The sequence below is a fragment of the Ricinus communis genome, chromosome 1, assembly GCF_019578655.1.
Source record: "Ricinus communis isolate WT05 ecotype wild-type chromosome 1, ASM1957865v1, whole genome shotgun sequence".
NCBI lineage: Eukaryota > Viridiplantae > Streptophyta > Magnoliopsida > Malpighiales > Euphorbiaceae > Ricinus > Ricinus communis.
The window spans coordinates 27,022,672-27,094,760 of record NC_063256.1 but is presented as its reverse complement, the minus strand read 5'-3'; the positions used below and the strand labels follow the sequence as shown (position 1 = coordinate 27,094,760).

General features: G+C 33.2%; 1 protein-coding gene, 1 long non-coding RNA gene and 1 pseudogene across 2 annotated transcripts; 2 read left to right on the top strand and 1 right to left on the bottom strand.

Moving 5' to 3' along the window:
- Nucleotides 1-28,069: 28,069 nt before the first annotated feature.
- On the top strand, nucleotides 28,070-30,354 carry LOC125369916. The gene is made up of 3 exons (XM_048373322.1): nucleotides 28,070-28,127; nucleotides 28,662-29,530; nucleotides 29,989-30,354. The coding sequence occupies exons 1-3, from the start codon at nucleotides 28,070-28,072 to the stop codon at nucleotides 30,352-30,354; spliced, it is 1,293 nt and encodes a 430-aa protein (XP_048229279.1).
- A 14,307-nt stretch (nucleotides 30,355-44,661) lies between these two features.
- Nucleotides 44,662-44,779, bottom strand: LOC112534166 (annotated as a pseudogene).
- A 3,158-nt stretch (nucleotides 44,780-47,937) lies between these two features.
- LOC125368648 lies at nucleotides 47,938-52,840 on the top strand. The gene is made up of 3 exons (XR_007214356.1): nucleotides 47,938-48,253; nucleotides 52,401-52,478; nucleotides 52,566-52,840. It is a non-coding gene; the product is annotated as an uncharacterized LOC125368648 (long non-coding RNA).
- The last annotated feature ends 19,249 nt before the right edge of the window (nucleotides 52,841-72,089 follow it).

Genomic DNA, 72,089 nt, shown 5'->3' with positions numbered 1-72,089 from the left:
TTATTTGCAGCCACTCCTCCACCACAGACCAGCCAATGCCCTGATATACCTGCTGATGCACCTCTTTTCACTCCGAAGCCATAGTCAGGGTAGTATTAGTTTCTTTTCCCTTTTTCATTTCTTATATTTTGTACACTGAGGACAATGTGTCCTTCAAGTGTGGGGTGGGTGATATTTATCCCATCTTAGTTATTTGTTTATTCTTTGTGCAATTTTTTATAAAATTTTGAAAATTTTTCACTTTGTTTCGATGCTCTTACTGTTGACTTGCTTTTGAAATCCTGTTTATGTCCATGTGATCGGGTAAAACCGATAGTGTTGAGTTTTGCGGAAGAATGTAAGATAATTAGTTTGAGTTTTGCACTAAGTTGCTTTGGTTTATTTAATTCTGTTTTGATGATTTTTGTTTGGAACCTACTGAAAAGCACACTTATGAGAAATTGAGCCTAAATTGTAAGCATACACTTTATATGCTTGTATTTATTTCTTGTTGAGAGTGCCAATTACTGTCTTTACTTTTAGAACTTGCTCGGTAATGCTTATGAGGACAACAAGGAGAGTTTAACACTTTGGTATGATAGAGGCACTTAGGTTTTTCATTCTAGCCAAATAGCCTTCATTCGTTTATTGATTCTGTAGATAACCCCCTCTTTCACCATTTTCTATCATATTCCATTACCACTTAGTTTTATTCTGCTTTGGGTTATGATTTTGCACATGAGTTGTTTTTATTGGGAGTTTTTATCTTAGGAATAGCTTTGGAATCTTGTAGCAGCTTACTTCAATCCAAAAAGAAATTCACTCTATTATGTGAATGTTCTTCCCTTATGAAAAAAAAAGAAAAAAAAGAAAGAAGAAAAATATATAAAAAGAAGAATAAGAGGGAAAGGTGATGAAAAGAAAGAAAGTAAGTGAGCTAAACATTTTGACTTGATTCCTATTTCCCACCTTGGACTATTATCCATTGTTTACCCATTGTGATTATTGTGACTTGTGTGCATGTCATGTATTTCATTGCAGAACACCATAGGTTCAACATCTTACCAAATTTACCTACCCCTACCTAATCCCCATTACAACCCTTATAAAGACCTCTTAACATGGTTGTTGACTCTCCATAAGTGGTAGGAGTAGGATTTAAGAGCAAGCATATAGTAAGTAAGGCAGTAGTTGATGCATTGAGCGATTAAACACTACCTTTTAAACACTTTGAGTGATTTAGAGTGAATCTGGTGAGGAGTTGGTTCTAAATAATTTTGTTGAGACAATATTTTGTGAATCATTAGCATCTTGGTTGTGATACTTGAATTGATTGCTTCGTTTCTTTTTGTTTGACTTACGCTTGTTAAGGATATGTGCAGGAGCTCTCTAGCTTGTCTGTCAGCTTAAGTGTTGTTCCTTAGTGGTTTATTTTCCTTATTTTACTTTTGATTGCTTGAGGACAAGCAATGAGCTAAGTGTGGGGTTATTTGATGTGCGTAAAATACACACATCTAAATGGGGTTTTTAAGATTGATTTTATGGACATTTGGATGTGAATTGGTCCCAACACTCACCCTATGCGTCTGTTTATGTGCATTAGATCCAAAAGAAGTCAAAGGATGATAAAGGAAAGAATTTGAGCATAATTGGACGCCGAAGCTGCCGAAATAAGCTAAGTACGAGCATGAGGAGGCTGAACATGGCTGTGTTGGTTTCAACACTAGCCGTGTTCCCAACACGAGAACCAACACGGCCGTGTTGGGTGTCATCAAACACCAAAGAAAAATAAGTTCTTAGGGAGCACGGCCACAGAGAGTAACACGGCCAGGAACACCAAACCGTGTTCCTAACACGGCCAGGAACACGGCTGTGTTGGAGGCGACAGGGGGAATTAATTAAAAGAAAGAAAAGAGGAAAGAAAAAGGAGAGCGGGGGAGAACATCCCAAACCCTAACTTTTCTCTCCCTAAGGGTTTTCTGAGCTGAAACCAAGGGAAAATGAGACTTGGATTAAGGTTTCAATCGGATTCCCTTCAAGGATTGAAGATTGGGCGAGGTTCGTTGATTGGTTTTCAATTCGAGCAAGAGGAACAAGAATCGATTCAATTAGAGCAAGAGGAATTGGGGCTGTTTACTCTCATCCAAGGGTGTAGTCAGGTTTCTCTACCTTTACTCTTTATTGTAATTGAATTCTTGTGTATTTTGATAATGAATATGATTAGCTAGATTGATTAAATCTATTGGAATTTTTTTACTATGTTGGCTTAGTATTATTTTATTGGATTGTTTGGGTTAGTTTTGTATTTTTCTTGCCTTCAGTATTAATAAGATAATGCATTGTTCATGAGACGCTGTGAATTGTGTGTTTAGATTGCTTTATGTGATTGAGAAGTCCATTTGGCAATTGGAATTTTGAATAGCAAGAACTGGTTAATAATCGCTTTGAGATAAGGATAATTAACTAGCCGGATTAAGAATTAACAAAGCTTAATAGAGGCGGATTAAAGCTTAATGCTAATTTAAGAATCAATCGTTAGGAAAAGATTCCAACTTTAGGTTATTAGATTTAGGAATTCGGTTATCTCGAGAGAGAAACCAAATTCGATTAAGAATTTATCCACAGGTAGCATAATTAGACTCATCAATCCTTCATCTTTTGTTTGATTGCCAACTAGTTTAGGTTCCCTTTGGGTTTGCTTTCTTGTCTTGGTTATTTTAGTTATCAATTACTCTTGCATCTCGCTTAGAACTTAGCTTGTAGCTATTAGTTAGTTTAGAAATTATTCATCATTCATTTTAGGTTAATATAACAAAGAATAAAGGAGTAACTCTGGGCTTTCACTTTCCCGAGGAATACGACCTTGATACTAGCCATTAGTGCTAGACTGCATCGATAGGTACACTGCCTTAGATTGTAGCTAACACAATGTAACACACATCATCTATAATAAAATGTGAAATGCTATCAATGACTAGTTAAAGATTTGTGTAAGGCATGCCAGACCGGATTAATATTATATTTTTATATGCACTTTATTAAATATCGTTTAGTAAGGCTTACTATGGGACTTTATGGCCTTAAGCCTACCCATTCCCTAGTCCCGGTCACGAGCCCACAGATCGGGTCGTGACATTTACACTTGTATTTTGACGGCTCAAATACAAACCTTACAAGAATTTTACCTAAGTTAACTCTGAAACTCAATCCCAACTGTTTAGGCTAACACTCAAACCTTTACAAGGTTAATTAAACATAAAATTTAATAAGAAATGTAACAATGAATATGGCACAATAAGATGTTATGGATCCACCATAGATGTCCTTTGGAAGGGAATTTATACCTCTTAAAGCCAAAGAGACGTTACACTTAGAGTCATACGCCATAGATTGCTTCTAGCTCTAGATAGTGTATTAAATGCACTGTTAGAGCACAGTACCGGTTGCTAAACCTTAATCACGGCTACAACTGGCTTTTCGTGGTTGATACTCCTTTATTGCAATCACGATTCTTAAAGTAGCAATGGCTGTAATGGATATTTGTGATTCTCGTGTTAGAAGTCCCATTTGTGATCTTACTAATGGATATGAGTGTCACGGTCGTGAGGGTATTGGCGCGGTCACGATCTACTAGAGGTAAGGCTTCTAAAGTAGCGGGCTTGGACATGGTTGCAACATTGGGCGTGATACCTATTGTCTCTATTTTGCACTTTTTTACAAGTGCTACTTCCTGCTTATAATCGTGATCTCCTCTTCAGCTTCAACATTCTTTGGAATATGAAAGTCGTAATCGCGATAAGCTGATAGTGGTCACGATTTAGGAGGCAGAGTTGAATTTTAGTCTTTCTACAATATGCATGATTCTTTCATAGAAGACATTTAAACACCAAGATTAGAAACACTAATTTAATTGTCAAGGTCAAAACTAAGGATGCTTTTAGTCATGAAAGGACTTAGGCTAACAATCTCTCTTTTTTTAATTTTGACAATTAAGATTGATCTTGAGAGAGAAAATAATACGGCAAAATAAGATAAGAAACCCCCCCCCCCTCTTAATTTATGAATTGATTTTCTTACTTCTTTTGTCAATGCATTTAATTTTTGAATTTTTTGAAGTTACTCTCCTTTGTCTTTTGAAGATACTCCCTCTTTATCATTTATTGAAAGACTTTTCTAAGTTAAGTTTATTTCATTTAACTTATTTCTCTCCTTTAACTTGATCTCTCATTGCCTTTCTCTCCCCCTTAATTATATCTCTCATTGCCTCATCTAATCTCTCACACTTTGTCAAAAACAAAAAAAAAATAAGTGAAAAGTAAAATAAGAAATGAGGAACAAGATAAGAGATAAACAACAATGATAAGAAGAGATATCATCTTGATTAAAGGAAAGTGTGCCATGAAATGTGAACGAGAAAATAAGCAAAAAAATAAAAGAAAAAAAATAAAAAAACAAGAATGATAATTTTAAGAAAGTAAGGACACTCTAAGTCTCATCTCCATCTTCATCAACATCATATGATGTTATTGCTATGGTCTTTTCTTAGATTTTCCTCATATCCAAATAAAGATGAAGAAGAAGCCTATAGGTGTTATCCATCCTTTTCTCATGCTTCTCTATAAACTTGAGCACCTTTTTTTCAAAATCCTCACTATAATTCCTAGGGGGCTTGAGGTTGCACTCTTGCCTCTACTCCATCGTCATGTGGAGGTGACACTATCCTTGATTTTTTGAAAGCTCTTCTAGGACCCTCATACCCTCCAAGAATATATCATGGGTATTATCTTAAGTGAGAGTGATGGTTCTAGAGTGAAGTAGGTAGTCAAGGTTAAGAAGATTGGAATTATATGCTAATTTAGTTAGAGGAATTGGCTTCAGGTTTGAAGGAATGGTATTGCAATATTTTGCAATAAGGATGATATGAGATGGGAGGAGAATAAGTCCTTTAGACTTGTTACCAAGAGAGATGAAGTGGTCTATGAGAAAACGGGAGGTTTGAATTTTCTTGTAATTAATCATCCCATAGAGAAAGAAAAAATATTTTTGGCTGACTTTCTCATTACCATCACCTATAGAATTGATTGTGAAAGTAATGATCCGGTGAAGAAACCAAAAATGAAGGGATTTAATGTTTCTGGTTTGAGAGCATTTAGGATCAAACCTTGTTTCGGTAGATATGGAGTTTAAAATTAAGTGAAAGAACTTTCCATGTCCATAATGTGGAAGTACCCATCCATTACCTCTTCTTCAATTCCTAATTGCATAAGGGAATGCCTAGATGGAACCCTGTAGGTTACCACTTCCTTTGAGGCAATTATTTGATACCTCTTTCTCTCTTCCTCACTAACACCTTTCATCCTCTTAACAATTTAAGTTATCTCATCTTGAGTACCTTCTTCAGCTATTCCTTTCCCCTCATCTCCCCTTGTGACCTTAGACTTTGGTGCCATTTGTTTTGGTTGAAAAGAAAAGATAAAAAGCTTGAAAGCGTAGAGAGAGAATAGAACAAGAAAGATGAAATTTTAATGAGTATAATGCTTAAAAGATAATCAAAAGCGATTAAAAATAACTTTCTAGGGTTTGTATAGCCAATGAAACAAAAAGACCGGCTAGTGTATCATTAAAATTCAAATTTCAAAAATCTGTTCCGAAAATACAACTTTAATGACAGTAGTGACCGCGATATTATGATCGAGACTGCAACATAATGACCGCATCCGAGATTTTTGTAAAATATGTCTAATGGTTGTAAAACTTTTAAAATCGCACTCGTAAGTTAGTGCTTCACGTCTGCGAAAGACTTGGATACTGAGTAACAATCGAAAATCCAATTTTTGCATTCGCGAGAGATACAACTTGCTTGCGGATTTTCCTAAGATTTATTTTTCAAGTTCCATTCTATAGCAATGTAGGGATCACGCTCACGACTTATGAGTCAAAATTGAAAAAATGAGATTTATGTTTAAAGCTTTTCATGAGACTTATGGCACTACTGTTATAATCACACATTGATATTGGAATGATATAATAATACTCATGAGCCATTTATATCAATAATGAGTAATTCATACTTGGTCATCCACAATCACAACACACTTTATTCATAACAATTTTAAGCAAATAATTACACAAGTATGTTTAATAAGTTACTCAAGAGCATACTAAAGCGAATCATATTCATAGCAAAGTCAATGCACAACAACGTTCATAATTAGTCAACCAAGTATTAACATCAATTTATATAAACATGCTTATGAATCAAGAGACTCTCCGTCTATCATACCAAGTTTCCTTTTAATAAAATTCAATCTTTCCTCACTTAAGGGCTTGGTGACGATATCGACAAGTTGATTATTAGTGTCAATAAATTCTAACACTACATCTCCACTTTACGCATGGTCTCTCATGAAATAATGCCTAATGTCTATATGCATACTCCTAGAGCGTTGAATGGGGTTCTTACATAAGTTTATTGCACTAGTGTTGTCACACAAAATTAGAATATGACCAAGCACTTGGCTATAATCCTTGACTTGTTGTTTATCCAAAGAATTTGAGTGTAACAACAATCTACCACCATATATTCCACTTCGGTGGTGGATAAGGCAATTGAGACTTGGTTTTTGCTAAACCAAGATACTAGACATTCACCTAGGAAATGGAAAATTCTGGAAGTGGTCTTTCTATCTAAGAGGTTGCTCGCATAATCGCCATAGGATAAGCTAATTATGTTAACAGATGTATCCTTAGGATACCAAAGACCTACATGCAATGTGCTATACAAATATTTCAATATTCTTATAACGACATGCAAATGTGATTCTCTAGGGCTAGATTGAAAATGTACACACAAACAAACACTATACATAATATCGGGTCTAGAGGCTGTAAGATAAAGCAGAGATCCAATCATACCTCTATACTTCTTCTAATCTATTAGCTTACTGAAGTGCGTAAAATATACACATCTAGATGGGGTTTTTAAGGCTGATTTTATGTACATTTGGATGTGAATTGGTTTCAACACTCACCCTATGCGTCTGTTTGTGTGCATTATGTCTAAAAGAAGCCAAAGAGTGATAAATGGAAGAATTGGAGCAGAATTGGATGTCAAAGTTGCTGAAACGAATCAAGTTTGCGCATGAGGAAGCTAAACACGGCTATGTTCATTTTAACACTGGCCGTGTTCCCAACACGGGCACCAAAATGGACGTGTTGGGTGCATTTGACAACAGGAAAAAGATGCGTTAAGGAGCATGACCACAGAGAGTAACACGGGCAACAGCACCAGGCCGTGTTCCCAATACGGGCATCAATACCAGGCCGTGTTCCCAACACGGGCATCAACATGGCCATGTTCGCGGCAGTTGGACGAATTAATTAAAAGAAAAAAAAGGGAAACGCGATCCAAGTAGGGTTAGGACATACCAAACTTATTTCTCTCTCTCGCTAAGGGTTTTATGAGCTAGAACCAAGGAAAAAGGAGACTTGGACCAAGGTTTCAATTGGATTCCCTTCAAAGATTGAAGATTGGACGAGGTTCGTTGATTGGTGTCAATTCGAGCAAGAGGAACAAGAATCGATTCAAGATTAGGCAAGAGGAATTGGAGCTGTTTACTCTCATCCAAGGGTGTATTCGGGTTTCTCTACCTTTACTCATTATTGTAATTGAATTCTTGTGGGTTTTGATAATGAACATGATTAGCTAAACTTGTTGACCCATTGGAGTTCTTTATCTAGGGATTTTTGTACTTAACTTTTGAATTGAATGTATTGATTTTTAATATTGGTTTGTAATGGAAGTGCTTATTGATTTGTTCTTCATATCTTGTTGAATGATTATTGGAATTTGAATGTTCTTGAGAAAGACGTTTAGGTTTGGATTGTCCTTTGCAACCTAGAATTGAATTCGCCTAAAGATAGGATGTTCAATCTACCAGATTGAGAATTAATAACTCTCAATAGTGTTAAATGGGACATAATGCTAATTTGGATAATTAGAGTTAGGAAGAGATTTCAACCTAATTAATCTAAGTTAAGATGTTAATGTCCTTGAGAAAGGCGTTAATTGCGTAGAGATTTTCCCACAGAAATTGAATTCAATCAATCAATTCTATCTTTAGTTTCCAGTCCCTAGAGACATGAATTCCCAAGGGGTTATTCCTTAACTTGATTTAATCCTTCCCTAGTAGCCGTAGTTAGACAACAATTAGAGTAGCTATTAGTTAATTTAAGAATTATTCATCATTCATTTTAGGCTAATATAACAGAGAATAAAGGAGTAACTCTGGGCTTTCACTTTCCCGAGGAATATGACCTTGATACTCGCCATTAGTGCTAGACTGCATCGATAGGTACACTGCCTTAGATTGTAGCTAACACAAATAGCCCATCAAGTTTTTGGCGCCGTTGCCGGGGACTGTTTGAAAACTAGAGTGAAATTTGCTATTTTTTAATTTAGCCATTTTTTTATTATTATTTTATGGTTTTTATTATTATTTATTTTATTTATACATATTTATTTAGTTTAAGTTTATGATTCAGGTAGTGAATGATAAGGAGGTTCAATGCTAAAATCTTTGTATGACACGTTGGAAAATGGGATCAGGAACCAAGAGATCGGGATACCCGTGCATCTTTAGAAGTTCGAGTGGAATCGTTTTGCAGGGCTACCGATCAACTCTTCACTCCTATACTTTCATCTTAAGTTTTTTGTGAATTTTATTGTGGTTTACATTTGAGCAATGATTGTCCATTGTGTAGTGATTTTACTCATTGTTCTTATAACTGTGAACAGGTGAATTATACGGGAAGTTGGCCAAATGACTCATATGGAAGCACCTACAATCAAGAGTGAAGCACTCATTCACCCTTTAGATGGAGCTTAGATGGCCAAGAACCACCAGGATCTCAACAACCACATCAGCAGCCTAATCTTGCACCTTCAACTCAAGATGAAGAGTTAGTGTCAGAGGAGCTGATGATGAGGTTCTTTACAAGTCTTGAGGATAGATTCCAACAAATAGAGAGGGTACTTGAAGGTCAACAAGCCTCAATTGAGAACATAGAGCATCAAGTAGGCTTGATCTTCAAGTTACTAGCTGAAGAGAAATTGAGAACTCCATCAAACGCTACTGAATACGAGGAACATTTGAGCACCGTCACTTTGCGTTCAGGTGAGAATTGTTTTGGTTTATATATTATGTTTGATGATGATGCTTATGTGCAGGACGACTCCTTGAACATGGAGATAGAACTAGAAAAGGAAGAGGCAAACATGATTCCTCTAAAAGACTACCAACAGGAACGTACAGTTGATGATGCTGAGTTGCAGTTAGAGGAATTTTTTATGGATTTTCCACAAGTCCCTTCGATGATGGAAGATGAGCTCGAGTTATCCAATGAAGAAGTCTTGGAGGAGCTAGAGTTTCTTCTAGCAAGTGAACCAAGCCAAGGACTGGAGAAAACCATCGACATTCCTGAAGAAATTGCCTAACCGTCGATCCTTCCAATTGGTGAAACTCCAGCTTTCAAATTGGAAGAGCCCCTAGAGCATCATGACTACGTGTAAATATATGAGGAGCGAGTTTTTCCCATCATACTAGCAGCTTGCTTGACCGTCGGGAAGAGGAATTTGACGATTAGTCCTCTAAGCGGATACTTGAAGCCATTTGCTTGGAAGAAGGATGGATGGTCATTAATCCCCACCGTTTGCTTTTCACCATGAGTCCAGCTAAGAAGACTCATCATATCAAAAAGAAGCGCTTTTGGGAGGCACCCCAAATTCTATTTTTTATTTTTTATATTTTACCCTTTCATTTTGAAACATTTTATTGGTTTTAGATTTTCATATTTTATTTAATCATTATTGTCAGTTCGATTATTTCTTTATTTTATTGTTTTCAGATTCTACTGAGGAGGCACTGAATTTCCACTACATCAGCCTCGATGGATGATCAGGGCAGTTCTCTAGATCTTTTTATTTTTCTGCAATTATTTACCTTATTTTTCATACATTTCATGCACTTGGATTGTATTGCCTTTGTTCCCTTAGTTGAGCATTCCATGCAGGGTATTGATGAGCATAGTTTTACACATATTTACTTGCATATTATTGCGTATGTTCTTAGCAATTATTGTGCTTTTATTCCCAGATCACTCGTGTTTTATGTTCTTTTGCATTTCAGGAACATTTATAGGACCATCATCGGTGTTTAAGCAATTATAGATCAATACGTGCGGAAACGGACGAGAATTCATCAAGATCGGACAAGAGCCCGCGTTGCACACATTGAGCACGGCCTGAGTCAAGGCCGTGCTGACCATCACGGCCTAGACTCTGGCCGTGACCAACCATTAAAACTTGGTCTTCAAAACAAAATTTGGGCACGGTTTCCGTAGCCACTGCGGCCTTCAGCACGGCCCGTGGTGGATAACACCGGGAGCAACACGGCCCGTAGTAGCCAACATGGGGAAAAACACGGCCGTGGTGAAACCCTACTTGGTGAGATCCACAGCCGGACTCCCGGCCAAAGACGGCCTTGACCACGCCCGTGCTGAGTAAATATATAAGAAAAATTCATTTTTCTTAGAGTGGAGGAGAGGGAAAAAGAGTGACATTGAGCCCTAGTGGCTAGTTCAGTTTCTGCACAATACTGAGTGCGAGAGAGAGTTGCAGTGAGTAAGAATCCCGAAATCGTAAGATTCCGAGTGCAAAACAGTAGTGGAGCAATTCAAGAGGCAGTTTGGGAGATTAATCAAAGTGTAGATCCAGATTTGGAGCTGTTCATCCAATTCGAGAGAAAAGGGTGTACATGTTTTATTTTCATTATTCTTTCATCGTAATTGATTTCCTAGATTGCTTTAAACATGAACATGTTTAGCTAGACTGATTTAATCCATTGGGATTTCTTTACTATGTTGGCTTGATATTATATTGTTGGATTTTTTGAGTTGGTTTTGTATTCTTCTTGTTTTCAGTATTAATAAAATAATGCATTATTCATGAGACGTTGTGAATTGTGATGTTTAGATTGCTTTATGAGATTGAGAAATCCGTTTGGCAATTGGAACTTTGAATAACAAGAACTGGTTAATAATCGCTTAGAGATAAGGATAATTAACTAGCCGGATTAAGAATTAACAAAGCTTAATAGAGGCGGATTAAAGCTTAATGCTAATTTAAGAATCAATCGTTAGGAAGAGATTTCAACTTTAGGTTATTAGGTTTAGGAATTCGGTTATCTCGAGAGAGAAACCGAATTCGGTTAAGAATTCATCCACGGGTAGCATAATTAGACTCACTGATCCTTTATCTTTTGTTCGGATGCCAACTAGTTTAGATTCCCTTTGGGTTTGTCTTCTTGTCTTGATTATTTCACTTATCAATTACTCCTGCATCTCCCTTAGAACTTAGCTCGTAGTTAATAGTTAGTTTAGAATTTATTCATCATCCATTTTAGGTTAATATAACAAAGAACAAAGAAGTAACTCTGGGCTTTCGCTTTCCCGAGGAATATGACCTTGATACTCGCCATTAGTGCTAGACTGCATCGATAGGTACACTGCCTTAGATTGTAGCTAACACGAGTAGCACACATCAAGTTTTTTGGCGCCGTTGCCGGGGAATGTTTGAAAACTAGAGTGAAATTTGCTATTTGTTAATTTAGCCATTTTTTTTTCTTTCTTATTATTTTATGATTTTTATTTTTATTTGTTTAATTATTTTATTTTTGTACATATTTATTTAGTTTAAGTTTATGATTCATATAGTGAATGATAAGGAGGTTCAATGCTAAATTTAAACTCTTTGTATGATACATTGGAAAATGGGATCAGGAACCAAAAGAGTGCTAAAAATGTGGGATGCCCGTGCATCTTTAGATGCTCGAGTGGAATCATTTTGTAGGGCTACCGATCAACTCTCTTCTCCTATCCTTTCATCTCAAGTCTTTTGTGAATTTTGTTGTGGTTTACATGTGTGTAATGATTGTCCATTGTATAGTGATGTTGCTCATTGTTCTTATAACTATGAACAAGTGAATTATACGGGAAGTTGGCCAAATGACTCGTATGGAAGCACCTACAATCAAGAGTGGAGCACTCATTCACCCTTTGGATGGAGCTTAGATGGCCAAGAACCACTAGGAATTCAGCAACTACATCAGCAGCCTAATGTTGCATGTAACGCCTGCATTTTCTCATCATCCATGTTATGTGCATTTACATTTAATCATTAGGCATATGATGGTATATCAATGATATTTTTATTTTATGAGAACATATATATATTAATTATAAGTAGAGAATAAGAAGCATGATATTAGATTATTAATTTAGATAAGTTGATTAAGTACTTGGGTTATGTGTATTAAGCCTTAAGACTTAATTGAACCAATAGTTGAAGGTTGGGTAAATAGATTGGACTTAAAAGATACAATTAAAAGTTAGTACCTATATATGGTTAGTAAGAATTGATTTAGGGAGATAAAAATAGTTTAGTAGGTGGTGGCATTAAGAGAGGAATATTGGAAATTGGAACCATGAGTAAGCTCATTTTACCTCTTCATTTCTCTAAAATTCGTACATGGCCAAAAACACAAAATTTGGAATAAGAGAGAGGAGTGGAATACCTAGAAAAATTTAAGATTAAGATAGGATTTTGCCAACTATTGAAGGAGCCAAGCTAAAGCTAAAGGATTTAAGCATATTAGCAACCCAAAAGCTGAAATTGGTAAGTTGTTACTTGAGTGTTATTAATTTGTCATTAGGGTTCTTGATTACAAATTGGAAAAACTTCATTTGATGCTCTCATTGATTAATTAAAGGTCTGATTATCATGAATTAGTAGAGTATTGAATGATTGCATAAAGATTAAGCTTGATTTAAGTTTAAGTATGTTAAGATAGAAAACTGTCAAAATTCCAGCAACCTTGATGTTCTGTATTTTAGGCATAACATGGGTTATATAAGTCCAAATTAAGCTTAATTGGTGTCTATGGAAAGTTTAGAGAGTCCTCTATAACTTTGTAGTTTTGTGATTTTGCTATTTGTTCCGTTTTGGTTGCTTAAATTGAGCAAACAGATTGCTGCTCGGGTACAACTAGCTGTATGACCCTTGCTCAGTAATTTGAAAATAATTAAATCTATAGAAGTCGGAATTGAGTAATTCTTCTTGGAGATGAAACTAGACGCATAAATGGATATGTCTATTTAATATGAGAGTTTTGTATTAAGCCAATTTTGCCCAGGAATAAATATACCTTGGTACTAAATTCTGTCTAGAAAACAGAAATGTTGGAGATTAGTTTTATGCAATTTATTGATGTTAATTTGAGTTAAATTGGTATTTAACTAGATGGGAAATGTTTATAGGATATTAAAACAGTAATTGAGAGTCTTAGAGGAAGAGTTAGACCTATGAATTAGAGAGGGGATGATCTTGTAATGCATTAGAACTCGCATTTACATGAATATTTGTAATATGCATGAAATGTGAATTGATGAATGTGTTGACAGGTACTCAAAGGCCTGGAAAGGAAGTTGTGGAGAAAGGAGGTTCTTATATGCTAAAGGAATAAGTATATTTTGAGTAAGTAAATAGTTTATATTTGCTATATTCATATATTTAATCAAATGTTCCGCAAATGGTTGCGTTTGCTTAATATTGTTTATGTTTGAATGACTGAGATGGAAATGATTGGTGTTGAGTGGAACAATTGTTATTGCTGAAATATGATATAAGTGAAATGATTGAATTGTGATGTTAAGTGCATATGTGCATGTGAATGGTGGATTCCCTATGAAAAAAAAAGATATATACATAAAGCCTTGGGAGGCTAAAGCCTAGAGAGGCTATAAAAGTGTATAATGTGAGATGAGGCGGAGCAGCTTACGTGTGTGATATGTGAGGATGAGGCGGAGCAGCACATTAAAGGGGATCCACAAGCCGTGAGAACTAACCATAAGTGTTGAATTGTATTTCTTCTATGATGGTTGTAATGAATTGAGTAGAATGGTATGACTTTATACCTAAACTATGAATATCATGGAAAGTTATGTGATTGGGTGGAAATTGTATTAAGTGTATGTGATATAGATTATGTTGATTATTTATTTACCGAAATGGAGGCTCACCCCTCTCCAAAATTTTTCTTTTCAGGTTTGTAAATAGTAGTGCATCCGTTGGTTGTATGCGAAGTCTAGCTTTTAGCAGCTCAAGTTGGGCCAGTTTTGTGAAGTCTCCTCCCGATGCATTTTTGTATGCGCTATGTGATATATATGGAAGTATGCCTTATAAGGCATAAGAAGATGTTTGTAATACTTGTTAAATGATGTTTAAGTATAATCATATGTTTATATGTTAATAACCTTGTGTCCGGATTCTTAACAACCTACATATTGACCTATCTACCTGTAGTATATATTCTACGACGCTTGTATGCTTCCCCGGCTAATGTTTATTGGTTAACATATGATGGGGGTGTTACATTTTAGTGGTATCGAGCAGGGATTAGATTCATTGGGAGTAGATTCATGTTGCACATCATTAAGCATATGATATATGTTCTTTGAACTTGACTGAATATTTGCATTTCATATATATAGATGGAGAGACAAGGAGAACACGCGAATCGGCCCGGATAAGTCATTAGAGTCCTGTGCATGGTCATGAAAATGCATCTGAACATGATCAACATGATGAGCATGAGCTACATTCTGAAAATGCTGCACAATCGAATGTACAAAATGTTATGGAACAGTTTATGGATTTTCTGATGCAACGGGCAGCTCAACAACAAGCACCGGCGCCTCAGACTCAACAACAAAAGGCTGTGATAGATAAGAATTATGAAAGAGTTAGGAAACAAGGTGCTAATGTTTTTCAAGGTACTACTGATCCTGCTGAGGCTGAGGAATGGTTACGAAATACAGAAAGGGTGTTGGATAGATTTAATTGCACATCCGAACAAAGGCTTCTATATACAGTATCTTTAATAGAAAAAGATGCACTTGATTGGTGGGAAACAGTTTTAAGAAGCAAAGATCGACCAATGACTTTGACTTGGAATGATTTCTTGAGAGAATTTGCTGAGAAGTATACTCCAGAAATTTATAGAGACAGAAAGAAGCTTGAATTTCTTCAGTTGAAACAGAATGATATGTCAGTTGCAGAGTACGAAGTTCAATTTGTGAGATTATGTAAGTATGCACCAGAAGAAATAGCCACTGAAGAACTGAAAAGGAAGAAATTTGAGATGGGTTTGAGGCTTGACATTCGTGAGAAAATGGCAGTGAAACCTCATAATTACAATGCCTCAATTGAAGTTGCTTTGAGAGCTGAAGAAACATCATTTGAAAGGAATACTATGGAAGCTAAAAAGAAGAAGATCATTGGTGCTTATAGTAATCCTCCAAGACATATTAGTATTTCTTCGTTTAGAGGCTCTAATTCACAGCGGAGTAGTTATCGTGGACGAGGGTTTGGTGGTCACCTAGTAGATCCTCCATAGTACCTTATAGTAGAGGTGGATACAATTCATCCGGACTTGAGGGAGGACAAGTTTCACCAAGAGGGTTTTCTCCCTGTTTGTCCTACGTGCAACAGGAGACATACTGGAGAATGTTGGGGACCTAGACCAGTAGTATGTTTTACTTGTAGTAGGCCAGGACATTATTCTAGAGATTGTCCTATGAGAAGAAATAATGCTGGAGAATCTTATACAGTGGGTCAGAGTAGTGTTGGTGAAAATATTCCAGTTGGTTCAGGCAGAGGCAGAGGAAGAGGTGGCAGAGGAGGTTTAACTATTTCAGCAACACCATCAGAACAAATTGGTCAACCACAAGCACAAGCTAGAGTATTTGCTACTACTAGAAATGAAGCATTTGTAGCACTGAAATTGTTATCGGTATACTTTCTATTCATGATTCCGATGCACATGTTCTTATTGATCCTGGATCCACATGTTCATTCATATCACATGATTTTGCATCGCATGTTCATGCTAATATAGAGGCATTAGGTTATGATATATATGTATCTATGCCTCGGGGTATTATCACAGTGAAATACGATAGTGAGATCATGTCCTGTAGTAGTAGATAGTGTCAAACTACATGCAAATTTGGTTGTTATTAATCTTAGAGAGTTTGATGTTATTTTGGGGATGGATTGGTTGTCAAGAAATCATGCTATTGTTGATTGTAAAACGAAGGAAGTGGCTATGGAAATACAAGGAGAAATGAAAATAGTAATGGTGGGTGAAAGGAAGACAATTCCTAATTGTTTGATTTCAAAGAAGGATCGCATGTCAGCTTAATTAAAAATGGATGTGAAGCATATCTAATTAGTTTTATAGATACTACTAAGGTCAGTCCAGGGTATTAGACATTCCAGTGGTTAGAGAATTTCCTAACATATTCTTAGATGATTTGCCTGGTTTGCCACCAAATCGAGAGGTTGATTTTGAGATTGACATCATCCCCGGTATCGCACCTATTTCCATTGCACCATACAGAATGGCTCCATTAGAATTGAAAGAATTAAAGAAGCAATTAGAAGAGTTACTTGATAAAGGTTTCATTAGGCCAAGTACTTCACCTTGGGGAGCACCGGCCTTTGTGAAGAAAAAGGATGGTAGTATGCGATTATGTATTGATTATAGGCAATTGAATAGGATTACGTTGAAGAATAAATATCCATTGCCGAGAATTGATGATTTGCTTGATCAGTTAAAAGGTGCAACTGTGTTCTCTAAAATTGATTTAAGATCAGTTATTGGCAACTCCGGGTTGAAGAGAAATCTATTGCCAAGACAAAGATTCGAACAAGGTATGGGCACTATGAATTTATTGTGATGCCATTTGGTTTAACAAATGCTCCTACTGCTTTTATGTCAACGATGAACAAGACTTTCCAGCCATATTTAGATCACTTTGTTATTGTGTTCATTAATGATATTCCGATTTACTCTAGAAGCCCGGGAAGAGCATGAACAACACTTGAGAATTGTTTCTACGATTTTGAGGAAAACAGTTGTATGCAAAATTCAACAAATGCGAGTTTTGGATGGAGGAAATTGCATTCTTAGGGCATATTATTTCTAAACATGGAGTGCAACCAGATTCATCAAAGATTAAAGCAATTATTGAATGGGAACCGCCTAGAAATTTTTCTGAAGTTCGAAGTTTTCTTGGGTTAGCTGGCTATTATAGAAGATTTGTAAAAGATTTTTCAGTTATTGCTAAGCCTCTAACAAACTTTGTTAAAGAAGAATGTGCCATTCCAAAGGGACGGAGTTATGTGATCAAAATTTTCAAGAGTTGAAGAAAAGGCTTACTACTACACCGATACTCGCATTGCCATCTGAAAATGGAGGTTATGTTGTACATACTGATGCTTCTAGGCAAGGACTTGGATGTGTCTTAATGCAGCATGGGAAGGTTATAGCTTATGCTTCAAGACAATTACGACCTCATGAGCTGAATTATCCTACACATGATCTTGAATTAGCAGCTATTGTACATGCATTGAAGATATGGCGACATTATTTATACGGGGAGACATTTCAGATATTTACTGATCATAAGAGTTTGAAATATATCCCTACGCAGAAAGAGTTGAATCTGAGACAACGAAGATGGATTGAGCTTTTGAAGGATTATGATTGCACTATTGATTATCATCCTGGAAAAGCAAATGTTGTTGCTGATGCTTTAAGTAGGAAGTCAATGGTGTATAGTGCGCTTCATGCATGATTTCCTTTCTCAAATTACCTACATCAGGTACACATACACGATTTCTATTCAATAACACACCATCATCTTTCAACACAAATTGTGTATTCTTTCCTTCTTGTACTCTACCCTTCATCCTTTGCAAATAAGAATCTTCACACTGTGCATCTTTAATTTTATCTCCAATCAAAGGCTTTACTTGTAATGTGGCTAACAGATCATTGTCATAAATATAAAACTTCACATCCATGGAAGTGGGATAAGATTACTATGGATTTTGTTATGGGATTGCCGCGTACATTTAACAAGCATGATGCTATTTGGGTAATTGTTGATCGACTTACTAAATGTGCTCATTTCTTACCTGTGAAACAAACAGATTCACTTGATAAACTTGCTGAATTGTATATTTCTGAGATTGTTAGATTGCATGGTGTGCCTATATCTATTGTATCAGATAGGGATCCTAGATTTACTTCTCGTTTCTGGGAGAGTTTGCAGAAAGCATATGGTACTAAGCTTCATTTCAGTACAGCTTTTCATCCTCAAACAGATGGGCAATCAGAAAGAACTATTCAGACATTAGAAGATATGATGAGGGCTTGCACACTTGAGTTCAAGGGTAATCGGGATGATTACATACCACGGGATGGAATTTCATGATAACAACAATTTTCATTCTAGTATCGGTATGGCTCCTTATGAAGCTTTGTATGGGAGGAAATGTAGAAGTCCAGTTTGCTGGGATGTTGAAGGTTTAAGACAGCTTGAAGGTCCAGAATTGGTACAAGAAACAGTGAATAAAATAGAGATAGTTAAAAAGAATTTGAAAGTAGCACAGATGCATAAAAGAGTTATGCTGATTTGCATCGAAGGGAAATGGAATATATTGTGGGTGATAAAGTTTTCTTGCGGGTATCACCATGGAAAGGAATATTAAGGTTTGGTAAACAAGGGAAATTGAGTCCGAGGTATGTAGGACCTTATGAAATTATTGAAAGAGTTGGACCATTGGCTTATAGGTTAGCATTACCTACAGAGTTGTCTTCTATTCATGATATTTTTCACGTTTCTATGTTGAGGCGATATAGATCAGATCCTAGTCATATCATTCCAGAGCCAGAGATAGAAATTCTTGATCGAAGGGTTAAGAAATTGAGAAATAAAGACATTCCTATGGTCAAAATTAAGTGGAGTCATCATTCACCAAGAGAAGCAACTTAGGAAGTAGAAGAGCATATGAGATGTGAAGTATCCGCATCTATTCCATTGTAATGTTGGTGAGTTGTTAAAATTTCGGGACGAAATTTCTTAAGGAAGGGAGAGTTGTAACTCGCATTTTCTCATCATCCATGTTATGTGCATTTACATTTAATCATTAGGCATATGATGGTATATCAATGATATTTTTATTTTATGAGAACATATATATATTAATTATAAGTAGAGAATAAGAAGCATGATATTAGATTATTAATTTAGATAAGTTGATTAAGTACTTGGGTTATGTGTATTAAGCCTTAAGACTTAATTGAACCAATAGTTGAAGGTTGGGTAAATAGATTGGACTTAAGAGATACAATTAAAAGTTAGTACCTATATATGGTTAGTAAGAATTGATTTAGGGTGATAAAAATAGTTTAGTAGGTGGTGGCATTAAGAGAGGAATATTGGAAATTGGAACCATGAGTAAGCTCATTTTACCTCTTCATTTCTCTAAAATTCGTACATGGCCAAAAACACAAAATTTGGAATAAGAGAGAGGAGTGGAATACCTAGAAAAACTTAAGATTAAGATAGGATTTTGCCAACTATTGAAGGAGCCAAGCTAAAGCTAAAGGATTTAAGCATATTAGCAACCCAAAAGCTGAAATTGGTAAGTTGTTACTTGAGTGTTATTAATTTGTCATTAGGGTTCTTGATTACAAATTGGAAAAACTTCATTTGATGCTCTCATTGATTAATTAAAGGTCTGATTATCATGAATTAGTAGAGTATTGAATGATTGCATAAAGATTAAGCTTGATTTAAGTTTAAGTATGTTAAGATAGAAAACTGTCAAAATTCCAGCAACCTTGATGTTCTGTATTTTAGGCATAACATGGGTTATATAAGTCCAAATTAAGCTTAATTGGTGTCTATGGAAAGTTTAGAGAGTCCTCTATAACTTTGTAGTTTTGTGATTTTGCTATTTGTTCCGTTTTGGTTGCTTAAATTGAGCAAACAGATTGCTGCTCGGGTACAACTAGCTGTATGACCCTTGCTCAGTAATTTGAAAATAATTAAATCTATAGAAGTCGGAATTGAGTAATTCTTCTTGGAGATGAAACTAGACGCATAAATGGATATGTCTATTTAATATGAGAGTTTTGTATTAAGCCAATTTTGCCCAGGAATAAATATACCTTGGTACTAAATTCTGTCTAGAAAACAGAAATGTTGGAGATTAGTTTTATGCAATTTATTGATGTTAATTTGAGTTAAATTGGTATTTAACTAGATGGGAAATGTTTATAGGATATTAAAACAGTAATTGAGAGTCTTAGAGGAAGAGTTAGACCTATGAATTAGAGAGGGGATGATCTTGTAATGCATTAGAACTCGCATTTACATGAATATTTGTAATATGCATGAAATGTGAATTGATGAATGTGTTGACAGGTACTCAAAGGCCTGGAAAGGAAGTTGTGGAGAAAGGAGGTTCTTATATGCTAAAGGAATAAGTATATTTTGAGTAAGTAAATAGTTTATATTTGCTATATTCATATATTTAATCAAATGTTCCGCAAATGGTTGCGTTTGCTTAATATTGTTTATGTTTGAATGACTGAGATGGAAATGATTGGTGTTGAGTGGAACAATTGTTATTGCTGAAATATGATATAAGTGAAATGATTGAATTGTGATGTTAAGTGCATATGTGCATGTGAATGGTGGATTCCCCTATGAAAAAAAAAAGATATATACATAAAGCCTTGGGAGGCTAAAGCCTAGAGAGGCTATAAAAGTGTATAATGTGAGATGAGGCGGAGCAGCTTACGTGTGTGATATGTGAGGATGAGGCGGAGCAGCACATTAAAGGGGATCCACAAGCCGTGAGAACTAACCATAAGTGTTGAATTGTATTTCTTCTATGATGGTTGTAATGAATTGAGTAGAATGGTATGACTTTATACCTAAACTATGAATATCATGGAAAGTTATGTGATTGGGTGGAAATTGTATTAAGTGTATGTGATATAGATTATGTTGATTATTTATTTACCGAAATGGAGGCTCACCCCTCTCCAAAATTTTTCTTTTCAGGTTTGTAAATAGTAGTGCATCCGTTGGTTGTATGCGAAGTCTAGCTTTTAGCAGCCTGTCAAGTTGGGCCAGTTTTGTGAAGTCTCCTCCCGATGCATTTTTGTATGCGGTTATGTGATATATATGGAAGTATGCCTTATAAGGCATAAGAAGATGTTTGTAATACTTGTTAAATGATGTTTAAGTATAATCATATGTTTATATGTTAATAACCTTGTGTCTGGATTCTTAACAACCTACATATTGACCTATCTACCTGTAGTATATATTCTACGACGCTTGTATGCTTCCTGGCTAATGTTTATTGGTTAACATATGATGGGGGTGTTACATTGCACCTTCAACTCAAGATGAAGAGTTAGTGTCGGAGGAGCTGATGATGAGGTTCATTACAAGTCTTGATGACAGATTCCAACAAACAGAGAGGATACTTGAAGATCAACAAGCCTCGATTAAGAACATAGAGCATCAAGTAGGCTTGATCTTTCGCCATTAGCGGCAGAGCAATTGGAAACTCCATCAAACGCCATCGAATCCGAGGGAGCATTTGAGCGCCATCACTTTGCATTCAGGTGAGAATTTTTCTGGTTTATCTATTATGTTTGACGATGATGCTTATGTGCAGGATGACTCTTTGAACATGGAGATAGAACCAGAAAAGGAAGAGGCAAACATGATCCCTCTGAAAGACTATCAACAGGAATGTACAGTTGATGATGCTGAGTTGCGATTAGAGGAATTGTTGGTAGATTTTCCACAAGTCCCCTCGATGATGGAAGATGAGCACGAGTTGTCCAATGAAGAAGTCTTGGAGGAGCTCGAGTTTCTCCTAGCAAGTGAACCAAGCCGGGGACCTAAGAAAACCATCGACACTCCCTGAAGAGATTGCCCAACCATCGATCCTTCCAATGGTTAAAACTCCGACTTTCAAATTGGAAGAGCCCCTAGAGCATCATGACTACATCCAATTATACGAGGAGCGAGTCTTGCCCATCATATTGGCGACTTGTTTGATAGTCGGAAGAGGAAATTGACGATTATCCCTCTAAGCGGATACTTGAAGATATTTGCTTGGAAGAAGGATGGATGGTCGTCGATCACGCCCATTTGCCTTTCACCATGAGTCCAGCTAAGAAGACTCATCACATAAAAAAGAAGCGCTTTTGGGAGGCACCCCAAACTTTATCTTTAATCTTTAATATTTTAACCTTTTATTTTGAAACATTTTATTAGTTTTAGTTTTCATATTTTCAGTTTTAATTTTATTTCTTTATTTTATTATTTTCAGATTCTACCGAGGGAGGCAATCGAATTTCCACAACATCAACCTCGATGGATGATCAGTGAGTCCCCTAGATCTTTTATTTTTCCGCATTTATTTACTTTATTTTTCATACATGTCATGCACTTGGATTGTATTGCCTTTGTTCTCTCGAGTTGAGCATTCCATGCGGGGTATCCATAACATTTTACACCGAGGATGTGTTCTTCAAGTGTGGGGTGCTTATGGGTAAACCTTAATCTCTCATATGGATTTTTAATATATCTGAAATTGCTATGGCTAGGTGTTGTGTATTTTTAGGGGATGTTAGGACACTGTGTTTTTATGCACTTGAGTATGCTATTTTTGAGCTGATTGATGACTTGATTTATAGAATTGTAGTTACTTTTCTTTATTGTTCATTGTCCTTAGAAAACAATTTATGGTGTTTTACACATCAACCCTGCCGGGTTAAACCGGTGTTATTTAATTGTTTTTTCGAATTGTCGAATTTTAACTTAGAACGTTGATAATATCATATGCATGTGTCTCTTAAGTAATAATTCAATTAATGATGTTGCGAACCAACTGCACCTAATACCACACCTGAAAGTGAGATTTTGAGCCAGTTGAGCATTCATTATACTTATGCTCTTTATATTTCTTATTTGAGTGTGCATTGTACTTAACTTTGCTTCTAGAACTTGCTTTGTAATGCGTGTTGAAGTTACATGAATATTGTGAATACCAAGAGATGATTTGGGCGATTTAGGATTCCCCACATTTGACCAAAAGCCTATCACCTTATGTTTCCATTAGTTAGCCAGTTTTTGAGCCTTAACCTTTTCTTCATAATCTACACCTATACACTTCAATTATACCATTCTTTACATTTATCTTTCCTTTACCCTTATGCTGGAATTTCTTTATGTGATATGTTCAACTTTATGTGGGATTAAAATGCTAGTTGCTATGTTGGTAAATTCACTAAATCTTTTTGATATTTTAAATGCTCCCTTTGATCCAATTTGTATTTGATATTCTTTATGTTTATTCGAGTTGTATGCAGCGGTCGCTAATAAGCTGCTAGTTCATTTCTTTTGAAAAAAAAAAAAAAAAAGAAGAAGGAAAAAATATATATAATAAACAAATCTCTTTAATTATTTATCTTTTTATTGGATTTAGAGAATTTGCGAGCGTTATTCTATGAAGTAGGGATTTTAGTGAATGATTCTTTTTGTGATCTTAGGCATTTAATCCTTTGAGCATATACTGTCACAACCAAATTTATTTACTTCTTTTTATTAATAATTAATATTCATTAGCATGTCATTAAACATGTCATTTGCATCATGATTATATATGATCTATTTTATTATATTATGTGGTAGATAAATAAATTATTTAGTTACATATTGATTTAATTGAAAAGTAATGATTTTGGACTAAATTGAAAAGTTAGAAAGAAAGAGGATTAAATTGTAATTTGCCTATTTCCACACCAATATACCACCTCTTTCATTTGTTCTTATCTACGTATGCTTTCCAATTTCCTTTTCTTCTTTGTCTCTCTCATTTTTCTCCTTTCCTTCTTCAACTTTGATTTTTCAAATCAAACTCTACAAAACTTTTAGTAAGTGAAAATCAAATTCTTCTTTTAAGCTTGAAAGATTTGGGCTTTCTTAATCAAGGAAAACAAAGGTGAGTAATTTTAATTGCTTGATTTTGCTGTAAATTAGGGTTAATGATATGAAATTGTTGATGATTATGTGTTTTGGAATTGTTTAATCAAGAGTAAACATGCTTTTACTTGTGATCTTGAAGCTGAAATTTCTGGGCAGATTTTTCACTTATGATTTCGTGACCTTAGAGGCTTTATCTCGAAAATTTTCAAACATGAAAGTTGTAGGTATATGTCTCAAGAATATCTCTGTAAAATGGTTTTGCAGATTGTTGAGTGAGTAGGAACTTATGAGGTTCGATTTTGCTGCTGCTCTGTTTTTGGTTCAGCAGGTGACCTGGTTTTTTGCTGACATTTTGAGGCATTTAGAGGCTTAACCAAGCAGAGAGTTAAACATGAAAGTTGTTCATTTATATATGTAGTATATGTCTGAAAAATTTCATAATTTTTGGTTGAGTATAACGTGAGATATGTTGAACTTAATATGGCCTGCCCGAAACTGTTTTAAGCAGAAATCGGGCTTAGGATTCAGAAATTTGTTGCTAATTGTGTGTTTCACAACTTGAGCTAGAGAAGTCCAAATTGAGTAAAATTAGTGTCTATAGAAACTTTAGAATGTTAAATTTATATCTGGAGAGTTTCATCAGAAAATTCATTTGTTTGATTGGTCATTTAATAGGAAACTTTTTTCTGTTCTGTTTAGATGGAAATTTGAGCAGCTGTATAGAAAATGCCATAACTATTTCTATACCAATGATTTTGAGGTGATTCTTTCTGCTATGGTTTCTATAAAAATGGAAGTGTAATTCTGGAAAATATGAGATTTTTATTAATTGTACATAAGTTTTGGTGTAATTTCTAAGCCAGTACCTACAAGCTGCCTTCATCAACAAATATGTTGATTTGTTGTCATTCATCTCATGCATCATATTAATATCTAGAATATATGTTATTTTGTTGAAATGTGATATTTTATTGATAGTAAATATATATATATATATATTTATGCCTTGTGATTGAATTGTATTTGTATTGAATATGTGAATAGGTTCATCCAAAGGCAAGGAAGTGGTAAGAGAAAAGAATAGGATTACTTTGTTATCCTATAACTTCCGGTAAGTATTTAATAGACTAAACTTTGTGTATATTGAGTAGGGACTGCTGTTTGATTACTTGATAATTTCTTGGTTGACTGAGTTGATATTAGTTATGTTTTTGGCTTGTTATAAAGTGAATTGATTGTGATGTGTTGTGAAGTGAATTGATTGTGATGTGTTGTGAAGTGAAATGATTGTGATTAAGGATTGATGACTTTTGTATGGATATTGTGTGATCGGAAAGCTGAGCCGGATAGCTACCCGAGTATGTGAGATGGCAAGACCGAGCCGGATAGTCTTGTCAAGTGGTTACCGAAATTTAAAAATGTGAGGAAATGTAAGGATGAGTCATCCGATCCTAATTTGATAGAAATAATGTGGAATTGAATTATTTGACTTGGTTGAGTTTGAGATTATTTGCATTATGTGAGATGAAATTATATGTTTATGAGAATAACTGAAATGGTTGATTTTGTGATTGTTAGTTAAGTGTTGGTATAATTTTCCGTATTGATAAAGATTTGATAATTCTACCCTAATATACTATAGTTTAGTAAATTAAATGCTTATTGAGTCGCTAGCTCATTCCTTAGCAATTTTTTTTTCAGGTTAGTGCAGTTGTAGATAGCCTTAGTCATGCATTGCTCTTTTGCATCAGTCAATATTATCGGGGTGGGCCGGAGGAGTTATCTAAAGCATTGGGGCATTTTGGAAACTTGTGTGAATTAAACTATCGTATAAATATTTCTTATATATATTAAGTATGTCATGCCACTTAAATTGTATGAATGTATATTGTAACTAAGTAGTAAATTATGTTTATAAAGTTATATATATATATATATTGCTATTCAATGGGAAGTTTGAGTTGGGGTGTTATAGTTTTTGGTATCGAGCGGGATTAGACCATTGGGACATAAGTTTGAGTACTTATATTTGTGTTTATGTTATGTTATATGAAGGTGTGTATGTGTTGTGATATGTTAAAGTGAGTTGGAATTTTTAATATGTTCCAATATGTTAAATGCTTGTGTGATTGAATTGATGGGAATAGAGGGGATTAAGAGCATAACATGCAAGCATATAGTAATTATGCACAACCATTTATTGTTGTGAAGTTTGTTAATGATATAGGCATGGATGAGCACTCCACCGGCCCAGAGGGTTCACATTCGCCGCCCATGCACATCATATTGAACAAGAACAGATGCATGAAAATGAAATTACAAGGAAAAGTCAAGGGTATGCTCAAAGAAATAGTCAAGAGTTAAGAAGATTAGCTCAACAACGTACCACCACCTCCACTAAACGACCTGCATTGGATGCAAACTTTGGAAAGTTAAGAAAGCATGGCGGGAAAGAGTTTGAGGGGACAACTGATCCAATTGTAGCAGAGGAATGGCTAAAGTCTGTTAAAGGTGTGTTTACACAATTTAATACCCAACCGACAACCCAAATGAAAGTGAGGTATGCAACCTCATTATTTCTTAAGGATGCTAGAAATCGGTGGGAGACAAATTCAGTAGCCAAACACAACCATTGACAATGACATGGGAAGAATTCTTAAAGGAGTTCAAGATGAAGTATATGCCACCAATATATCAAGAGAGGAAGAAACTTGAATTCTTTGAATTGAAACAAAATGAGATGTTTGTTACTTTGACTATGAATTACAATTTACAAGGTTATCTAGGTATGCACCGGAGGGAAGTGGCAACCGATGAAATCAAGAGAAATAGATTTGAGAGGGGTTTGAGATTGGAGATTCGTGAAAAGTTGGCAGTGCAACCACCTACCTTTATTGCTTTATTGGAAGTCGCAACAAGAGCGGTAAGAATTATTCTTAGAAAGAAATATATTAGAAGCAAAGAAAAAGAAGATAATTGGGACATTTACTCCATCTTTCTCTAGAGGTACCTCATTTACACCTAGGGGAGGACTCGGAGGTCAGCGAGGGAGGTTTTAGAGGAAGGGGTAGTTATCAGTTTAGAGGGCCAAGTAGTATAACTTTGGGTAGAAGTGGTGGATCGTTGAACATGCGAGGTAATTCCGGGTTTACCGGTAGAGGATATAGACCCGTTTGTGGCACTTGTGGAAGGACCCATTCAGGAGAGTGTTGGGGACCGAGAGTGCAGGTTTGTTATCGATGTGGGAAACCTGGGCATTATGCCAATGAGTGTGTGGTAGGTAGAGGAGCATCGAGTACCTACCATTCAGGAGGACAAAGTAGTGTTGGGGATAATGTAGTACCTACAACGACCGGGTCGTGGTAGAGGTAGGGGAGGTAGAAGTGCATGCAAGATATGTCCATATTGAAGATGCGAACCAATCCTTACCGCAGGCAAGAGTGTATGCTGTTACGAGGGAGGAAGCAACTACTTCTCCAGAGATAATAACTGGTATAATTCCTATTTGTAGGCATGATGCATATGTGTTAGTTGACCCCGGATCTACATGTTCATTCATTTCATGTGATTTTGCATTGAAAATGCATTGTGCCATTGAATCTTTAGGACATGATATTTGTGTTTCGATGCCTGCTGGAGGAGTAATAATGGTGAATACCGTAGTTCGGGCTTGTTCTGTGATGATTTATGGTACAAATATGTTAGTAGACCTAATTGTGATCAATTTGCGAGATTTTAATGTGATATTGGGAATGGATTGGTTATCTAGAAATCATGTCATAGTTGACTGTTTAACGAAGGAAGTAAAAATGGTTATAGATGGGGAAATAAAAATAGTGTTCACGGGTGATGTGGAAAATTGTACCTACATGTTTGATTTCACTGCCATCGCTTTTCATTTAATGAAATTTGGGTGTGATGCTTATCTTGTGAATGTGGTAGACACTGGAATTGTTAGTCCAGGGGTTTCAGAGGTACCAATAGTCAAAGAATTCCCAGATGTATTTCTAGAAGAATTACCTGGATTGCCACCTCAACGAGAAGTGGATTTTGAAATTGAAACTATTCCGGAGTTGCTCCTATTTCTATAGCACCTTATAGAATGGCACCGCGTGAATTACAGGAATTGAAAAAGCAACTTGAGGATTTATTGGAGAAAGGTTATATTCGACCTAGTATATCACCGTGGGGAGCTCCAAAGTGTTGTTTGTGAAGAAAAGGATGGAAGTATGAGACTTTGCATTGATTATAGGAAGTTGAACCAAGTTACTATCAAGAACAAATATCCTTTACCTCGCATTGATGATTTGCTTGATCAACTCGGAGGGCAATCATATTCTCCAAAATTGATTTGAGATCCGGGTATTGGCAATTAAAGGTTAGAGAGACTTCTATACCTAAAACGGCATTTCGGACACGATATGGTCATTATGAGTTTGTTGTTATGCCATTTGGTTTGACCAATGCACCGCAGCATTCATGTCTTTGATGAATAATATTTTTCAACCGTATCTTGATCAATTTGTGATAGTCTTCATTGATGATATTCGATATACTCCGAAATTCGAAGACCATGAACATCATTTAAGAACAATATTACAAACTTTGAGAGAAAACAGGTTATATGGTAAGTTTAGTAAATGTGAGTTCGGATGAATAACATTGCATTTTGGGGCATATTATATCCGCACAAGGTGTTCAACCGGACCCATCTAAGGTGAAGGCTATTCAGGAGTGGGAATCACCAAGAAATATTTCAGAAGTTCGTAGTTTTCTAGGATTGGCTGGGTACTATAGAAGATTCATGAAGAACTTCTCCATTTTAGCAAAGCCATTGACTAATCTGTTAAAGAAACAAGTGACTTTTCAGTGGAATGATAAATGTCAAGCTAGTTTTGAGGAGTTGAAAAATAGATTGATTACAGCACCTATACTTACATTACCTATACAAGGAGGGGAATATGTAGTCTATACAGATGCTTCACTTAATGGTTTGGGTTGTGTATTGATGCAGAATGGAAGGGTTATTGCTTATGCTTCTAGACAACTTAAACCTCATGAACGAAATTATCCTACACATGATTTAGAATTGGCTGCAATTATACATGCTTTGAAAACTTGGAGACATTATCTTTATGGAGAGACATTTCGGATATTCACTGACCACAAAAGCTTAAAGTACATACCTACACAGAAAGAGTTGAACCTCAGGCAACGAAGATGGATGGAATTATTGAAGGATTATGATTGTACCATTGATTATCACCCAGGAAAAGCAAATGTTGCGGCAGATGCACTTAGTAGGAAGACTTTGGAAAGGGTTGCAGGTATGATTTCATATCAGATGAGTTCCTTAATTTCGCTAAGAGCTATGGATATGCATTTTTCTATAAAGAATGGGGTATTATTGACTACAATGAAGACTAGTCCCCAGATACTAGATGAGATCAAACATGCACAAGGTAGTGATGCATACTTAAAGAAGTTACAGAAGAAGGTGCAAGATGGTAAGACAAGTGAACTAATCGAGCGAGATGATGGAATGTGGGTTATGAAAACCAGGGTATATGTACCTAATGTAGCCGCATTGAAACAAAAGATTTTTGGGAGGCTCACAATTCTCCTTATTCAATGCACCCGTGGAGTACAAAATGTATAACAATTTGAAGCCACATTATTGGTGGTCGGGGCATGAAGAGGGAAGTTACAGAATATGTAGCTAAATGCCTAACTTGTCAACAAGTGAAAGCAGAACATCAATCACCCTGCAGTAAATTACGGTCTTTAATTATACACCGAGTGGAAATGGGAAAGAATTACTATGGACTTTGTTGTTGGTTTGCCTCGCACTTTTAGGAGAAATGATGCTATTTGGGTAATAGTTGATAGGTTAACAAAATCAGCGACTTTTTACCTATTCAATGTGAATGATTCATTGGATAAGCTAGCCAACTTGTATGTGAAAGAAATTGTTAGGTTGCATGGTGTACCTATCTCCATTGTTTCGCATGTGATCCTCAGTTTACATCTCATTTCTGGAAGAGCTTACAAGTGGCAATGGGAACTAAATTGCATTTCAGTACTGCTTTTCATCCTCAAACAGATGGGCAATCTGAGAGAACTATTCAAACTTTTGAAGACATGTTACGGGCTTGTGCATTAGAGTATAGCGGAAATTGGGATGAACAGGTACCACTTATGGAATTTGCTTATAATAATAGTTTTCATTCTAGTATTGGTATGCCACCATACGAGGCATTATATGGGAGAAAATGTAGAAGCCCTATATGTTGGGATGTAGAAGGGTTGAGACAATTGGAAGGTCCCGAAATTATTCAAGAAACAGAGACAAGATACAAGTTGCTGTATCAAGGCCGCACAAGATAGATGTGGAAAAGCTATGCAGATAAATACGGAAGGGAAATTGAGTATGAAGTTGGGGATAAGGTTTTCTTGAGAGTATCACCATGGAGGGGTATCCTTCGATTTGGTAAACAAGGTAAACTAAGTCCTCAATATATCGGTATGAGATTTTAGAGCGGGTTGGTCCTTTAGCCTATAGACTTGCATTACCCCAGAGTTAGCTCAAGTACATAATGTTTTCCATGTTTCTATGCTTCGACGATATCGATCTGATCCTAGCCATGTCATCAAGATACCAGAAATTGAAGTTTCTGAGAAACTCACATATGTTGAAGAACCGATTCAGATATTAGACCGACAGGTTAGAAAATTAAGAAACAAGGAAATTCCTATGGTAAAGGTGAAATGGAGTCAACATTCATCTAAGGAAGCAACTTGGGAAGTAGAGAAGCATATGATGGATAAATACCCGAGCTTATTTGGCATGTCTGTTGGCGATTAGTTAATTTCGAGGACGAAATTTTTTAAGTGGGTAGGAATTGTCACAACCAAATTTATTTACTTCTTTTTATTAATAATTAATATTCATTAGCATGTCATTAAACATGTCATTTGCATCATGATTATATATGATCTATTTTATTATATTATGTGGTAGATAAATAAATTATTTAGTTACATATTGATTTAATTGAAAAGTAATGATTTTGGACTAAATTGAAAAGTTAGAAAGAAAGAGGATTAAATTGTAATTTGCCTATTTCCACACCAATATACCACCTCTTTCATTTGTTCTTATCTACGTATGCTTTCCAATTTCCTTTTCTTCTTTGTCTCTCTCATTTTTCTCCTTTCCTTCTTCAACTTTGATTTTCAAATCAAACTCTACAAAACTTTTAGTAAGTGAAAATCAAATTCTTCTTTTAAGCTTGAAAGATTTGGGCTTTCTTAATCAAGGAAAACAAAGGTGAGTAATTTTAATTGCTTGATTTTGCTGTAAATTAGGGTTAATGATATGAAATTGTTGATGATTATGTGTTTTGGAATTGTTTAATCAAGAGTAAACATGCTTTTACTTGTGATCTTGAAGCTGAAATTTCTGGGCAGATTTTTCACTTATGATTTCGTGACCTTAGAGGCTTTATCTCGAAAATTTTCAAACATGAAAGTTGTAGGTATATGTCTCAAGAATATCTCTGTAAAATGGTTTTGCAGATTGTTGAGTGAGTAGGAACTTATGAGGTTCGATTTTGCTGCTGCTCTGTTTTTGGTTCAGCAGGTGACCTGGTTTTTTGCTGACATTTTGAGGCATTTAGAGGCTTAACCAAGCAGAGAGTTAAACATGAAAGTTGTTCATTTATATATGTAGTATATGTCTGAAAAATTTCATAATTTTTGGTTGAGTATAACGTGAGATATGTTGAACTTAATATGGCCTGCCCGAAACTGTTTTAAGCAGAAATCGGGCTTAGGATTCAGAAATTTGTTGCTAATTGTGTGTTTCACAACTTGAGCTAGAGAAGTCCAAATTGAGTAAAATTAGTGTCTATAGAAACTTTAGAATGTTAAATTTATATCTGGAGAGTTTCATCAGAAAATTCATTTGTTTGATTGGTCATTTAATAGGAAACTTTTTTCTGTTCTGTTTAGATGGAAATTTGAGCAGCTGTATAGAAAATGCCATAACTATTTCTATACCAATGATTTTGAGGTGATTCTTTCTGCTATGGTTTCTATAAAAATGGAAGTGTAATTCTGGAAAATATGAGATTTTTATTAATTGTACATAAGTTTTGGTGTAATTTCTAAGCCAGTACCTACAAGCTGCCTTCATCAACAAATATGTTGATTTGTTGTCATTCATCTCATGCATCATATTAATATCTAGAATATATGTTATTTTGTTGAAATGTGATATTTTATTGATAGTAAATATATATATATATATATTTATGCCTTGTGATTGAATTGTATTTGTATTGAATATGTGAATAGGTTCATCCAAAGGCAAGGAAGTGGTAAGAGAAAAGAATAGGATTACTTTGTTATCCTATAACTTCCGGTAAGTATTTAATAGACTAAACTTTGTGTATATTGAGTAGGGACTGCTGTTTGATTACTTGATAATTTCTTGGTTGACCGAGTTGATATTAGTTATGTTTTTGGCTTGTTATAAAGTGAATTGATTGTGATGTGTTGTGAAGTGAATTGATTGTGATGTGTTGTGAAGTGAAATGATTGTGATTAAGGATTGATGACTTTTGTATGGATATTGTGTGATCGGAAAAGCTGAGCCGGGCGGATAGCTACCCGAGTATGTGAGATGGCAAGACCGAGCCAAGGATAGTCTTGTCAAGTGGTTACCGAAATTTAAAAATGTGAGGAAATGTAAGGATGAGTCATCTGATCCTAATTTGATAGAAATAATGTGGAATTGAATTATTTGACTTGGTTGAGTTTGAGATTATTTGCATTACGTGAGATGAAATTATATGTTTATGAGAATAACTGAAATGGTTGATTTTGTGATTGTTAGTTAAGTGTTGGTATAATTTTCTGTATTGATAAAGATTTGATAATTCTAGCCTAATATACTATAGTTTAGTAAATTAAATGCTTATTGAGTCGCTAGCTCATTCCTTAGCAATTTTTTTTTTTCAGGTTAGTGCAGTTGTAGATAGCCTTAGCTGTGCATTACTCTTTTTGCATCAATCAATATTATCAGGTGGGCCAGAGGAGTTATCTAAAGCATTGGGGCATTTTGGAAACTTGTGTGAATTAAACTACTGTATAAATATTTCTTATATATATTAAGTATGTCATGCCACTTAAATTGTATGAATGTATATTGTAACTAAGTAGTAAATTATGTTTATAAAGTTATATATATATATATATTGCTATTCAATGGGAAGTTTGAGTTGGGGTGTTATATATACTATTGTTTATCACACGAATTCCAGCATTTTCATACTTCTATCCAAATCTCCGTACCTTTGCCCTAGCCCCATTACAACCTTGGTAAAGACCCTTTGATTATGGTATTTACTTATTCACAGTAGCGAAGATATGATTTATGAGCAAGCTTACGGTGAGCGGGTCTTGTGCATTTGCTTTAAGGGATTTGTTATTCACCTAATATACACTTTGAGCGACTTGAGTGATCCCTATGAGGCATTGGTTCATGATGTTTGTGTTGAGTTATCATTTAAGTTACTCATGCATTAATATTATTTCCATTCTTTGTTAATGATTTGTAATTTGATTTATGATTGAGTAACCTTTGAGATGCGTTGAATACTCTCTGTTGTGGACTAGGGGCATAAACTGAAAGGAATTGCTAACTGTAGTTTTATGGGTTGAGTTGTTAATTGCTTGAGGACAAGCAATAGCTTAAGTATGGGGTAATTTGATGAGCATAGTTTTACACATATTTGCTTGTATATTATTGCGTATGTTCTTAGCAATTATTGTGCTTTTATTCCCAGATCACCCGTGTTTTATGTTCTTTTGCATTTCAGGAACATTTATAGGACCATCATCGGTGTTTAAGCAATTATAGATCAATACGTGTGGAAACGGACGAGAATTCATCAAGATCGGACAAGAGCCCGCGTTGCACACATTGAGCACGGCCTGAGTCAAGGCCGTGCTGACCATCACGGCCTAGACTCTGGCCGTGACCAACCATCAAAACTTGGTCTTCAAAATAAAAGTTTAGGCACGGTTTCCGTAGCCACCGCGGCCTTTAGCACGGCCCGTGGTGGATAACATCGGGAGCAACACGGCCCGTGGTAGCCAACACGGGGAAAAACACGGCCGTGGTGAAACCCTACTTGGTGAGATGCACAGTTTCAGCACGGCATGGACTCCAGCACGGCCTTGACCACGGCCGTGCTGAGTTAAATATATAAGAAAAATTCATTTTTCTTAGAGTGGAGGAGAGGAAAAAAGAGTGACATTGAGCCCTAGTGGCTAGTTCAGTTTCTGCACAATACTGAGTGCGAGAGAGAGTTGCAGTGAGTAAGAATCCCGGAATCGTAAAATTCTGAGTGCAAAACAGTAGTGGAGCAATTCAAGAGGCAGTTTGGGAGATTAATCAAAGTGTAGATCCAGATTTGGAGCTGTTCATCCAATTCGAGAGAAAAGGGTGTACATGTTTTATTTTCATTATTCTTTCATTGTAATTGATTTCCTAGATTGCTTTAAACATGAACATATTTAGCTAGACTGATTTAATCCATTGGGTTTTCTTTACTATGTTGGCTTGATATTATATTGTTGGATTGTTTGAGTTGGTTTTGTATTCTTCTTGTTTTCAGTATTAATAAAATAATGCATTATTCATGAGACGTTGTGAATTGTGATGTTTAGATTGCTTTATGAGATTGAGAAATCCGTTTGGCAATTGGAACTTTGAATAACAAGAACTGGTTCATAATCGCTTAGAGATAAGGATAATTAACTAGCCGGATTAAGAATTAACAAAGCTTAATAGAGGCGGATTAAAGCTTAATGCTAATTTAAGAATCAATCGTTAGGAAGAGATTCCAACTTTAGGTTATTAGGTTTAGAAATTCGGTTATCTCGAGAGAGAAACCGAATTCGGTTAAGAATTCATCCACGGGTAGCATAATTAGACTCACTGATCCTTTATCTTTTGTTCGGATGCCAACTAGTTTAGATTCCCTTTGGGTTTGTCTTCTTGTCTTGATTATTTCACTTATCAATTACTCCTGCATCTCCCTTAGAACTTAGCTCGTAGTTAATAGTTAGTTTAGAATTTATTCATCATCCATTTTAGGTTAATATAACAAAGAACAAAGAAGTAACTCTGGGCTTTCGCTTTCCCGAGGAATACGACCTTGATACTCGCCATTAGTGCTAGACTACATCGATAGGTACACTGCCTTAGATTGTAGCTAACACGAGTAGCACACATCAGGTATCCATAACATTTTACACTGAGGACAGTGTGTTCTTCAAGTGTGGGGTGGCTGTGGGTAAACCTTATAATCCTACTCTCTCATATGTTTTTTTTTATATATCTGAAATTGCTATCACTAGGTGTTGTGTATTGTTAGGATGTTAGGACACTGTGTCTTTATGCACTTGAGTATGCTATTTTTGAGATGATTGATGACTTGATTTATAGAATTGTAGTTACTTTTCATTTTTGTTCATTGTCCTTGGAAAACAATTGATGGTGTTTTACACATCAACCCTGTCGGGTTAAACCGGTGTTATTTAATTGTTTTTCGAATTGTCAAATTTTAACTTAGAACGTTGATAATGTCATATGCATGTGTTTCTTAAGTAATGATTCAATTAATGATGTTGCAAACCAATTGCACCTAATACCACACCTCAAGGTGAGATTTTGAGCCTGTTGAGCATTCATTATACTTATGCTCTTTATATTTCTTGTTTGAGTGTGCATTGTACTTGATTTTGCTTCTAGAACTTACTTTGTAATGCTTGTTGAAGTTACATGAATATTGTGAATACCATGAGATGATTTGGGCGATTTAGGATTCACCACATTTAGCCAAAAGCCTACCCTTTATGTTTTCATTAGTTAGCCAGTTTTGAGCCTTAACCTTTTCTTCATAATCTACACCTATACACTTCAACCATACCACTCTATACATTTATCTTTCCTTTACCCTTATGCTGAAATTTCTTTTTGTGATTTGCTCACCCTTATGTGGGATTAAAATGCCAGTTACTATGTTGGTAAATTCACTAAGTCTTTTTGAGATTTTAGATGTTTCCTCTGATCCAAACTGTATTTTTATTCTTTACGTATGCAGCAATTCTTATAAGCTGCTAGTTTATTATTCAAAAATATGATGAAAAGAAAAAAGAAAAAAAAAACAACAGAAGAAGAAAATAAATAAAATTCTTTAATTATTTGTCTCTTTATCGGATTTAGGGCATTTGCGAGTATTATTCTGTGAAGTAGGGATTTTAGTGAAAAATTCTTTTTGTATATTAGGCATTTAATCCTTTGAGCATATATTGTTGTTTATCGCACGAATTCCAGCATTTTCACACTTCTTTCCCAAATCTTCGTACCTTTACCTTAGCCCTATTACAACCTTGGTAAAGACCCTTTGATTTTGGTATTTACTTATTCACAGTAGCGAAGATATGATTTATGAGCAAGCTTATGGTGAGCAGGTCTTACGCATTTGCTTTGAGGGATTTGTTATTCACCTAATATACACTTTGAGCGATTTGAGTGATCCCTGTGAGGCTTTGGTTCGTGATGTTTGTGTTGAGTTGTCATTTAAGTTATTCATGCATTAATATTATTTCCATTCTCTGTTAATGATTTGCAATTTGATTTATGATTGAGTATCCTTTGAGATGTGGTGAATACTATCTGTTGTGGACTGGGGGCATAAACTATAAGGAATTGCTGACTACAGCTTTGTGAGGAGAGTTGTTAATTGCTTGAGGACAAGCAATGAACTAAGTGTGGGGTGATTTGATGTGCGTAAAATACACACAACTAAATGGGGTTTTTAAGGCTGATTTTATGTACATTTGGATGTGAATTAGTTTCAACACTCACCCTATGCGTCTGTTTATGTGCATTAAGTCCAAAAGAAGCCAAAAAGTGATAAAGGGAAGAATTGGAGCAGAATTAGATGTCAAAGTTGCCGAAACAAGTCAAGTTTGCGCATGAGGAAGTTGAACATGGCCGTGTTCCCAACACGGGCACCAAAATGGCCGTGTTGGGTGATTTGACAACAAAAGAAAGATACGTTAAGGAGCACGACCACAGAGAGTAACACGGGCATCAGCACCAGGCCGTGTTCCCAACACGGGCATCAACACCAAGCCGTGTTCCCAACACGGCCATGTTCGCGGTAGCTGGACGAATTAATTAAAAGAAAGAAAAGAGGGAAACGCGATGCAGGTAAGGGTTAGGACGTCCCAAACTCATTTCTCTCTCTCTCTCTCTCTCTCTCTCTCTCTCTCTAAGGGTTTTCTGAGCTGGAACCAAGGAAAAAGGAGACTTGGACCAAGGTTTCAATTGGATTCCCTTCAAAGATTGAAGATTGGGCGAGGTTCGTTGATTGGTGTCAATTCGAGCAAGAGGAACAAGAATCAATTCAAGATTGGGCAAGAGGAATTAGAGCTGTTTACTCTCATCCAAGGGTGTATTCGGGTTTCTCTACCTTTACTCATTGTTGTAATTGAATTCTTGTGGGTTTTGATAATGAACATGATTAGCTAAACTTGTTGACCCATTGGGGTTCTTTATCTAGGGATTTTTGTACTTAACTTTTGAATTGAATGTATTGATTTTTAATATTGGTTTGCAATGGAAGTGCTTATTGATTTGTTCTTCATATCTTGTTGAATGATTATTGGAATTTGAATGTTCTTGAGAAAGACGTTTAGGTTTGGATTGTCCTTTGCAACCTAGAATTGAATTCGCCTAGAGATAGGGTGTTCGTTCTACCGGATTGAGAATTAACAACTCTCAATAGTGTTAAATGGGACATAATGCTAATTTGGATAATTAGAGTTAGGAAGAGATTTCAACCTAATTAATCTAAGTTAAGATGTTAATGTCCTTGAGAAAGGCGTTAATTGCGTAGAGATTTTCCCACGGAAATTGAATTCAATCAATCAATTCCATCTTTAGTTTCTAGTCCCTAGAGACAAGAATTCCCAAAGGGTTATTCCTTAACTTGAATTAATCCTTCCCTAGTAGCCGTAGTTAGACAATAATTAGAGTAGCTATTAGTTAATTTAGGAATTATTCATCATTCATTTTAGGCTAATATAACAGAGAATAAAGGAGTAACTCTGGGCTTTCACTTTCCCAAGGAATATGACCTTGATACTCGACATTAGTGCTAAACTGCATCGATAGGTACACTGCCTTAGATTGTAGCTAACACAAATACTTCTTCTCATCTATTAGCTTACCTTTTTCATCCTTATCCAATTTTGTTAATGTGCTCACTGGTGTCTTGGCTATCTTGCGTCATTCCATTTCATACTTCTTAAGAAGCTTTTTAGTGTATTTGGATTGCTTGATGAAGATGACATCCTTGCATTATTTGATTTGCAATCCTAGGAAGAACTTGAGCTCTCCTATTATGTTCATCTCAAACTCCTTAGATATACACTAGGAAAATTTATCATACAAGGATTCATTAATAGCACCAAATACTGTATCATTAACATAAATTTGAACAATCAATGTGTCATGCTTATAAGTTTTCATAAAAAGAGTTGTATCAACCTTCCCTTTTGAAAAATCATTTTGTAAAAGAAATGTATTAAGCCTTTCATACCAAGCTCTAATAACTTGTTTAAAACCATATAAGGCATTAGTAAATTTGAGAACATGGTTTAGAAGTTCATGATGTTGCAAATTGGAAAGTTATTCAGCATACATTTCTTCTTCAATAAAACCATTTAAGAATGCACTTTTAACATTAATTTGAAAGAGTTTAAAGTTTATGCGGCATGTATAAGCTAATAAGATTCTAATTGCCTCTAATCTCGCAATGAGGGCAAAGGGTTTCATCATAGTCAATGCCTTCCTCTTGGTTATAGTCTTTGGCAACCAATTGGGCTTTGTTCCTAGTGATGGAATCTTGCTCATCCAACTTCTTCCTATACACCTATTTGCAATCTATAATTGGATGATTTTTGGGTCTAGAAACAGGCTCCTAAACTTTGTTTCTCTCAAATTGGTTGAATTCCTCTTGCATAGCAATCACCTAACATTCACTATTAAGAGCATCACTAATGGTTCTTGCCTCAACTTGAGAAACAAAAGCAAGATTATTATATAAATGCTTAAATTGAGATCTAGTACTTACACCACTTGAAGGATCACCTATGACCAACTCCTTGGGATGCCCATTCGGTTCCCTTCACTCCTTTAGAAGTTTTTGTGATGCTTCTTCTTGAGGTGGTGGAGAAGGCTCACTAACTTGCGGTTGATCTTGAGAAGTCTCTTTAATTTGATTTTCTACTACATTGAGGTCAAGCTTCTTAAAATCACCTACAAAACGATCAAAAGAACTTCTCCCAAAATTAAGAGTACTAGATTCATCAAATACAACATTCATAGATTCTTCAACAATCATGAACTTCTTATTAAACACCTTAAAAGCTTTACGAGGAGGAATAACCAAAAAAGGTACCTTCATCCATTTTGGATGAGAATTTATTAAGATTATCCTTGGTGTTTAGAATGTGGCATTTGCATCCAAATACTATAAAATATGAGATTTTAGGTTTTTTTCTATTCCATAGCTCATAGGATTTTCTTTTCTTCAAAATTAGTCTTTTGAAAACTTTATTAATTATATAACAAGAAGTATTGACAGCTTCTGCCCAAAAGTATATAAGCAAATCATACTCATTAGACATAGTTCTAGCCATTTCAATAAGAGTTCTATTTTCCTCTCTATAATACCATTTTATTGAAATGAAAAATTATGTGAAATTCTATTTTCATCACAATAAGTTACAAATAAAATATTCTTAAATTTTTTTCCATGATCACTTCTTATTTTAGAAATACAAAAATACTTTCCATTTTAAAATTTTCTTACAAAATTTTAAAAAGCTGCAAAAGCATCATTCTTATGAGCTAGGAAATTAACTTAATTAAATCTATAGTAATCATCTACAAGCACAAATACATAATATGTTCCTTCTAAACTAGCAACTCTAGTAGGACTGAACAAATCTATGTGAATTAATTGAAAAGGTCTAGATATACTTACAACTTCTTGGATTTGAAGAATGCTTTGTGTTGCTTCCCTATTTGGCAAGGTCCACATATCTTGTATTTTTAGACCTTCACCTTTGGCAACCCAGCCACCGAGTCATCCTTCTTGAGGCTATGAATAAGCTCCATGCTTGGATGCCCAAGCCTCCTATGCCACAACCATGACTCCTCACTAATAGAAGCAAGACACTTAAACAATTTATTAGCAATTTTATACAAGTTAATTATGTAGGTATTGTCAAACTTTTCTCCTCTAAAAATTTCCTTATCACTCCTTAAGGAGGTGACTTAAAGGTCATTTTGTTACCTTTGTCACACAATTGACTTACACTCATGAGGTTATGCTTCAAACCATCAACTAAGAGTCCATTATCAATGAGAGGAGAGTCTTTCTTATCGATGGAGCTAACGCCTACAATTTTACCTTTAGCATTGTTTCCAAAATTTATCTGTCCTCTATCAATTTTCTTCAAGTGTGAAAAGAAGTTGCCATTTCTGGTCATGTGCCTTGCGTATTCACTATCCACATATGAATCATCCTTTTTCAAGCTTGACTTGAAGTATATCTACAAAAGTAAAATTAAGTGTGATTTCTTTTAGGTACTCAAACCATTTTGGATCCTTAAGGATTAGTCTTGGAAGTCTCTCCTTATTAGAAATGCGCCTTTCTAATATAATAAAACACATTAATATGCCCAAACTTCATGCAATGGTGGCATTGAACATTGGGCCTGAAATTTCTTTTATTCACATGTCTCTTTGCTTAAGGTTTAGACCTTATCACACCTTTGTTTAATCATGCATACAAGAACATGTTTTAGGTGAGTGATTAGAAGTATATTTCTTTTACATGAATGCATGATTTTTTTTTTAGGCTTAGCCATTGGAACATGTGGAGCTCTTTCCTTTTTCTTAGGAATAGGAGCTTTAGTGTGTGCTTTGTCCTTCTTATCAACACTCTTAAAAAAAAATTATGGTGTTGAGGCCTTTATTAATTTGGATATAGGAGGGGATAAGGTAGATGATGATGCACCATTGAAGCCTAATCCATGTTTGATCAACGGAGGCCTTTGAGACATAATTAATATATACAAGGCTTCATTTCCTTTGTGAAATTTAGAAATTGAGCCTCTTAACTCCTCAACCTCTAGCTATAAAGAATCATTCTCTTTTGAAGAAGACTTTCAAGATACGGTTTAAGATGGGAGCTCACTTAAAGATTTATTTAAGTTATCATTTGAAGAGGTAAGTAAAGAAATTTGTTTTTGAAGATCATTTAAATCTTGCTCAAACTTTGAGTATATTTATTTATAAATCCTTATTTTCAAACGATATTTCTTATACTTTAGGTTCATAGCTTCAAGAAGTTTATCATCATCCATACAATGCATGTCATTTCACAATCTAAGTCATCACATGAGTAGGATGTAGAACATACCTTATTGGAGTTATCTTCACGTGCCATGAAGCATAGATTAGTCACTTCTTCTTCATCTTCACTTGATGAAGAGTCCTAAGTAGCTTTGAGTGCTTTCCTCTTTTCCTTCTCATTCTCAAACTTCTTATTTTTGCTCTTGAATTAATCGGCCTTGATGTGCCTTTGCTTCCCATATCCATAGCAAGTGAGATCACTCTTCTTCTCCTTGCTATCCTTAAAGCTTAAGTTTAAGTTGGAGGGTGACTTCTTGAAGGGCTTCTTCTCCCTCTTTCTATTCTTCATTATCTATTTGACTCTTCTTGAGAGCATAGCCAATTTTTCATCCTCATTTTCACTAGATTTGGATGCACTAAAGCTATCATTCTCTTGTTGTCTTGTAGAGCTTTTGAGAGCCAAGGGCTTCCTCTTTATCTCTCTTTTCTTTTCTTGCTCTTTATCTTTCTTAAAAGTTATCTCATGGGTAAGAAGTTTGCCAAATAGTTCAAATATTGACACCTTCCCTAAGTCCTCATTCATCTCTTCTATACTTGCCACTCTTGAATCATAATCCTCTAAAGGTAGAGCTTTAAGGATCTTGTTGTTGATGTCCACAAGTTTATAGTGCTTAGCCAACTTTCTTAAATTGTTGATGATGGTGAGAAGCTGGTTGGTCATCTTAGTGATGCTTTCATTAGGCTTCATCTTAAAGAGCTCATATTCCGTCACAAAGAGTTGGATTTTCTTAGACTTGACTTGCTTAGTACCCTCGTGGCAGTTCTCCAAGGTCTTCCAAATCTTGTAGGCAGTAAGAAGATGTTGAAACCTTTCACATTCCTTTCTAGATAGGGAGCTAAAGAGGATGACCATGGATCTTTTGTTATTCCCATTTGCTCTTCTATAAGCATCCACCCATTCATCTCTATCTAGAGAAATGCCCAAAAAATCTTCTTGCTTTGTTGGTGGCTTCTATTCCTTTATAACACAATCCCATACATCCACCATATCACTATCCAAATAAATTTATATCTTGTACTTCCAATGGGCATAATCAGACCCTTCGAAGTATGGTCTTAGGTGGTGTATCCCTTCATTAGCCATCTTGATAATTAACTCATATACTTAAGTTTGTAGAAAAGTATTTTCTCTGATACCAGTTATTTTCCCTTATGAACCAAGAAAGGGGAATTAAATTGGTGAATGTGAAAATGTTACCAAATAAAATTTGTATAATTAATAAAAGAGATGAAGTAGAAAAGTAAAGAAAGATGCACACCACATAATTTATAAAGGTTCGGATATTAACCAACCCTATGTCTACTCTCCAATCTCGAATTGGGTATTCCACTATAATCTAACACAATTACAATAGAGTTTTTTCAAGCTCACTCCCAACTTAGTGTTTAAGCTCACATTAAACCTTTATATTAATGTTTTGATGGCTCACACATAACTATTACAAGAGTTTTACCTAGGCTAACTCTCAAACCCAATTCCAAGTGTTTAGGCTAATACTCATACCTCAAAAGAGCATACAAACTCTTATAATAACCTTTACAATATTAATTACATACAAATTTAGTGGAAAAGATGTGAAATAAGTGAGCAAAGAATATAGCACAATAAGAGATTGTTGATCCACCATAAATATCTTCCAGAGGGAGTATTTTTACCCTTTTAAAACCAAAGAGACGTTATACTTAGATTCATAGGCCATACATTACTTCTAGCTCTAGATAGTGCAATAATTGCACTGTCAGAGCACAATGGCGGTTGCAATTCTTAAAGTAGCAACGACTATAATCCATGTAGCACTCTGTGATTCATCATGTCAGAAGTAATTGTTGGTGGTCTTTCTAATGGATATGAGTGTCGCGATCACGATCTACTAGAGGTAAGGCTTCTGAGATAGCAGGCTTGGTCATAGTCGTGATATTAGGCGCGATACCTATTGTCTCCATTTTACACTTATCTGCGGTAGCTACTTCCTACTTGCGGTTACGATCTCCTCTTCAGCTTTAATGGTCATTGGAATATGAAAGTCGCAGTTACGACAAGCTGATGGCGGTCGCAATTTAAGAGGCAAAGTTGAACTTTAGCCTTTCTAAGATATGCATGATTTTTTCATAGAAGACACTTAAAAACTAAGGTTATAAATACTCAATCTAATTGTCAAGGTTAAAACTAAAGGTGCCTTTAGTTATGAAAAAGCTTAAACTAACAATGGTTAATAGTAAAGCAACTTTTCACTAAAACTTTTTAAGATCAGAGGCAGGTAAAGAGAGCATGAACAATATTAAGAATATGATGATGTTTATGTTTGAACCTTCCATTATGCTGAGAAGAATGAGGACAATAACATTGAACTTCCCTATTGAGAAAAAACTGAAGAAAATAAGATTCCTTAAATTTCATGGCATTATCAGTTCGTATTATTTTTATAGTATAAGAGAATTGAGTTTTAATCACAATGGCAAAATTAATATAGATTTGAGAGAATTCATATCTTTATTTTAAGAAATAAATTAGAGTATATAGAGAATAATTATTAATAAATAGAACAAAATATCGATAACCATTAACATATGAAATAGGAGAGGACCCAAATATCATAATAAACAAGTCCAAATGGAACATTGGAAATAGAATTGTTATTATTACAAGACAAAGCTGGTTATTTTCCAAGTTGCCAGTTTAAGCAATCAAAAGAGTTAAAATATATCATAACTGTAAAATACTATATGACGTTTATTAGTGCCTCGTGGGTTTCTCGTTCCACATTCCAAAAAATACAAAAGAAAGAGTTGCATAAGTTAAATTTATAAAATAAAATATTAATAAAAAATGAGGAATGCAACACGAGAACTTTCCAAAAGGTCACTCATCTTAGCACTACTCTCGCCTAAACACATTTAACTTTATAGATCTAATGGAAGCTAGTACATATTAGTGTTGGTATAATCACACCTATCATATCTTGCCTAGTCTTGATATATGACTGCTTCGACGCCCTCCTTTTTAGTGCTTCTCACCTTTCTAAGATTAAAGCGTGCCTCGCGGAATTTCCATCTTGCATCCCTAAAAGTACTAAAGGACGAATTGCACAAGCTAAATATATAACATAAAATATTAATAAAAATGAAGGGTGCAATACGAGGATTTCTAAGGGATCACTCGTCTTAGTACTACTCTCGCCCAAACACGTTTAACTTCAGAGTTATGATGGGATCCAATACATTAGTGTTGGTATGATTACACCAATTATATCTTGCCTAGTCTTGGTATATGACCACTTCACCGTCATCCTGTTCAGTGCTTCTTACCCTTCTAAAAGTAAAGCATACTTTGTGGAATTCTCATCATGCATCCATAAAAATATAAAAGAACGAGTTGGACAAATTAAACTTATAAAATAAAATATTAATAAAAAATAAGGGATGCAACACGAAAACTTCTTAAGAGGTCAGTCATTTAGTACCACTCTCGCCCAAACACGTTAGGATCCTGATGAAATCCGGTGCATTAATGCCGGTAATGATTGCACATGTCATATTTTTTCCAGTTTTGGTATATAACCATTTCGCCATCCTCCTGTTTGGTGCTTCTAGCTCTTTTAAAATTAAAGCGTGCTTCTATATATAATGTGATGCCATTTTTTTATTGCTATTTAAATAGAGACCGACGAGAATTTAATAATACTTTCATTAAAATTTAGGAAGGCTTTATAATACCAATTAAAAATCAGAGAAGATGATAATAAATAAGACTAGTTTAAGAAATTGTCTGTGTAATTTATTGTCTTTAATTTGAGAGGCCATATGTGTAATGTATCATTTTTTTATTTAGAAAGTCAAAAAGAACTATTAAAAAGATAATATATTTAGAAAGATTATTCAGATAAATACTAAAACTAAAAATACCTACATTATAACAAGTCAATTAAGTTTACGGAGCCGTAGCCAGTGCAATTTCGCCCATGTTTTCCCCCAAGTAAATGACTTTCATTTTGGCTTTCTTCTCAAAAAGAAAAATTCAATTAAGCTTATTTGGAAAGATGTTATCTAAGAGAATTGAAATGTTACACTAATACCTTCTTATTTCAAAATAGTGCAATTTCGCCCACCATTTTTTTCTCTCACATTTCTCTTATATAATACTCATTTTTACTATTTAAACAATTCCTCACGAACACCTCTTTTCTTTTATCTTTCTTCAAAAAAAAAAAACTAATCCAAGTGGTCATATACTAGAAATATTTAATACGGAGGAGAAATGGTACCAAATTCAAAACTGATTGGTGGGGATTTTTTATTAAATACATCTCAATACTACGACTATCGAAGTTGATGGCAGTTAGGTGTTTATAGATTATTTAAATCTATGATACCATCTCTCCCTCAATCAATATCTACTTTATTTTTTTTCTTTCAGTTTCTTGACTGAACACCCATGACTATTAGCTGCAGCTACCATATATCTTATGTTTTCTCTTTTCTGATTGATCACAGCTGGAAGGCATCTCCAGTATTTTGTTTTCTTTTCTTGTTTACTTTAAATAACTTTAATTTCAGAATGCCTATCACTTATTTCTAATTTTTTTTATTAAACACCAGAAAAGAATTGATAATATTACATTCTACATTAACTAAAAATTAAAAAGATTTTAGCCTTGTAATATCACTTCTTTTTCTTAAGGGTCTTCTTTTTATAGAGGAAATTTCATGGGACCCCGTTTCTTTAAAAAAAATTGATTTTACGATTTTTTTATTTTGTTCACAACTTTTCTAAATTTTTTTTATTTATATGACTTTTTAAATTTTATTAAAAAAATACTAAAAATATATGTAAAAAATACTAAAAGAATATCATTTAATTTACATTATTGTCAAACTAGCCAAGTGTGTTATCGAGTCTCTATTGTATCTTTATGTTAAATTGATAAAAAAAGAATTATAGCAGTTAGTGTATTTTGAAGATATATGTTCTGAAAATATCATAATACAGTTAAAATACATGAAGATAAAATTAAAATAAAACTAAAAAAAAAAGTGATTTAAGAGTGCCATAAAGGATAGTAGTTTTGTGTTTATAACAGCTATTTGGATTTTTATAACAATGAATATGTGGATAAAGATAAAGAATAAAAATAATATTGTCATCACATTATTAAGAAAATTTAAAAGAAATAACAGTGAAATGTCAAATTTTAAAAAATTCAAGCACTAACATGAAATTATTCTTTTCTTTTATTACTTGAAGTACAAATACTTATATAGTCAATTGCTATCTTAAAAAGATAAATAAGGTTATTAACCTAGATTATGGGTTTTTCTTGATTCAACTCGCCAAAAAAGAGGACATGGTTACGCTATGTAGGCTCTTAGACTTTAATGGGACATTACCTTACCGTTTAATAATAGACTCCTGATTTTAGGGCTTCATCTGCTGCCATGAAAACAGTTGCGGCATGGTTTCGTTTCCCTGGAATGCTGATGCAATATTACCATGAGGATATCTTAAAGGCCATTGGTAATATTATTGGCAATGGATATGAATATGAATATGCAGTTTGCCAGTAAAGGGAGGTTTGCGCGAGTGGGAATTGAGTTGAATCTTGCTAATCCATTAATCACTAAATCTCACTTTTGTGGTTCCTGTCAACGTATATGAGGGACTACCTCAGGTTTGCTTTACTTGCGATCGTGTAGGTCATAATCAGTTTATTTGTCCTCACAAGCCTCAGCAAGGGAAGGAAAATTCATATCCAAACAATGTGACTTCTGGGATGTTAAACAAAACATTGATAATGGTGGTTCTAATGCAGCTCCACCAGAATATGGCCTTTGGACCCATGCAGCTTGCCGTCAACGTCTTGTGCAAAATAAAGAAACCGGAGGTAACAATGGTGAAGTTAAGGAAGAAAATAAGTTAAAAGGATCGGGTTCCAGATTTGAGACTTTAATTGCGGAACGGATCCAGGAAAAGGTTCTTGTTAAGGGAAAACCAGTTGTGCAAATAGAAAACCTTAAGATTTATGGAAGCAAGAATAAGAAAGGAAAGGGTTTAGCTATAGACAACAACGTTGTCCTTTTGCATGGTAGGAAGGAGCAAAGAATAAAGGAAATATGTGTCACTCCTAGAGCAAGTACAAGAAATGGAGGAATTTTTAAATTGTCTAATGCTTTTGGGCCTCTCATGCAGAAGGTGACTACAAAAGATAACCTATTTTCTATGGGCCGATCCACTAGAAACATGTGGATCTAGTGCCTAATCAAGACCATAACAACTCTACTGTTTTATTCAATTATTTAAAGCCTTCCAATCAGAATAAAAAACGTGTTAGAGGTACGAATCAATCCAATATAGCTAAAAAAGGTGGAGGAGGGACTCAAACTTGGTAGAACTCTAATAATTGAAGAATATGAAGTTTTGGATGAAGAAGTTCACGGTTGCCAACTTATGGATTTGGGTTTCGTTGGATATAGCTTCATTTGGGTTAGAGGGTTGTAAGAGAAAGACTTGATTGGGCGTTAGGTTCCATCAGTTGCGAACTTCTTTTGCAGAAGTTGTGGTCTTTCATTTACCTAGAACTAAATCAGATCATTGTCCAATTATTCTCAGCCTTGAAGGGAGTCCCTCTCCTCCCATTCATGCTCGACAATTTAAATTCCAGGCGGCGTGGTTGACACACAAGGAATTTACTGGTTTCATTAAAGATCATTGGAAAGATAGAGGTAATTTGATGAACACTATTGAGTCTTTTATTAATAAGATAAAATATAGGAAATATTTTAAAACATTATAAAATTAAGCCTTTTAAGTTTAGATAGATATATTCAAGTCATCATCACTATTTGAAATAATAATAATTAAATATCTTTTTGGATGAAGAAATTTATTTTTTTATTTATATGTATTGCATATAAATTTAAATAATTTAACTCATTATTAGTTAAATTAAGTAATTTTCGATATATAAGCTGATATTTATGATTGGCATTGTAATTGCATTGTAAAGGACTAATATAAAGGCAATAAAAGATAATCAAATAATAACACAATTGTAATTCAATGGTGCATGCAGCTTTTATTGGGAGTTTGATTTTGTAACTTTTTGCAGTTGTTAGTTATTTCTCACTTAACAATTATACTAAACTTGTCTGGCAACCTAATTTAGTTTCAAGCATTTATTAATTCTATCAATTTTATATTTTATCTTATTAAATTAAAATAATAAATTTGCACTATATATTTTAATTAAAAAATTAATATTAAATAGTTTACATAGTTTTAAATTATATTTCGATTAGGATTAGCCTTAAATCAATATGAGATCAACATAAATTTAGAACACTCCTACTATAATTATCACCACCACCATCACTATTATTATTGTTATAGTAATATGAGATATTGGACTGTGAAATAGATTTCACATCTTTGCATGTATCATATAGAACACTCAGTTTCTACTCTTTACATCTTTTCTGTTTTTACATCTTATTAATTTAATTGTTTAAATCTATTCTTTATGTATATGAATTTTATATATATATATATAATATATATGTATATTTCAGTGACTCAAAAATATTGAAGACCGAACGCTGAAATATTTAACTCATTATATCTAATTATTGTTTGGACATCATTGGGATGTTAACTAACAGTACATAACTCATAAATAATATAATCACTCTTACCTAAAATAAAAGAATAAAATTGTTTAACTACTTACATATTAACTATATATGAATGATTTATTTTATTTTAATACAATAAAACATAATATACACTTTAGAAAATTATAAAATTAAGCATTTTCATTTTAATATTTTCTTTAAATTTAGATATCTAAAATATATTCAAATCATTATCACTATTGAAATAATAATAATTAGATATCTTTTTGAATAAAAAAATTTTCACATAAAAAATCTTTTAAAATAAAAGGATACTTAATAAAAATGTCTTTCAGTTTTGTTTTTTATAATTACTTAATAAATCATTTAATTAGTAAAAGACCAAATGTTTATTATACTCCAAGAAAAAAATAAATACTACCAAAATAACTAATATAATTGTTAGTTAGTATTTATACAACAATGGTTATATATTAAAATTCTAATCCAAATACAATTCAACTTAAAATTATTAACAAATTTTATTTAAAATTATTAACAAATCCTAGTCCCACAAAAAAATGACCAAAAAGATCCTACTTCAACAAATCCTAGCCAAGGTTAATTCAACTAAAAAAATATTTATTCTAATTAATTATAAATGATATATTATACATATATATCCGTTTAGTAAAGAAGTTCTATATGTGAAATTTCTAATAATAAATTATTATTTAAAGAAACTTAATCACTATTTGTTCAAATTTGCATTCGATAATAAAATAAAAAATAATAATAATAATAATAATCATCGTCGTAAAGTAGTACCATTGCGTTTTTGCTACTTGAAGTTCTTAATTAATAACTTGTAATTCCTATGTATGCAAAATCCATACATTTTTCCGTTGGTTTTTTCTTGTCGTTTCTTTAAATAAATTTTCTTTAGTTCTTTTAATTACAATTGTTGGTTTTTTCTATTTTTTATAGATTTTTTTTTTGTTTTTTATGTAGAATATTTTAGTGTTCTATTTCTATATAAATTTATTCTTACACTATTATTATATATTATTATTTTTATTAATTATATTAAATTAGTTAGGCCTTTACAATAATTTTATCTGTCATTCCATTTTCACTCTTTTATATATTAATTTTTTCTTCACTTGCATTGCATATGACTTTAATATTTAGACTCGTTATTATTCATTTAATAGAAGATAAAATAATTAAGAACATAAGAATTAGTATGCTAGATATCTCTAACTATTTGTTAAGTATAAATCTCATTTAAATATAAATTACTAATCTCATGAGAATATATATCTAACTTAATTTAATATTTCATGATTATTTCTTACTTTTTTTTGGACATACGTATTATCCCAAGTCTGTCTCTAACTTAATAAATTATTTGTACTTTTGCTAATAAAATTAATTAATAAATGATCTGATTAATTCAATTAATTAAATAATTAATAAGGTCATTTTAATATGTTAAAATATTAGAAAAATTTTAAGATTTTTCAAATGTATTTTCTTCCAATATTATTTTTCATGTGATGAGTATAAAGAAGCTAGTGTGGTCTTACTGCTTATCACTAAAGGAGCATAGTCACAATATATTGTGATAATAATAACAATAGATATTTTTGGATAATTATAACTTTTATTCATATAAACTAATTATATTTTTACTATACGTGCATATTAATTATTGTTAATTTATTATTCATTATAATTATTATTTATAATGAGATGGCATTAAGGTTATCAATTAGTTATATGTAAATATTTAATTTATTTATTTTAGTAGAGTTAGAATTATATTTAATAATTTATTAATATTTTATTAATACGATTAATTAATAAACAACTTAGTTAATTCAATTAATTAAACAATCAATGAAGCAGTTTTAATAATATGTTAAAATATTAAAAAGGAAAATTAAGTTTGATACTAAGCAATTAAAATAAAAAGAAAACTTATGATAGTTGACTAATTTACAATACTTCTAATCTTCTAAAGTTCCAAATCACTCCGAATATATTCAAATAATCTCACAAATTTAAATTTTTAAAAATAAAGATTCGTAGTTATAATTTTTTTTCTTACAATTTCTTATCAATTTAAATTTGTTAAGCTCACCACTAGTACTATGGATATTAGTAGCTATTTTTGTCCATTAGTTTTTATAATTAAAAGCTTGTTACCACAAAATTGGTTGATAAAGATATTGAAAAGCAAGCCAGTAGTACATGGTTTAGCTAATTTTTCTCACTTTCATTTTTAAACAAAAAAGTTATACTTTATAATTAATATTGAAAATATTAATAGAGTTGAAATTTTAGAATTAAATATATATTTAATAAATTATTAATATTATTTGTTGAAATATTAATTAATAAATAACTAAATTAATAAAAAATGATGTTGGTAATTAATGAAAATAATATATAATAGTAGTATAGAAATACAATTTGTATAGAAATAAGAATCTGTAAAATTACAGATAAAATATAATAAATACGGATATTCATATGTTAATGATAATAAATAAAATCATAAAAATTATCTAAACTAATTCATTGATATTAATTTTTATAAAATTAAATGAAATTCAATATAAATTATTAAGAGTGAACTATAATTATTATCTATAATATATTTTTTTAAATAAATTAAAATATTCATCCATATATTTTGTTATGGACTTTTCTCTTGTCTCTGTTACAAATTTCTTTTTGTTTCCTGTGCAATTATTTTATAAAAATAAATTAGGATTGTGGGTTTTCTTTAATTAATTACCTCACTTGATAAAAAAAATAGTCAATATAATATTAAGATAGAATTATAATGCTATTCTCTAAAAGTAAACTTATTTTTAAATTAAAATTCTAATAGAGTTGGTCTTCTAAAGTTAAATTTTTATCTAATAAATTATTAATATTTTAATTAATAAATAATTTAAGTAAATAAATAATTAATAAAGTTATTTTAGTATATTTATTTTTCTCTTTATATATATATATATATATATTTTATTTTGATATTGATTATATGATATATTAATTATTAAATTTAAAATTTTCATCCTTTAAAAGTAAAAAAGGGCAAAAGAAATCATTGTACTTCCATACGTTGTTTTATTTGTATCTAAATCGTACATTAGTTTAAGTTGGATTGCCCTGAAATCCCTGCACATTGTTACCTTCAAATGAAACACATGCTGACGGTGACATAGCTTTGTGGTCTTCCCAGCAATCTTGCAATGAAATCTGGCACATGATCCGGCTCTGAATTGGAGCCTCACTAGCAGGGAAAAAAATAATATAAAAGGTAGAAGATTTTAATACTTGTATTTGTCATTTTTGCTTTGTCCACCTGATTTAGACCACATGCCTAATATAAAAATAATTTAATTAGAAATTGGAAAGGTAATAAAGAAAGTGACGTGACGTCTACTGATGCCTGCTTGGACGTGTTCAAGAGCTACTATTGGCTGTCTTTGTGATGCTTGCGTAAGCATGACACCTCATTGTAGGTAATGTTTATCAGTCATGGGACCCATGTTTGGCCCACGTGGATCAATGTTTTACCACTCCTTACCCATGTTGCTTTTCATGCTTTCAAGGTTTTTTGGTTTGCCATTTGAATAGGCAAACCTATAATTTATAATTTTCAGGTAAATTTTTTTTTTGTTATAGTGATAATAAATAATATAATTTTTTCATAAAATAAAAGAAATGATTTGCTAATTATAGAGGATAAATATGAATCTTTTTACTGAAGTAGGAAGACAATTGCATTTGATCATAAAAGTTAAAAATATTATGTCTAAATATTTTGTTGATGTATTAGGATGTTATATTTATGATTGTTGATATTTTGGTATTTCAAGCTTGTGTGAAGGTATTGGCACTCCTATTATGGTTTGATATAGTTGCCATAGACCTTTATTTCAATATGATTAAATCTTTGATTGAGAAAGACCAATACTCTGATAGTAAATGTAATTCTAGTGGCTACGAAGAGGGGAAGGGGGAGGTGAATTGGCTAAAAGTAAAAACCAAAAATCAAAACAAAACAAATAAGGAATCAAACACAAACACACAACACAAGAATTTTATAATGGTTCAACCAACACTTGCCTACATCCACTCCTCAAGCTTCACTTGAGAATTCTACTATTAAATAGAATTACAACCTAACTCTATTTAAGTTAAAATCTTTTACAAGGCTAAGAACAAACCCAAGTGTTTTTCCAAGGCTCACACTCTAACCCAAGTATTTTTTCTAGGCTCACACTCTAAACTAATATAAAATTTTCAATCTTGGTTACAAGAGCAATTAATCTCTTGCCCACTCAATCTAACCCTTTTGAGATATGAATATAGAAATTAATCACTCAACTATCCAAAAAATTCAAGCCTAATATTGAATCTTTAATACAAGATGAAATTAATGAAGATTTTGAGGTTGTTGAGAGTTAATACAAATAAAAGCTCAAAATAAATGTTCTTGCTTGACTTAAAATCATTAGAAATGAAGTTTAAATAGTTCTAGGTGAAATAGAGACATCATACCTCATTAGATGTAAAAATAGTTATTTCAACAACCTTCTTAAATGAAACTTCATGGGTGAAAACATTCCTTCACGGCCATGAAGCATCGGTGCGAAAAGCATATTTGAAAATCTAGAACTCGACATGGCTGTAAAGAAAAGTTCATGGCTGCAAAGAATCTTTCACGACTGAAATTTTTATTAACAATTAAGAATTTCTTCTTACACGACTGGGAACTTTTATTCACGGCTGTGAATGTCTTCTTTCATGGATAGAAACTTTGGCCATGAAGGCTACTGGACTTGTGAGGAAAACGTTTTTCACTGGCGTGAATCTTTATTCACACTGGGAAGCTTTCTTCATGATTGTGAATCCTTGATTTAAAAAGATAGAGGATTTCGATCCTTTTTGCTTTAATTTATATTTGCTTCATTGCAATCAAAGCAATCAAAGAATACCTATCAATAATGATAACACTAAACAAGATTGTCAGTAATAATAATGTTTTAGATCATCAAAAATATATATGAAACTATAGGGTCAACAACAGTAATTGCCAAATTGAGTTCTTTATTTGTCTTTTGAATTTTAAAATTTAATCCAAGTTAACATATCTGATGAATTAGATTTTTAAAATTTAATTTAAATTCATTTATAATATTAATCTGATTATATATAAGTGAATAATCTGACTATTACAAAAAATTAATAGCTGTAAAAGTAAATTATAGTTTCTTTAGAATTCTTTATAGAAATATCTCTTGTTGCAACAACAATTATAATTTTACCTTAAAATTTGCAAAAATATGCTTTCTAAGACATTAAATTTGTAAAAATATGTTCAAATCAAATACCATAAAAATCAACTAAACATCAATCCTACCAATCTTAAAAAATCAATCATACATCAACTAAACATTAGCCAAAATCATCCAATTACAAAAGAAAACTTAAATAAAATAAAAATATACTTTTTATTTTTATCTCTATTTTAATATTATTAATGAATTAACTTAATTTAATTGATAAATTTATATTATTTTAGAGTAATTTTAAAGTTATATAATAATTTTTAGCGACCTAAGTATTGAAATTTAAATATTTATTTTTCTAGTAGACACTTAAAATGTGAGAATATAATTTAAACCCTTTGATAAAAGAATTTTATATATATATATATATATAAAAATTTGGGTTACTATAGTAATAATGTTATAAGGGAGGACCTATCTGTAAATCTCATCGAAGCAAAATATCAATTCAGGTCTTTCTCTCTCTTCTCTTTCAAACACTATTTCCTCTCTCTATCGAGCCATTCTTTCCGCTTTTCTCTGCCCTCCTTCCACCTTAGCCTCTTAAGCTCTAGCCAAACCAATTTTTCCTTTTCCCAAGCACTCCAGCGACATTAGTTCCATAAGAAACTATTGATTTTGATGTTTTAAAGAGAGAGAAGTTTGCCTGTTCTAGACTTTTTTTTTTTTATGATCAAACATTGGAATTGACTTCTCCAACTTCGAAAACTCTAGGACCAACAAGGATGACTACGACCTAGAGCTCCAAAGTACAATATTTATACACAAAAACAAAAAGCGCGTAAATATAAAGAAAAAAGAAAAATTGCAAAAATAAGTAAAAATGTATTAGTTTAATGAAAAATGTGTATATAGTATAAATTTTGTGAAAAGATATTTATACTATTTGAGATATGTTTCAAATAGAAAATTAATTATTATCAGAGCTTAATAATTTGTATGTCAAAAGTTCAAAATTTACAAAATATAAAATAAGCAAAGCAATTTAGTTCATAAAGTTACATATCTAGTCAAATTGAATTGTCAAGAACATAAGTATCAAATGCTCGCATGCATTCACTTTATTATGCCACCCACGTTAAATCTCCTTTAATAAATCTGAATCAATATGTATATAAATTTTGAAATATAAAACGATAAATTTCGACATATGAATATTATATTCATATGTATATTTTTAAATTAATTTTTATTGGAATTATAGTAATGTATTAGTTAATATATTATCTTTTAATTAGATAATAATCTAATCCTAAAATATGGCATTTAATAAATTATTTCTTATTAATAATAATTTTTAATTCTTAAACAATTATAAAGTATGTATTTATTATTAACTTATATACATATAATAATAGATTAACTAAACAATTAATAAGATTTTTAATCTTATACAACATATTATTTATTATACTTTTTATTTAATTTTTATTATATATATAATTTAGTACTAGTTAAATTATATATATATATATATATATATAATATTTTCAAGTAAAAATTTAATTTAATTTTATGAATTAAGAATATTTAGAACTAAAATAATAGTTACGACTACTGCAATCATGGGTGTAAACGAGACGAGCTTTTCAATGTTCAGGCAAAGCTCGCAAAAATTTGACTAAGCTCGAGCTCGATAATAACTTTATATTTTAGAGCTCGAGCTTGGCTCGTTATAATTTTTATATGTCTGAGTTTGGTTCGAGATGGGCTTGTAATTAGCTCGATACTATATATAAATGAGCTGAACTCGAGCTCCACTCGTTATTAACTCGGTACTTATATAAACGAGCTAAGCTCGAGCTCAACTCGATTTTAAGCTCATTAAGCAAGCTCGATCTTCCCAAATATGTAGCTATAAACTTTACAATTATAAATCGATTTCAAATTGGTTAAGCAAGCTTGATTTTATCAAATATATAGCTATAAATCTTTTAATTATAAATAAATTATACACAAAAGTAAAATATACATATAAATCCATAAACTAAAATAATTAACTAATTAATATTAACATTAAAATTACATTTATGATTTTCTTAAACAATTTTAATAATTTAACAATAAAAAGAATTTTCACTATTTTAATTGAAATGAATATTCATGTACCGGTTTTTTAAAATTTAAAAGTCGTGATAAAATTGTGATTTTCTTTGCAATTAAGCAAATGTGAGATTCTTGACTTGGCATCTACATTGAGTAACTCAACCAACTTCGGGAACACATAAATAAAATTATGCCAGGCTTTTCTATCGGTACTTTGAATTGCAAAAAGTTATAGAGTTCCGGTTGAAATTGCCAAAATTAAAAAGTTATATTAAATTCATAAAAAACACTAGAGATAATGATTATTTTTGCAATTAGCCTTATATTATTTTTACAAAAAGCGCTAAAGATAATGTAATTCGCAAAAAGTGCTAAAAATAATGATAATTTATAATAGTTTTTACTCTATCTATAAGCTTCACATTAAGCATATTGTAAAAATATTTACTCATTCCTTGTTAATTTACAAATGTGTAGACTATAACTTTTCAAATATCTTTAAACATTTAAATAATATATGCTTGTTCAGGTTGATTTAATATAGTTTAGGTTGATTTAAGTTAATTATATCATACACCAAAACTACATTGTTCTTATACATAGTTTTTATTTTATTATTTTACTTCAATTAATTTAGGACAAAAAATAAATTAGTAAGACATTAATAATATTAAATGTACATAATCAAATGCCAACTTAATTAATAATATTATTAAACTAACACTTAATTAAGTAATACTAAAATTATTCAATTAGAGAATTTACAATTAAAACCTAATTTGTTATATATATTGTTAAATAAAAGTTGAATTTATATTTTATTTACTTATTTTTTCTTTTCAATTAGAACATATTACATTTTTAATTATTTATTTAATTATTGAGCTAATTCACAAGCCAGCTCGAGAGCTCCTTAACGATCCAGCTCGCGAGCTCAGATAAGCCGAGCATTACTAAGCTCGAGCTCGATTTGTTTAATAAACGAGCTCAAATATAAAGCTCGAGCTCAGCTCATTTATATTGACGAACAAACTCGAACGAGCTTTAATTGAGCCGAGCTTCAAATAGCTCGCGAGCAGATCGACTCATTTGTAACCTTAACCGCAATACAAAAACAAACAACTAGTTAGTCATAAACTCTACTGAGATAAAAATTTGATAGACCACAACAATAAAAGAATGTCCTTCTCCAAAATTTTGTCTAGAATGATAATTACAAGGTAATATAAATAATGAAACAATTTAGGCTTTAAATATAATTCCACTTTTAAATTTTACTTGTATAACACTGCTCAGTTATATTATAATTCATAATATATCTTAATGATTATTTCTTTTTATCTCTTTTACCATTGAAAATGTGTATTAATTTTTGTCATTCATAACTTGCCATCATAAATTGATAAGAACGAAATATGAAGGAGATATAACTTGTGAAAACCTTTAGTGCATTCATAAGAGCAATATTATATATATATATATATATATAATTTATCATCTTATCTTCCATTCTTATTTAAGATTTAACAAGCGTATGCTCTGTGCTTGCCTCATTTGAGGATCCTGCACACCAGAAACTTGTTAGTCCTTTTGGTATCAGAGCCTTTTGGGTTCCAGGAAAGAAACATCATCTGCATAAAAAAAAGATTTTAAAATCATTTTAATCTGCATCATATCACTGATAAACAAACTTGCTCATTCATGCACAGTAGTAAGTCCCGTATGGTGTAAGGGCAGTAAATCTGGTGGCTTGGTTCATGTTTATTTAGAAAGTTATCTTGGTTTATTTTAAAATGAATTTAAAACTTTTTTTTCTATAGATCTTCTTCTTTCTCAAACTCTTCTACCTCTGAGTCTTCAAGGTATAAAGGTTTAGTAAATAATGAAGAAATCACTATTGAAGATTTTTCAAAGCATATTGATGATTGGGAAATACCCAAGGTTCAAAAGAAATAAATTTATGAGTTTTCAAAGTTTCCTCTCTTCAAAACTGATTTTACTATCAAAACTAAAGAAAGAGATATTCAGATTTCAAAGCCTTTTGAAGAAATTTATCTTTTAAATCTAAAGACCCTCCAGAAGCATAAAGAAAAAGACTATAAGTATATCCATATAGGCATTGTCCAGGTAGGAATAAAGCCCCTTACCAGAGAAGGTTTAGATACTTCCATCTTAGCAGTCCTTAGAGATGCTAGGTTTACAAATTTCTATGATTCTTTATTAGGTACTGTTGAGTCAAGCCTCAATAAAGGACCAATTTCTTTCAATTATTTTCTAAACATTACAATTTCATTAAATGATAAAAATTATTCTACAAATAAAGACACATAATTACAAAATGCTTGAAGGATCTATTCTGATAGCATTGATTTTCAAAATACATTACAAAGCCATGATTTCTGCTTTTGGTTCAAAACACAAATTCCATTCACCAAAAGGAGAAACCTTATTCCTACAAACAGATCTTTCCAAATCCAATGCAACTATTCCAAAAACCATTCAATGGAAAGATATCACTCTTCCAGAAGAATGAATCCTTGAAGGTGCAACCCAACCTGAATTACCAAAGCAAACAGAGCCAAATACAAATCTCAAAAACATAACCCAGTTTCCAGATGGAAAAGTAAAGCTTACATTCAACAGGAAATCAACCACTTCTAGATTTTCTGATGATGATTCCTCAACATCGACCATAGATATAGGAAGGGTATCAAAAATACCTTATGTTATTTATGGTCCTTACAAAGAACCAACTCCATCTCAAACACAACCAAGATTTTCAACATCTGATATACGAAGCTCAAACACTATATTACAGAATATTGATTACCAAAGCAATATCCCTAGACCCGTCTACAATGAACCAAAGAAAGATGATGATGATATAGAGACCATCTCTACCCCCTCTTCACCATCACCATCTGCAATAACACAAAATCTAGAAGCAGAAATTAACATGATTTTAAAAGATTTTCAAATTAATAAAAAGCTTTTACATGAAGATTTCTATTCAAAGAAAAACCATTCTAAAAAACTTTGGTTTTTTAAGCTTTTTTATAAGAAAAAGACAGTATTCAAGAGAGATACTATCAATTTTGCATAAAAAACAAGATCCAAATCAAATTTTTTGATTGATTTCAGATTTATTGCAAAGAAAATAGTATTCTTTATCCTTTCAAAGAAAAGCTTATTAGTCCTGTTACTGTAAGAAACAAGGCTCTAGAGTGGAAGGTCGGGGAAAACCAAACCATCCAGTTTGAACATCCTCCCCTTAGAAAAATAACCATTCCTGATGGAGAAAATGAAATAGAGGCTACACCTTACAAATTGATAGGAGAAGATCTTGAGAAAAATGTCAAGAATATTGTTCAGCAGAACAATTTCTCGAATACCTATCTTAACACAATAGGGAAGCAGCTTGTTAGGATAGAAAGCCAGATCCAAAAACCTCATGTAGTCTTCACCTCTCCAATCCCCAACACTGATCATCCAAAAGAGATAAGCCAATCAGAAAAGCTCAAAAATCCAGTCTTCAAACCCTACCAAATCTCAAAGCCTAGCCAAGATCAATTTCAGAAGCAAACTGAGTTTGCTAGAGCAGTCAGGGAACAACTTAGCAAATTAGCCACTTCTAAGTCCTCCAAAAACCTAGTGCCAGATACTTCTCAAAGCAGTAGGAATATCAGTGCTATAGATCAAAGCCCAATGCGATGAATCCAATGATTCAGAGCTTGAAAGTGTCACTGACAAACCCTCCAAAATCAACAGATTGGGATGGCAAGCCCCTAGATTGACTTGGCATACTTCTAGGAATACTGCTCCAGATCTAGGAATAGAAAATAGGAATAATATCCTAATCCAATTTAGATTCAATGCCTCTTCCGTCTATGAATGGAATATAGATGGAATGTCAGAATACAACATTCTTAGTCTCTTACAACAGATGACCATGGCAGCCAATGCTTACAAAACCCAAAGTGGTACCTCTGATAGAGCCATTGCTGAACTCCTTATAGCTGGATTTTCTGGCCAGCTTAAAGGATGGTGGGATTACCATCTCACACAAGCACAACAGCTCCAAATCCTAGGTGCTATCCAAACCACAATAGAAGGGACCCCCATCTTAGATGAGCTAGGAAATCCTATTGAGGATGCTGTGTCAACCTTAATCCTGACGATTTCCCTCCACTTCATAGGAGACCCTTCTCTTCTAAAAGATAAGAATGCTGAGCTTCTTAGTAATCTAACCTGTAAAAAGCTTAGCAATTTCCAAGCTTATAAAGATACCTTCCTGACCAGAGTCATGCTTAGGGAAGATTCAAACCAACCTTTATGGAAAGAAAAATTCTTAGCTGGTTTACCTAAGATACTAGGTGAAAGAATTAGGAATACCATAAGAGAAGCCCATAATGGCCAGATCCCTTATGATTTCTAAACTTATGGTGAATTAGTTAGCCTCACCCAGAAAGAAGGTTTGAAGATTTGCCATGACCTTAAACTCCAAAGACAACTCAAATGGGAAATGAAGAAGACTAGGCAAGAACTAGGTAGTTTTTGCAACCAGTTTCAATATAATCCCATAGAGCCTTCCCCTACCTGCAAAGGAAAATACAAAGATTTTTCCAAATCTTTTAAGAAAAAATGATTTTTCAAAAATAGGAGAACTCCAAAAAACAAAGAGAATTTCTACAAAAAGCCATCCTCTTCTAAAATTCCAAAACAGAATTCCAAAAAAGATTTTAGCAAAATTACTTGCTATAAATGTGGCAAAAAGGGTCATACTTCAAAGTATTGCAAGTTTTCTAAAACACTTCATCAGCTCCAAATAGAAGATGAAATTTTGAGCAAAATTTCAGCTCTTCTTGTTGATTCCTCTGAATCAGAATTTTCGAATAGTAAAGAAGAGTTTCAAATTGATGAAATCAAAACCTCATCCGATTATTCTGAATCAGATTCTGACGATATTCTAAAGAATATTAATATGCTCACTAGGCAACAAGAAGCTCTTCTTAAAGCCGTCAAGCATATCAATGACCCCCAAATCAAAAAACAAGTTTTGAAAGAAATATTAAAAACTGAAACCCTTGTCCCCTCTTCTAGTAAGAACACTTATGATCTTACTATGATCTTGGATAAAGGGAAAAAGTTAAAAAACCCTCTTCCTACCATCCAAAAACTTTAGAAAGAAATCAAAGCCATCAAAACAGAGCTCAAAGATTTGAAAGAAAAACAACAAAATGATTTTGTTTTGCTCCAAAGCTTGATTCTCAAACAGAATAGTGATTCTGATTCTGAAGAAGAAAATAATTTTCAAAATCTTGAGGTTTCTGAAAATGTTCCAGAAAACTTCATTAACGTTTTAAAAGAAATTACCTCAAGAAAATATTTGATCCAAATAAAACTCATTTTTCCTGGTGATTTCTAAATAGAAACTATCGCTTTATTTGATACAGGAGCAGACCTTAGCTGGATCAATTATGAGCTGATTCCTAAAAAGGATCATCAAGAAATAAAAGAAAGGCTTACCTCAGCCAATAGTTCAAAGATTAGAATTGCGGGTAAAACTGAAGCTGCAATTCTAAATAATAATATTGCTTTAAAAAATATTTTTATTCTTACAAAGGATTTACAGCAAACAGTTATCTTGGGAACTCCTTTCATCAATTTAATTACTCCTTTCAAAGTAACTACTGCTGGTATTATTTTTAAAGCTAAAGATTCAAAGATTGTTTTTCCTTTTATAGAAAAATCCAAGAAGAGAAATCTCAATCTCATAAAAGCCCACTCAATTTATAATTTTGAGATAAATGCTTTGATTAAAGGAAAACAAACCCAGCTTTTCCACTTGAAACAAGATATGGGTTTGAAAAGAATCCAAAGTCAAATGTAAAATGATTTTGTCCAAAGAAAAATCTCTGATTTGCAAAAGAAGATTGAAAATGAAGTTTGTTCTGATCTTCCTAATGCCTTTTGGAGAAGAAAACAACATATGGTAGATTTACCATATGAAAAAGATTTTTGTGATAAACAAATTCCCATCAAAGCAAGACCCATCCAAATGAATGAAACCCTAGAAAGCCATTGTAGAATAGAAATAAAAGATTTAGAGCAAAAGGGTTTGATTACCAAGTCCAGATCCCCCTGGTCATGTACTGCTTTCTATGTCAACAAAAATAGTGAGAAAGAAAGAGGAACACCTAGGTTGGTGATTAATTACAAACCGTTGAATAAAGCTCTAAAGTGGATTAGATACCCAATTCCAAACAAAAAAGATCTTCTTCAAAAGCTTCATTCTGCTTTTATTTTTTCAAAGTTTGATATGAAATCAGGATTTTGGCAAATCCAGATTCATCCTAAAGACCGATACAAAACTGCATTTACAGTCCCATTTGGCCAGTACGAATGGAATGTAATGCCCTTCGGATTAAAAAAATGCTCCTTCTGAATTTCAAAAAATTATGAATGATATTTTCAATCCTTATTCAAGTTTTGCATTGTCTATATTGATGATGTGTTGCTATTTTCAAATTCTCTAGAGCAACATTTCAAACACTTGGAGACATTTTTCTATGTTGTTAAGAAAAATGGTTTAGTGGTTTCAAAATCCAAGATATCTTTATTCCAAACAAAAATTAGATTTCTTGGCCACTACATCTCTCGGGGAACTATCACCCCAATTGAAAAATCTCTAGCCTTTACTTCAAAATTTCTAGATAAAATTTTAGAAAAAACTCAATTACAAAGATTCCTTGGTAGTTTAAATTATGTGATGGATTTTTATCCCAATTTGAACTGTCTAGCAAAGCCCCTCCATGATAGATTAAAGAAAAACCCCCCTGCATGGACCGATGAGCATACAAAGATTGTCCAAAGCATTAAAAAGCAAGTTTCTGAAATACCATGCTTACACCTAGCTGATCCATCTGCATTCAAAATTGTTGAAACTGATGCATCAAATCTAGGATATGGTGGGATTCTTAAGCAAGTCCAAAACAACAAAGAATGTATTGTCCAATTTACTTCTGCACACTGGAATGATACACAAAAAAATTATTCAACTATCAAAAAAGAAATTCTTTCGATAGTTTTGTGCATTTCAAAATTTCAAAGCGACCTTTTAAACCAAAAATTTCTTTTAAGGATTGATTGTAAATCTACTAAAGAGGTTTTACAAAAAAATGTTCAAAACATAGCTTCAAAACAGATTTTTGCCAGATGGCAGGCCATTCTTTTTGTTTTTGATTTTGAAATCGAATACATAAGAGGAGATTCAAATTCAATTCCAGACTTTCTAACCAGAGAGTTCCTTCAAAAATAGGAGTGAAAATGCCAAGAAAATCGAAAGCAAAAAAAGAAAAGTCGACAGCAAATTCAAAGCCTGTTCAAAGTCCAAAGAAGGAGATTTTACCCTCCTCTTCAAAGCCTATCCGAACTTGGACCGAAATCATCCAGGAAGAAATTGACAAAAGCAAGGTAGATCCGGCCCAACAGTAATTACAAATTCAGGAGTGGCTTGCACAACAAGATCCTGAATTTCTAAAAAGGGTCGAAGAATATTCAAAGCAAATGATACAACTTCACCCCGAAGTCTCTCCAAAGACATCCTCTCCAAAGATATCCTCCTCTTCCAACAAAGGTAAAGGTATACTTTCTATCCCTTTTTCAAAACCTGAGATAAAGATTTTCTCTCAAAACCTATCTCGGAGCTCTCAAGGTATTTCAAAGCCCAACTCTCAAGAAATAATTTTGTCACAAACAAAACTTTTCAAATCCAACGAGTATATAGAAAAGCAAAATTTTCAAAGCATTCTAACTATTGAGGAAGGATTCTATATAGAAAGCTCCTCAAAACTGATTTCAAAATTTTTCCCTCTAGGATGGTATTTCAAGCCCTGGAATATATCAAAGCCTCAATCTTACTATCAGTCTATCCTTGAGGTAACTAGTTCTGCAAAGTTCAAACACTTCAAAAAATATAAAGACCACAAAGACCCTGCATATTCCACATGCACCATCCAAAGAATAATCCACCCTTCAGATTGGGGAATGGATTTACATTCATCAAGATCTTTTCCAACTTCCATCCAAAGAACCTACCCATCAAGCCTAAACACTTCTTTCAACTATTGGGATTACCAACAAGCTTGGTTTAATACCTTTCTTCTTCAAAACGAAGGACAAAGCCATTCTTGGCTTTTCTACTTCGATACAAGCTCAATCCAAACTTCAAAGATCCCATATTGGTTTAAACAATGGTGGAATTTTTATGGCAATGTTCTTGAGACCATAATTCTAGAAGTTCTACCTCTGTTTAATCTATTCAAAGCCCACTATAAACCAAATAAAATAGAAAGACGTTTTTTCCCTTTACTTCTATTTTGTTCAAACTTTTTTCTCCCCTGGGTATGTGTATGGTATTTCCATTTCAACCAAGCAGCAGATGGAGAGATCATCCTTGCCCGAAGATTCAAAGTCAAATGGTGGGATAAATTTAATCACCAAGAAAAATTATCTCTAAAGATGGTACAAAGTTTTCTTTCAAACAATAGCTTCTTGCCACCTCCGAAAGAACAGACCACTTTCCTGGCATAGAAGTCCTTCATTATTCCAAAGCTAGCGGCGGCTCAAACAGAAGAAGATCTCTTACAATTGATCAAATAGTTGTCGAAAACCACCTCTTCCAAAGAAAAATCTAAAGCTTCATCTTCCTCTTCTAGCACCAGCTCAGCAGCAATAGACCTAGATGGTGACTCGAACGAAGATGATTATTTTGGGATATTCAAGCCCATCAAATGACACCTCTGTAAAGCCCTTGGGTTGAAAACCAGAAATGGCAGCCCAAAATATTTATGTAATGGGCCAAATGCCCAATAATAATAAAAAAAAAGAGAAAAGAAAGAAGACTAAAGACTCTTTAAAAAAGCAAAAGATTCTTCACTAAAGCATGGCAGACAACTTCTGCAAAAGTCATGGAGCCTCTTACTCCATTATCAGAAGCATACAAAAGACGTGGAGTCCCTCATTCCACTAGGAAGAGTATCCAAAGAAGAGCATCCAAAGCTTCAAGGCTGGAGACCTCTATAAATAGAGGAGTTTTCCAAAGAAGAAGGCAGACTGAAAAATAACAAGAGACTCTTGTATTCTTCAAGTCATACCATTAGAAATATAATGAGAAAAGAGAGTGTGAGAGTAATAGTGAAATATATATATATATATATATATATATATATTTGCAAAAATATAAAGGAAATAAAGGAAATAAATTATAATAGATTCTTAGCCTATGACATTGTGATGGTTCTATGTTATAAATACTAACTTAGGAAAGACAACAATATATATTACAATAATATCTTTAATACTCCTCTTCAAGTTGGAGAATGAATATCATTAAGTCACAACTTGTTATGCATCATTATGAATTGATATTTTCAGGAAAATACTTTTGCAAAGATATATGCTAATTGGAAGCGTGTAGGAACATATGAAGGACTAACCATTCCAACATGTAGTTTTTCTTGAATTATATGACAATCTATTTTAATATGCTTTATGCGTTCATGAATAAGATTCGCTATGATGTGTAACGTTGTGTGATTGTCACGGAACAATGGCATATGAGATGTTTATGGAACCTTTAAATCTTGTAATATGTATTGCAACTAAGTTAACTCTAAACATGTATTAGCCAAGGCTCGATAATCAGCCTCCGTTGATGATCTAGAAACATTTGCTTGTTTTTTAGACTTCCATGAGATGAGAGAATTTCCAAGAAAAATACAGTATCTTGTAACAAACCTTCTTGTAGTGCAACATCCTTCCCAATCTAAATCAAAGAAGGCCTTTAAAGCAAGGTTGTTGGTAGAAGGTAGCGATAATCCTTAACTAGGAGCCCCTTTGATGTATTTGAGTATTCAAAAGGCAACATCCCAATGAGGTTTCCAAGGTTCATACATAAACTGGCTCAATATTTGAATAGAATATACTATATATGGTCTTATGATAGTGATATATATCAATCTTCCAATTAACCTTCTATGTTTAGTTAGACCATTCAATAATTCTCCATACATGAGAGTGAGTTTCAAATTTTGCTCCATTGGAAATTTGTCTGTATGAGCACCTATGAGTTTTGAATCTTCAAGAATACCCAATGCATATTATCTTTGTGACATGAATATTCCTTTCTTGGAACGTGAAAATTCAATGCCCAAAAAGTATTGTAAGTCTTCAAGGTCTTTAATACAAAAGGAGTTGAGAAGGAACTTTTTGAGATTTTCATCTTTTGCAAATCATTTTTCTATTAAAAAGAATGTCATCGGCATAAATAAGAGTTATTGTGAAAGATGCACCTTGAGCCTTTATGAAGAGGGAATATCAACTTTTGATTTATGATAACCAACTTTCTAAATGGCATTTGAAAAAGTGGAGGACCAATTTCTTGATGCTTGTTTTAGTCCATAAAAGGGACTTGTTAAGACGATACATAGATCTCCCCCTATCAACAAAGACCAGTTGGAGCTTCCATATAAACAACTTCATATAGGTAGTCATGAAGGAAAGCATTTTAGACATCTAGTTGGTGAGTAAACCATTGTCGAGAAGCAATGATAATGGGAAGGAAATAGAGTGTAGTGAGTTTGGCTGTCGGAGAAAATGTTTCATGATAGTCGACACCTTGAATTTGATTATATCCTTTAGTAACATGACGAGCTTTATAGCATTCGATTGTCCCATCTGATTTGTGCTTAATTTTGTAATACCAATTTGTAACCTATTAGGTTTTGTCCAACAGGAAAGGGTACAAACTCCATGTATTATTTTTTTATAGTGCTTCTAATTTTGCATTCATGGTTTGTCTTGCCAATATGGATCAAGCACAACTTGAGCATATGATTTGGGCTTGGTATGACCTGTAACGTTAGCTAAAAAGGTATGATAGGTAGGTGAAATACGAGAAAATAAAATAAAATTAGATATAGGATATCGAGTACCTGATTTGGAGCTTTAGTTCGAGATAGAGTGATTGACTTAAGAAGACATTGCATAGTCTTTATGCCATGCTAGATGTTGCTTTAAACGAGTAGGCTATCGTGTAGAGTCGGAAGTGTTTGAATGTGTTAGTTCATGTTCAATATGATGAAGAGTTGATACATGTGGGTCTAGTGGATCAAACATATGTGTTATTGAGACTAGTTCATTTATGTTTGTTGACTCAGTTTGTTGGGTTTGAGGAGGTGGGTTGTTCATGATAGATGGTTGTGGCTGAGTCCATGTTTATGTAATGACATCAAGAGAGTGGTTAGATGATATAGTGTTTGGAGTAGGTGGAGTTAAAGTGGACGATAAAGGAAAAATGGTTTCATAAAATCTAACATCATAGCTAACAAAGAATTTTATTATCCATGTCATAAAGTTTGTAGCCTTTTTTATCAGTAAGGTACCCAATAAAGATGTAACATTTGGCACAAGGATCAAATTTGCTATTAGAATGAACAATAGTTGCATGACATAAACATCCAAAAGCTTTAAATGATCAAATGATGGAGCATGTTTATATATCAATTCAAAAGGGGATTCATTGGTTAATAGTGGTAATGGTACTCGATTGATAAGGTAAACAACAATTAATTACATTCGCCCTAGAAAATAAAAGGTAAATGGGATTGAAAAAGCAAGGCATGATCAACAGTGAGTATATGATGATGCTTTCACTCAATGACTCCATTTTTTATGAAGTATGTGGTGTGGGCGATGGTTCGGGCATGCACGCAAGTGTCTTTAGCGACTACGACACTGTAAGGCTTTTCAACCTAATTGGAAACATGCTAACTAGTCATTGAGACTAGCGCGGAGATGGGTGTCGCCACCTGGGTAATCACCAAGACACTTTTACTAATGAGTGGCATTTTTTAGATCCCATAGGGAAGCTTATGCCACAAAGTCCAGAGATGGATCCGGAAGCCACTTCCTTAATTGTGTATATTAGCCTTTAATTTTATTGTTTAACAATTTACTCCCTATAAATGCAAGCAATTCATACACAAGCATTCTAAAAAAATACACATAATACACCTAAGTCTAGCCAATTTTATTCAAGCCCAACCCGTGTTTAGTTTTGTTAATCTAGCTTACTAGTCAATTATGTACAAGGCCCACCTAGTCTAGCCTAATTACCAATTATGTTCTTGAATTCCAGCTTTTTAAGCCTAATGAATTACTAGTTATGAGAAGGCCCATTCTTTGTGATCTTAATCCTAACTAAGTTCAAATCCTAATTAAACATGCTAAAGCTCGCTAGTCTACTTGAATTTTAGGGTTTCAGACCTAATTAAGGTTGATTAACCTATCAAAATACTAGATTCATGTTGGATCAGCTTTTAGCCCCTAGTCTATGTGGCCCATTATAATTAATCAATCACTTAATCATATATTTGATTAACATACAATAAATATAAAAGTAAACAAAATAAAGCAGAAAGTAAAACCTAATTATTATAATCCCCCTACAACGATGATTGTGAAAAGTAAACGACCTAAAACTATACAGCAACTATGAGTACATCAAAAAATTGCTAAAAATATAAAAAACGTGAGTCTAGCACGATATTTTGATCAGCTCTATATAAATAGCTGATCGGCTCAATTTAGCCCTATATTGAGCCGATCGGCTCTAGGGTCCTTAAGCAGATTTTCATCAATTTTCCTTCAATCCTCAGCACAATTTCCCATCCCTAGATCCAATTTTCACATGCACAGACATTAAAAATCAATCAAAATGAAAGAAGATAGATTAAGAACATCAAAATAAAAGTAATAGAAGCCATTTAAACAATCAGAACCCTAAATTACTAAAAAATCCTAAATATTACAAACTAATAGAAGGCAATCAAAACAAAGGAATCATGCTTTAGCAGGTTCAATTACTTAATCACAATCGAAAATCTAAAATCCTAATTGGCAGAACTTCAGACCTTAAAAAAAATTCTAAGTTCTTATTATCATAATCGAAAACCTATTAATCATGTATATTATAGAAAACTAATCCCATCAAATTTATCATAGACAAAAATCCTAATCATATTTCTAAGAACATATAGTATAAAAAATGAAAGAAAGGAATGAAAGAACCGATTTTTATGATGAATGTGGATGTATGGTGGAAGGAACCCTCAAGTTGTCATCGTGAATGTTGGATCTGTTAGTCTCAAGTGATGAGGAAGCAGTTGAATCGAAAACTAGATAGGAATCTAATGCTGGATCTGACTTAGAGAAACCTTCTCTCAATTGAAAAATAATTTTCAAAAATGTTCTTTCTTCAGTAACTTGTTTCCTAAAATAGTTCTTTCTTCAGTGACTTGGATTCTCAAATGATGGCTACGACCGATAGTACTCTTCTTTCTGTTTCCTTTTGATTTTCTCTCTATTTTTTCTTTGTCAGTGTTTCTTCTCTCTTGATTTTACTTATGGCCGAATTTTAATTCTAAATTCCTTCTTAAATTTCTAAACACCTCTTTCTATTTATAGAGGTAGGATTTCAAAGCAAACCCTAGAGAATAGTGATAGATTTTAAGAAATATCAATAAATATCTCATTATATTTATTTAAATTTAAATAATTATCGATAAAATGATAATTATCATCAAGAAAACCTTCTAGAATTTGTATCTAGACATAAATTTATCCAAAAATATGACGTTAGAGTGCCAAAACTTTGATTGGCTTTATAGTGAAAGCTGAAAAATTTACAATTTAGTCCCTGATTTTGTAAAAACTGCCATTTTGACCCTCAAACTTAAATTTTTTTTTTTCTGATAATTAGGTCCAAATTGATTTCAAAAAGATAATTCCAACTGGATTAACCTCGACCCTAGCCTCAGATTCGGTTTTCCCTCACTTTCTAGACCCGAGAAGGCAGTAACTTTCATCATAGGGTTTTTCGCTTTTCCTTCGATATCTAGATTTAGAATAGGGGTGCTGACAGTTGCCCTCGATTTATCAAAATTTATGAGTATGAAAATGCATTATATAAATAGAGACAAATTATAGACATCAAGGATATAACAAATGGATATGTGAGTTGTAGAAGCCATGCCTCATAAGTTCAAACTTCGATTGCTGTTTCGCTGTAGGTCCATGCCCGCTAGGTTGAGGACTTTGCTTGCTTAAGACTTTGCTCCATTGGGGAATGATGTGTGTAAAATACACACATCTAAATAGAGTTTTTAAGATTGATTTTATGGATATTTGGATGTGAATTGGTCCCAACACTCACCCTATGCATCTGTTTCTATGCATTAGGTCCAAAAGAAGTCAAAGAATGATAAAGGGAAGAATTGAAGCATAATTGGATGTCAAAGCTGCCGAAACAAGCTAAGTATGCGCATGAGGAAGCTGAACATGACCGTGTTGGTTTCAATACTGGCTGTGTTCCCAACACGGGAACCAACACGGCCGTGTTGGGTGCATCAAACATCAAAGAAAAATAAGTTTTTAGGGAGCACGGCCACAGAGAGTAACACGGGCATAAACACCAGCCCGTGTTGGGAACACAGGCATAAACACGGCCGTGTTGGCGGCGACAGGGGAAATTAATTAAAAGAAAGAAGAGAGGAAAGAAAGAGAGAGCGGGGGAGAACGTCCCAAACCCTAATATTTCTCTCTCTAAGGGTTTTCTGAACTGGAACCAAGGGAAAAGGAGACTTGGATCAAGGTTTCAATCAGATTCCTTTCAAAGATTGAAGATTGGGTGAGGTTCGTTGATTGGTTTCAATCTAAGCAAGAGGAACAAGAATCGATTCAATTCGAGCAAGAGGAATTGGGGCTGTTTACTCTAATCCAATGGTGTAATCGGGTTTTCTCTACCTTTACTCATTGTTGTAATTGAATTCTTGTAGATTTTGATAATGAACATGTTTAGCTAGATTGATTAAATCTATTGGGATTTCTTTACTATGTTGGTTTAATGTTATATTGTTAGATTGTTTGAGTTAGTTTTGTATTCTTCTTGCTTTCAGTATTAATAAGATAATGCATTATTCATGAGACATTATGAATTGTGGTGTTTAGATTGCTTTATGTGATTGAGAAGTCCATTTGGCAATTGGAATTTTGAATAGCAAGAACTGGTTAATAATCACTTAAAGATAAGGATAATTAACTAGCCGGATTAAGAATAAACAAAGCTTAATAGAGGTGGATTAAAGCTTAATACTAATTTAAGAATCAATCGTTAGGAAGAGATTCCAAACTTAGGTTATTAGGTCTAGGAATTCGGTTATCTCGACAGAGAAACCGAATTCAGTTAAGGATTCATCCACGAGTAGCATAATTAGAGTCATCAATCCTTTATCTTTTGTTTAATTACTAACTAGTTTAGATTCCTTTTAGGTTTGCTTTCTTGTCTAGGTTATTTCATTTATCCATTTACTCCTGCATCTCCCTTAGAACTTAGCTTGTAGTCATTAGTTAGTTTAGAAATTATTCATCATTCATTTTAGGTTAATATAACAAAGAACAAAGGAGTA

Excerpts from the sequence above, each read along its gene's own strand:
- LOC125369916 (XM_048373322.1), top strand. The coding sequence starts at position 28,070 with ATGGCACCGCGTGAATTACAGGAATTGAAAAAGCAACTTGAGGATTTA. Across the intron at positions 28,128-28,661 it reads TGAGGATTTATTGGAGAAAG|GTGTTCAACCGGACCCATCT; the intron begins GTTATATTCGAC and ends TATCCGCACAAG. Across the intron at positions 29,531-29,988 it reads TGTGGGTTATGAAAACCAGG|TTTACATCTCATTTCTGGAA; the intron begins GTATATGTACCT and ends TGTGATCCTCAG.